Below are 72,089 nucleotides of genomic sequence, written 5' to 3' on the forward strand. Positions count from 1 at the left end.
AGCACCTGGGTTTAAGAATAGAGTAACTGTCAATAAAGGGTCCCATGTGATTTTTCTTTACATTGGGTTTGCATCTCAAATGGCTATACCTTAGTAGTAAGAGAAAGAAAGGAAATAGGTGCTCATAAGGATTTTAGCTCAGCTTTTTTTTTTTTCCGGTACGCAGGACTCTCACTGTTGTGGCCTCTCCCGTTGCGGAGCACAGGCTCCGGATGCGCAGGCTCAGCGGCCATGGCTCACGGGCCCAGCTGCTCCACGGCATATGGGATCTTCCCGGACCAGGCATGAACCCGTGTCCCCTGCATCGGCAGGCGGACTCTCAACAACTGCGCCACCAGGGAAGCCCTCAGCTCAGCTTTGAATCATCTTAATGATTAAGACAATCTCTAAAATGCGACTGAGGTTATCTGGTTCCAGATGCTGGCAAAAGCAAGTGAAAATAATAAATGAATAATATAAGGTAAGATAATTGCTCAAAAAAATTGAAAGGTCTCAACATTTCTTTAAAAAACTCTGTAAGGGGCTTCCCTGGTGGCACGTACCGCAAAAAAAAAAAAAAAGAAAAAAAAATATATACTCAGTGAAATATCCTTCAAGTATATATTGTTTGGGAGGTGACATGAGGGATGCTTTTGGGTGTTGATAATATTCTTTTATGACCCGGGTAGTAATTACATGGGTGTTTACTTTGTGATAATGTATTAACTTGCATCATATATGCTTGCTCCTTAGGTGATCTCATCTAGTCCTGATGCATTTAGATCTAATTGATATGCAGATGGCTTTCAAATTACATCTGGCTTGCATATTTCCATAAACTTCACACCATATATCAAGCTCCCTATTTTACATCTCCTCTTGGGTTTTCAATAAGAATTTCAAACTTAACACATCCAAAGCTGAGCTTTGGAAATTCATCTCCCCTTCCCCAAACTCTCATTTCAATCATTAGTAAATCTATTCTTCGAGGCTTAAAAATTTGGCGTCGTCCTTGATTCTCTTTCTCTCACACTGTACATACAATCTATTAAAAAGCCATTTGATTTTTCCTCGTAACTAATTTTGCCACTCATTACCACTCCTACTGCCACTCTCCTGCCCAAGTCGCTATGGTCTCTCTCACCTCAGTAGTTGCTATAGCTTTCCTAACTCTCCCTGCTTTTGCCCTTGAACTCCTATAGCATTCTCTCAATAGAACAGCAAAAGTGGTTCTGTTAAAATATCAGTCAGTTCCTCCAGATGCTTCCCATCTCCAGGTGCTACCTTCAAGGCCCCACTGATCTCCCTTTCCTTTCCCATTTCCCCTCTTACTTCATGTCCTACCTTCTCTCATGTCCTAATTTGCCCCAGCGACAGCAGTCTCTACTTTGATCCTTGACCTTGCTATTCAGGGTCTCTGCACTTGCTGTTCTTCTGGCTGGAATACTTTTCCTCCAGATATGCTCATAGCTAACTCCCTGACTTCCTTTGGATTCTTATTCAGAAGTCACATTCCCAGAGTGCCAGGTGACTTATCTAACTCCCCTCACCTCTCACACAGACACACAAATATCAACATGCTGTATCACTCTTCAATGTGTTATTTTTTCCTCTTAGCACTTACCTCTGTCTCATGTAAAAATATAGTATCTCATTTATCTTTTCATTGTCTTCACACTAGAATGTAAGTCCTATGAGAACAGAGATGTTTCTCAGTTTTGATCACTATTATATCCCCAATGTCTAGAACAGTGCCTAGCACTGCATGAGGTACATAATAAATATTTATTGAATGAATTTTGAATAAGTGAAAAGAAGGTAAAACAGTAATTTCCTCCTACTTATACCTATAAATATTTTGAATGACAGCTCAAATAATATGCATATGGAAAGTTAAAATAAGAAAACCTAAATAAAAAAAGACCCTGAAACATGTTTATCAGATTACTACTTTGAGTCATTTTGTTAGACTACCTGGCCATGGTAAATGCATATTATCTAAACAATTATTTTATGTCTTTTAATAATTAAAGTAATTTTGACCACATCTAGGTATAAAAATAATCCAATCATTTAAAATATAGTATATTAATAGAAAATTTGAGGTATAGTAAGGCCAACAGATCAGGAGACAATTGGACGTTGAAAAGAGATTTTATTACTCATAGTTCCCAAGAGGAAGGAGCAAGCCACACCATGCCATGGGGGAGGGGAGCACACAGAGAAGCACCAGCGTTGGTCATGAGGCAGAGGGAGAGGGACAAATTGTGGGCAGAAACCTTAATTGTGGTTTCTGTGGAAAGGGATGGGTGAGGTAGAGTTAGCAGGATTAGAGTTGTCTCGTTTGAATAATTTCAGCAAGCCCAGAGGCATAGGGGTGGTCCTTGCTGTCTAGTCCTGGACCATGCAGTGATTAGAGCAGTTAGTGGCCTGATTGTGAGAGCCCAGTAAGTTAAGTGGTTGGGGATGTAGGCTCTAGATCGGTTGGTTTTATTTGAAAAGTGCACCCCTGGGAGGAGGACTTCTGGTAGGAAGGGGATAAGGGAGGCAGCACGCCAAAGCAAGATGACTTAAACATACTATCAGGTTGTCCAGAATAAGGCATATTCAGCATATGCATGTTGAACAGATATTACAGCACCAAGTTTACAGAAGCCAGAAACATGGTTGACATACCTAGTTAATTAGCCACTAAGAACCATCTTATCCAGAAGTTACAAATTCTCCAAGGTACGGTCAGAATTCTCAACTCAGTCTACTTGGTTGAAGCATCAAGGTAATCAACAAAATTTATAAACACTGATAATAACATGTTGATAAATGATGGTAGACCCTAAATTAAGTTTTCAAGCAGTTTCTCATATTGAACATCATTTAATTAACCCTCTAGGACCTACAGTACATTTTCTAACTCCATTTTCATGAAGGAGGGAACTGTGAGCCTGAGAAAGTTTTCCTGTTGCCCAGATTTATAAGCTAGACATTGTTGTAGCTAGATCTGATACTTCAGCCACCTGAAGCCAAATCTTTATGAGTTGTATCATGGAATACCATGGCTGAAACCTTCTTATAATTTAATCCTTTAAAGAAAAAGAAATAAAAACATGGAGCTATTTCTTCTTTACAAACTGTATAACTTCAGTCATTAGCCATTGATGCCATTATCAAAAGAAATAGGTTTTATACTTTCTCTTTGCTACTGCTTTATATTGACAAGTCCCTGAATAGCATTCAAATGACTGCAGAAAGTTCAACAGCTAAATGATAGGATTTAACCCACAGAGAGATACATTCACTTCCTAATGCATTTCAATGCAAAGAACTAATATGTAAGCTCCCTGAAAAACCTGCCTTCCAAAAGACTTACTGATACAAGTTATGACTGTCATTTTATATAGCACCTTCTGGTGTTCTGATTTTCACAACAGCAATACATTAGTATTATCCAATGCTTTTTGTTGTTCTTATTGTTAAAGAAAAACTAAAGGTTAAAAGGAAGATGTCATGCTAGTGTCTTACTTGGTAAGCTGTTACGTAGTTCTTCTATCCTTTCCTTTCCCTCTTTTTGTAACCATCAGTTAAATCTGCTTGGGAATTTGGTTTAGAGAGGTTGTGTCAATGTATTGATAATTTGGGGATCAAAAGTATCCATGTACTTATATATATGTATGTCATATACATAATATCACAAAAATAGATGTCCTCCTAACCAAATAACATTGACAACTAGATAAGAAATATTCTGAGTATAGATTAATGTGACTTTTTCTTCATTCATAACCAACATCCTAAATTCCAAGACATACACAAGAGAGTTTAAATATTCTGATCCAAACAACTCTAGCAGGCTAAACATATCTACTGGGTTGAATTTACTGATTGAAATGTCTGGTCTCAATTGCAAGTCCCTCTGTTGTGCTTTCTCCAGATGACATAAGGAAACTTCTCTTCCTGACAAGAGATGAAATATTTCTGCCAACTGACGTGACATTGTGTTCACTCAATAATGATACAAGGCCCTGAGGTCCTTCAGCAAGAAAAATAACAAAGAAATCCTCATTAGCTAACTGAGGAAGAATGTAGGTCATCCCAGAGAGAGAATGTCATGCATACACGTCACCTAGAACATTTGTTCTTCATTAATTCTGTAAGCCCAAGCTGGGCTATCATCTAGTAGCATTTTAATACTCTGTCTTCTGTCAGAAATAATGGTTAGGGTGTTTGTTTCCTCTGTAATGTACTTAAGAGAACATTTTATGATCATTTGCCTTCACGTCAGTGAATTCAAATTTTAGGATATAATATGATTAGATTTAATATTGGTAATAACAGTTTGGATTCCTCAGATGAAATAAATGAGGACTATAGTCATCTATTCTAAAGAGCTTATTACACAAATTCATAAAGCTGCTACCATTCTTAGTGTTGATATTATGCAAAGTACTGGTTTAGCTTTGGCCTTGTACTTAAAAAGTGCTTATTTACAGGAAGAAACTCTAAGCCATTAATTTCACCTACAAAAAATTCCCTTAGAGTGAAACCTAATTTAATTAGTCCATCAGTTATATGGTAGATACATAGTTTCTACTTGCTAGTACTTAAGTTTAGAATTTTCTCATTATTGGATAGAAAACAGCAAAAACATAATTATATTCTAAAGAATGTTGCAAAAATAACCTTTAAAAAAAGATACATATTGTTTCTTCTTTCAGGATTGTTTGGTAATTTATCTTATGTTATGTTATGATATCTATCTATCATTCTATAAACTGAGACAATGTTGTTTTTGACAATGGTACAAAGCCCTGAAGTTTTCTGTAAGAAAGATAGGGCATTTTTTAAATAAAAAAGATTATTAAGTAGATGTTTCTCTTCTCAGGAACATATGCTTTTAGCAATTTTCAAGTAATCTTAATTATTGAGTGTGCTACATAGACCTATCGTGTCAGGTTTTGTGTAATAATATCATCTTTGTAAGTACTGCAAAAGTCACATTCTTAAAAGGAAAATAACTATGGTAACACCGTGTATAATAAGAACCATGCATGACTATTTAGCTAATAAAAAAATTTTTAAGTCATTAATCTACCTAATTGTATTAAAGATTTAAGACTGAAGACAAGTAACAATTCTAATAAGATACTATATCCAAGTATATAATATTAAGGTCAGCATTTTTTAATTATTTCATAGAAGCATTTAATTCTTTCAGCTTTAATTTCTTTGAGAAACACAGGTGGGTCAACAAACAGATAAGGATATAACCCTATCAGCTTGGGCTGTTAAATTAGGCCAACTTTTGGAAATAAAACTCCAAATGTGTCTTTAAAAATGTATGTGTATATGAATTTGAATTACAGTAATTTAAAATAGTGTAGCATAAAATTTATGCGAAACTAATTTTATGTGAAAAATCTAAAATAATGTGAAGTATGTCAGTTATCACATAATTTCAAATTGCAAAATGTGTTGTTACTAATAACAGTAGCAGTAATCAATTGGCAGGTGAATGGAAATCTCTCAGTTGTCAATATTTATATGTTTTTATGCAAGATGTGAATTATAAAAGTACTCCAGGAGCATATTCTCATAAAATGCCAGTGCCCAGGACTGAAAAGTGGATAATACCTACCTACAGGAAAAGAATATATATATGTATATGTGGCTAAATATAACTTTTTCACTGAAGATGAATTTTTACTCTGCTCAAACATTGCTAGTCCTTTTCAGGAATATAGCTTTGAGAATGGTAAATTGGTATTCTCCCCTTGTTTATTCTACTTGTTTTGCAAACAGTGACTTCGGGAAAAATTAACAGTATTTTTCAGCATTTCCCTGATGTGAATCTACTGAGCTCTCCTTTTTTCTGCCAGTTCTGCAGAAAGACAAGGCCAAACCCCGAGGCACCGTCTTCTCACTCATATTTCAGGCTGCACGTATAATGAAAGTCAATGAGAAATGTCTATCTGCTGTAGTTTTCCATTGAATTCCACTTGCCTGTGATGCTATTTGCAAGTCAATTGCAAAGCCAAACTCATTTCCCTTTTCCGTGTCATATATTGGAATATATTGGCTGATAGATGACAGAGACAGGATACAACCATAAGTATTAAAGCTGTTACTATGCATGTATACATTTCTCCTTTTATGTTGTGTTCTTGTTATTATTTGGGATTTCACTTTAAAATGATTGGTCTCAATTTACTATGTAACTGATTAATCCTATCATTTTATGGGGAAAAAAAAAGTAAAGTAAGAGGAAAACTCAAAATCAAACCAGAGACTTAGTCTACCATTATTCCCAACCAGACTAATCATAAAGATTTTGGGGGGCTGTTTAAGAAATGTTTTAATGAAAGTTACTACTTTTATAACCAATATCCTTTAATACAAAGGAGCAACATAAACACTATAACACAATTTCACTTTGTGATTTAACCTGTGACCTGTATCTCAGAATTGGAGATACTCGAGGCCAAAGTCTCCGTAGTTGTAAGATATTATTATTCCTTAGCTTTCCTAGTTTCCTCCCTCCAAAAATTTATTGTGTATAGATTCTAAAGTATTTATATCTGAAAATGTTGCATCAAATTATGTTTTTCTAATCACTCCTTTCTCTGTTCTGTATACAAATCTTTTCTCTGTTTGGTCTATTTTCACCACTAGTATTCCTCCTTTCCAAAGAAGCTTGAAGATGTTGCTCCAAACAGCTCTATATAATTTAAGCATAAAAGTATACTTCTCCCAACCAACCAACAAAAAACACAAAATATCTTCTCTTATTCCCCCCCAAATTAATTTGTATACATATTCTCTCATTATGGCTCTCCCTCCCTCCTACACGCTCCTATAATTGCACACAGTTGTTTGCCTTCCTCAATAAAACCAATTGCCCCAGGCCCAGTTAGTGACATGGCTCAGTTTACCTATCTTTTTAAGTGCTTTTCCTTGCCTGGAATGCTCTTTCTTCTCTTGTTGGGGGTGAGAAGGAGCACAGAATGGGACACTTTTTCATCTTTTAATACTTAGCTCAAATGACTTCTTGTCACCTTTCCCTTGTATGTCCTCAGCCAAGCAATCAGATGCTAACATTTTAATTATAAAATGCCTGTTTTATATGTCTTTTACAGCAAAATTTATTGTAATTTTTTTACTTATGCATATGTCTACCTAAAGTAACTATACATTTCCTAATGCCTTATTCAACTTTCTATCCCATAAGCCTAATAAAGTGTCTGACTGAAAATATTCCTGAATATATATTGAAAAAAAATGAATTTAGGTGTCTGAACCTTCTTTCCAGGCTTTCTTTCATTCTATTGTTGTTCTGAGGCAGGAGATAGATGGGCCCCCAGCCAAACAGCTGAAGTTCATCCCCTGTGGCCAGAGACTCCATAATAGCAGAAACTCCATAAAAGCAGGATGATGGAGGAGGCTGGGCTCCGCCCAGATAAGAGAGAAAAGACCACATATTCCTCATTCTCGAAGTCAAGGAGACCTCCCCGACTACACATGTGCAGAAAGGATCCTTGGAGGTCAAAAAGGGAGGCGAGGCCACCCCACAGTAAGTGATGTCAACTACCCACAGTCCTCTTCACTAGAATCCATCTTGGCTAAGAGATGTGCAAGCACACAGGGGAGGACCCTGAGATATACCACAAACTCAGAACCAGGCAAAGCAAGATGATTGGTCAAAGGAAACCCGGAAGAAATGTCCCATAGAAGTGATTCAAACTACCACGAGGGCGTGACACTCTCTCTCTCTTAGCCCACCCATGTGTCTATCCACACATACTGTACTCTTTTTCCTCCTAATAAATGCTTTACTTGCTTCACTACTTTCCGTCTCTATGTGGAAATTCATTTCTACACAGCTGACAGGCCGGGGCCTTGTTGTGGCCACTTGTCCCTGGTTGGTGGCTAGGATTCAGCACTGCCACTGCCCGACCTCAATCTCTGGCCGGGAACTGAAATCCTGCTTCAAGCCGCTGCAGGCCGAGGCCACCAGAGATCAAGTGTGCAAAATATTTTTTCTCATTCCTCCTCCTAGTACATCAAACACTTATTTTCTTTCAACTTTTGTGAGTTGAGTTTTGAATTCTTTCCTGAGAATCTATTTTTTTTCTGCCAGCTTCTTCCTCTTTACTATTAATTGTTGATTTTCATTCCTGCTATTTTAGTCTATCATTTAACACAGGAGCTTTCAATTGTATCCAATGCTCTAAAATAGGTGCTTTATTGGTCATCTCATCACTAAATCCTCAATATTTGTCAAAAGCTTTTTTTGGTCTAAGCCTTTGCCTATAATTTGGAAGTGTTGTCCTAAAGCCTTCCTTTGCTCAAATGCAAAGCTTCTACATAAATACATTATACAGGAAAAATGGCTGCCATTATCCTTGGTTAGTAGGATGGGTCTTCCTCTTTTCTTTCCCTTCTCCTTTTCTTCCTCCTCTTCCTGTTTTATTGGCCATGTCTGTATATTTGTATCTTGAGGAAATAACTACAGGTGATTAAATGACAAATGACATTTTATGTAAAATGATGCTACTCAAAGTGTGGTCCATGGAACAGGAGCAGCGATAACACCTGGGAGCTTGTTAGAAATATAGAATCTCAGGCCCCAGCCCAGAACCCATAGAATCAGAATCTCAATTTTAACAGGTGCCTCATGATATTGTTACGCACACTAAATTTTGAGAAGCACTGATGTAGACTAAATCCATTTGTCCATGAGAACTATACATAAAATAGTAAAACAATACAACACTATTTTTAAATGTGCCCATCTGTGCTTCTAGACTCAGTGGCTATGCTGTAAACGTTGACAGACATAAGTTAAAGTTTTCTAAATTCCACAGGTAGGTGATTCTGTGCACAGATACAGACTGGACCTTTTTGTTCAGGGAAGATTAATGGCACTGTGCAATAAATAGTTGTCAACTATGGAGCAAGCACTGTGTTCGTTTATTTATTGGGATGCAGCTGAGAACAAGTAGAGTCCCTGCCATTACTGAACTAGCAGGTCTCTTGAGGGGGAATGCAATAGGTTAACTGACACAGTTCAGTGTGATAGTATACTGTAGTTCCTGAGGGACAGGGCCAAGGGGAGCACAAGGAATGATGGGAAGATAGAGGAACAGCAACATATTCTGCATTTACAGGATCAGGGAAGGCTTCCTGGAGGAAGCTGCTTCTTGTGATCATAGTAAAGTAGTAAAAACTGAAAAGTTGTAAGTCAAACTTAGTTTTTCTGTGGCATAGGGCCAATCTCAATCATTATACTTATGTATTAACAAATATTTATCTTGGTTCAAGTTGCAGAGATATAAAAGGGAAACTTTTAATTAAACCAGATTCTCCAAACAGATTTACTGCTGGTAACATATCTTTGCAGTACATGAGACTTCTTCAGAGGTAGGCAGCAAGAAAAATGTAGGGACAAGGGAAAAATCAGAGCTCTTCATGCCTGTGTAGGAATGTAACACATCTCTGGAGAGATTTATCCTTCTTTCTTTAATAATGGTAAACAGCATTTAAGGATTATGTAAATTGGTGTGCAAATTGAGTTTTAACTTTGTCCTTTAAAGTCTATCTTTCCAGATGATCTTAACTCTGTTTCTTAAACATAAATAAAATACAGTAGTTGAAATACAGTGCTTGAAAAACATACAACATCTGTCATGAAATTTTAAATGTAAATCAAGTTTTCTCTAAATTAAAATTATATATTCCTTGGTTGCATAGTGACCAAGTGTTTGTTTAATCACTAGTCTTTAATTCATCATAAATATCATATACATGCCCTTTGGCAAATATTTTTCAATAAAATAATTAAAAAGAAGCAAATTACACTCCTCAAGCACTGGTATTTTAAGTGTGAAAGGGTTAACTTTGCAGCAGAAGCTTTTTAAATAGTATGCTAAATACATTTTTTTTTTCTGAAATTAGGGACATATTTTGGAATTGAGGAGAGAAAAGATAAGGTCCCCAGTTCTCTTGGGGCTTTTTTTTTCTACTATTCCCTTTTTCAAGGTCCTTGACCTAGTTTGTCATTTTAATACTTTATATCTTTCCTCTCCAGTTTCTTATTCCCTTGATTGTACCTTTCTCTGTCAACACCTAACAGCCAAACAAAATTGATCAAATGGAATGAGAAGGATTTTCCTTGGGGATGTAGTTTTAAATTTATTTTATTCCAAAATTTAAAATTTCTTAAATTCTTGAAGTGGAAATTAACAGCTGGTATAAACTTTTAGCATGCAGTCACCTCCTGAAACTTTCATGAAATTGGAAGAAAATTTACGTTGGCAGAGCTATTCAAGTTATCTGTTATTATGTGTTATCTTCCTACATAAATACCTAGTTATTTTTAGTTAATGAATTAATGAGCTGCTCCTTGAAATATGATAATTAACCACCATTTGACTGATAGAAGAAACAAATTCTCTGATGGGGAAATGAGAGGCTTTCAGGAATTTTAATCCCTTATGCAAAGCGCATTTGAGGCAAATATTACTACCCTGCACACTTTCCCTTGTTAGAGAAAACTGTTTTCATTTCCATCAATCTCAGTCTATTTATTTAGAAATTACTGAGTTATTAGAGCTGCTGTCTGGTCTCTTGTGTTTAATTTTCACTCGGCATCACATTTAGAAATCCTAGCTGCTGACAAAGTGCTGTGTGGTTCCATTTCTGCATCTTCCAGTCCTATAAAATGAATCTTGCTGTGAAAAATGAAGATTAATAGGCTTCATAATGACTCTCCCCTGCTAAAGCTAATCTGAATAAAGATGAAAGGAAGAGAGAGTGTGTGTGTGTGTGGTGCTAATGGTGTGGAAAGAGTGAGATGAGACAGAAACACAAAAAACAACAGTATGGATTCCTTTGGATAAAAATAAGCCGTGATGGTATGGAAGTTCCTCAAAAAATTAAACATAGAATTACCATATGCTCCTTCTGGGTATATACACACAAAGAAAATTGAAAGCAAGGACTCAAACAGATATTTGTACATGCATGTTCAGAGCAGCATTATTCAGAATAGTCAAAAGGTGGAAGCAGCCAAGTATCCATCAACAGAGAAGTGGAGAAACAAAATGGGATGTATACCTACAATGGAACATTTGAGCCTTAAAAAGGACTGAGATTCTCATACGTGTTACAACATACATTAACCCTGAAGATAGGCTGAGTGAAATAAGCCAGTCACAAAAGGACAAATATTATACGAATCCACTTATATGAGGTACTTAAAGTAGTCAAATTCACAGAGAAAGAAGTTAGAATGGTGGTTGTCAGGGGCTGGGGTTGAGGGTAATAGGGCGCTGTTTAATGGGAGCAGAGTGAGTTTTGGTGGACGGATGGTGATCGTGGTTGCACAACAATGTGAATGTACTTAATGCTACTGACTTGTACACTTAAAAATGTACACATAAGAGCTTCCCTGGTGGCGCAGTGGTTGAGAGTCCGCCTGCCGATGCAGGGGACACGGGTTCGTGCCCTGGTCCGGGAAGATCCCACATGCCGCGGAGCGGCTGGGCCCGTGAGCCATGGCCGCTCGCTGAGCCTGCGCGTCCGGAGCCTGCGCTCCGCAATGGGAGGGACCACAACAGTGAGAGGACCGCGTACCACAAAAAAAAAAAAAAAAAAAAAAAATGTACACATAAAAAATTTATGTTATGTATATTTTACCACAAAAAAAATATATGACAGGAACCTAATAACCAATTCATGAATCAAATAACAATTTCTTACAAGTATGGCATTTCAAAATATAAGGAATAACCATTTCAAGTATGTGTTGCCTTCTTTTCAAAAGTGTTAGTAGTTTCCCAAAGGCTTCCAAAACAGGTATTAGTCATGAAGGGATCTGACCAACTCTTTAAGTGATTAGGGACTCTGGATCCTCCTCATTTACTTTAGTTATCTAAAGCCGGAACAATCTTGTTCTTCTGTGTTAAAGCAATGTCATACACTGCTGATTTTCCTGAAAACAAGCTTATGACAATTTCAGGCTTTGGAGAGAAAAGCACTGACAGAGGTGGTGTTTATACGTTAACAGAAAGACACAGTTCAAACAGGGAGTTGATAAATAGGGTGTGCTGTGTCAACCTGTGGATTTTCATGGCTTCATAGTTAATTACAACAAACTTCATTACTCTTTCTTTTGCAGATGTCAGCTGGACACTCGAGAGTGTTCTGCCAGCGCCTCTTCTATGGATGGTAGTAATTCACCAGACCCAGGTTACACACTTGACTTTTTAGCTATGTACAAGGGTATTTGTTATGAATTCACAAATACTCATGCTTATTTTTCTCCTCAATTAATCTAATTAATTAATTATTTGAAATAATCTGAGCATGGGATTCACACAGATTAGGGTATTTGGGGGAATCCTAATGCTTCTGGTCTTTTGGTTTGTAAAGCAGGAAACTTAATAAAATGTGGAAGATATAACAACTTTGTTAATATGAAATGTGTGCCATTTTATTAGTGTCTATTTTTGTCACTGCATATATGTAATAATCATATTCCCAATGAATATTAATTAGATTGGAATTAAACATAATTTCTGAGCAGCATCTAAAGCATCAAACAATAAATTTGTAATCACTATTTTCTTTTCAGTGTCAGTAATGTCTGCTTTTTTAATAACTGTGAACTAGTTGCTAGAGGTCCAATATCCTTTCTCCTCTTTCAGTTTCCAGAAATTGTTACACACCATTGCTCTTTGCTTAATAGTATAACATCTTAGGGCAGGCTTAACTCTGACTCTAGTGAAGGTGGTCATTGATCCAGTAGCTTCTATCTCCTTAGTGAATCAAACTGTATATAGCCCTCTCTTCCTACTCTTTTTTTTTCAATTTACTTTAATACTCTTCAGAAATTTCCAGTGACTTTCTTTGCCAGAAATCTTATCAATATTAACATTCGTGGTAGTGGGCAGGAACTACTCAAAAAGGATTGACAGTCTCAGTGAACTACAGTTCTAAGGACAGGGATCCCATTTGATTCTACTCCGTAGGATCAAGATAGTATTACAGTAAGTCCCCTACATAAGAACCTTCAAGTTGCAAACTTTCAAAGATGCGAACGTGCGTTTGCATGGCAATCATGAAAGTCAGCTTATGTGTCTGGCGTATGTTGTCACGTGCATGCATTGTGGTTGTGCTTTTGTGTACTTTGTGCTTTTTGTGTACTTTACTGTACAGTACTTTGCTGTGCAACACAAAAAGCTTACTAATGAAGACCTGATGGAATTGGACGCCCAGAGAAAGGATGAAGAGAGACAAGAGAAAGAAAAAGTAACTGAAGAACAGAAGAGATTCATGACGCAGGAAACGGCAAGGGGATTTTCTTTATTAGAGGAGGCACTGTTAGTTTCTGAGGCACAGAACGCAAATGTAGAAGCATACACTAAGGTTGCAGGAGCCATTCAGAATGCAATCCAGTGTTACTGTGTCATCTATGATGAAAGAAAAAGAGCTACTACCCAGACATCACTGGATCATTTTTTCAAGAGGGCAGATAGAATTGAATCCAGCAAGGAACTAGAACCTGTGCCATCAAGGTCAGGCATCAGTGCAGTTGCAACTTGCCCTCCGTCTCCTTTTACTGACAATCCTTCAGCTCTACCATCTCCCACTTCCCCTGCCTCCTGCAGTCACTAACTCTTCTTACCTGTTCACTCCATGCCGGCCCCTGTATGCCAGCTGTTGTACTGAAATACTGTACTTTTCAAGGTACTGTATTTTAAGATTAAAAATGTTTTCTTATTTTTTGTGTTTGTTTTTTTATGTATTATTTGTGTGAAAAGTACTATAAACCTATTATAACACAGCAGTATATAGCCGGTTGTGTTAGTTGGCTACCTAGGCTAACTCTGTTCGACTTAGGAACAAACTGGACTAAGAACACACTCTTGGAACAGAACTTGTTCGTATTTACAACTGTTACATAGTGTGGAATATTTATAACAATACGTGATATTTTTTTAATATATGAGATGTACCAGGCACTTGACTAAATATTTTACAAGCCCCATCTAGTGCAGTACCCAAGATAACTTAGGGGTCACATGGGCAAGCCATTAAGCTAAATAGAATAATAAAGAAAACGTGACTCTTACAATGCTCTTTCTTTTATTTTTAACATCTTTATTGGAGTATAATTGCTTGACAATGGTGTGTTAGTTTCTGCTTCATAACAAAGTGAATCAGCTATGCATACACATATATCCCCATATCTCCTCCTTCTTGTGTCTCCCTCCCACCCTCCCTAGCCCACCCCTCTAGGTGGTCACAAAGCACTGAGCTGATCTCCCTGTGCTATGCAGCTGCTTCCCACTAGCTATCTATTTTACATTTGGTAGTGTATATATGTCAGTGCCACTCTCTCACTTCGTCCCAGCTTACCCTTCCCCTCCCCATGTCCTCAAGTCCATTCTCTATGTCTGCGTCTTTATTCCTGTCCTGCCCCTAGGTTCTTCAGGACCATTTTTTTTCTTTATATTCCATATATATGGGTTAGCATACGGTATTTGTTTTTCTCTTTCTGACTTACTTCACCCTGTATGACAGACTCTAGGTCCACCCACCTCACTACAAATAACTCAAGTCTGTTTCTTTTTATGGCTGAGTAATACTCTATTGTATATCTGTGCCACATCTTCTTTATCCATTCATCTGTCAGTGGACACTTAGGTTGCTTCCATGTCTGGACTATTGTAAATAGAGCTGCAATGAACATTGTGGTACATGACTCTTTTTGAATTATGGCTTTCTCAGGGTATATGCTCAGCAGTGGGATTACCGGGTCATAGGGTAGTTCTATTTTTAGTTTTTTAAGGAACCTCCATACTGTTCTCCATAGTGGCTGTATCAATTTACTTTCCTACCAACAGTGCAAGAGGGTTCCCTTTACTCCACACCCTCTCCAGCATTAATTGTCTGTGGATTTTTTGATGATGACCATTCTGACTGGTGTGAGGTGATACCTCATTGTAGTTTTGCTTTGCATTTTTCTAATGATTAGTGATGTTGAGCATTCTTTCATGTGTTTGTTGGCAATCAGTATGTCTTCTCTGGAGAAATGTATATTTAGGTATTCTGCCCATTTTTGGATTTTTTTTGTTTTTTGTTTTTGATATTGACTGCATGAGCTGCTTGTAAATTTTGGAGATTAATCCTTTGTGGGTTGCTTCATTTGTAAATATTTTCTCCCTTTCTGAGGGTTGGCTTTTCATCTTGTTTATGGTTTCCTTTGCTATGCAAAAGCTTTTAAATTTCATTAGGTCTCATTTGTTTATTTTTGTTTTTATTTCCATTTCTCTAGGAGGTGGGTCAAAAAGGATCCTGCTGTGATCTATGTCATAGAGTGTTCTGCCTATGTTTTCCTCTAAGAGTTTTATAGTGTCTGGCCTTACAATTAGGTCTTTAATACATTTTGAGTTTAGTTTTGTGTATGGTGTTAGAGAGTGTTCTAATTTCATTCTTTTACATGTAGCTGTCCAGTTTTCCCAGCACCACTTACTGAAGAGGCTGTCCTTTCTCCACTGTATATTCTTGCCTCCTTTATCAAAAATAAGGTGACCATAAGTGTGTGGGTTTATCTCTGGGCTTTCTATCCTGTTCCATTTATCTATATTTCTGTTTTTGTGCCAGTACCATTCTGTCTTGATTACTGTAGCTTTGTAGAATAGTCTGAAGTCCAGGAGCCTGATTCCTCCAGCTCTGTTTTTCTTTTTCAAGATTGCTTTGGTTATTCAGGGTCTTTTGTGTTTCCATACAAATTGTGAAATTTTTTGTTCTAGTTCTGGGAAAAATGCCATTGGTAGTTTGACAGGGATTGCATTGAATCTCTAGATCGCTTTGGGCAGTATAGTCATTTTCACAATGTTGATTCTTCCAATCCTAGAACATGGTACATCTCTCTATCTGTCTGTATCATCTTTAATTTCTTTCATCAGTGTCTTATAGTTTTCTGCATACAGGTCTTTTGTCTCCTTAGGTAGGTTCATTCCTAGGTATTTTATTCTTTTTGTTACAATGGTAAATGGGAGTGTTTCCTTAATTTCTGTGTCTAATTTTTCATCATTAGTGTATAGGAAGGCAAGAGATTTCTGTGCATTAATTTTGTATCCTGCTACTTTACTAAATTCATTGATTAGCTCCAGTAGTTGTCTGGAAGCATCTTTCTATGTATACTGTCATGTCATCTGTAAACAGTGACAGCTTTACTTCTTCTTTTCCAATTTGGATTCCGCTTATTTATTTTTCTTCTCTGATTGCTGTGGCTAAAACTTCCAAAACTATGTTGAATAAGAGTGGTGAGAGTGGGCAACCTTGTCTTGTTCCTGATCTTAAGGAAATGGTTTCAGTTTTTCACCAGTGAGAATGATGTTGGCTGTGGGTTTGTCATATATGGCCTTTATTATGTTGAGGAAAGTTCCCTCCATGACTACTTTCTGCAGGGTTTTTATCATAAATGGGTGTTGAATTTTGTCGAAAGCTTTTTCTGCATCTACTGAGATGATCATATGGTTTTTCTCCTTCAGTTTGTTAATATGGTATATCACATTGATTGATTTGCATATTTTGAAGAATCCTTGCATTCCTGGCATAAACCCCACTTGATCATGGTGTATGATCCTTTTAATGTGCTGTTGGATTCTGTTTGCTAGTATTTTGTTGAGGATTTTTGCATCTATATTCATCAGCGATATGGGCCTTTAGTTTTCTTTGTTTGTGACATCTTTGTCTGATTTTGGTATCAGGGTGATGGTGGCCTCGTAGAATGAGTTTGGGAGTGTTCCTCGCTCTGCTATATTTTGGAAGAGTTTGAGAAGGATAGGTGTTAGCTCTTCTCTAAATATGTGATACAATTCACCTGTGAAGCCATCTGGCCCTGGGCTTTTGTTTGTTGGAAGATTTGTAATCACAGTTCCAAATTCAGTGCTTGTGACTGGTCTGTTTCTATTTTCTATTTCTTCTTGGTTCAGTCTCAGAAGGTTGTGCTTTTCTAAGAATTTGTCCATTTTTTCCAGGTGGTCCATTTTTTTGGCATATAGGTTGCTTGTAGTAATCTCTCACGATCCTTTGTATTTCTGCAGTGTTAGTTGTTACTTCTCCTTTTTATTTCTAATTCTATTGATTTGACTCTTCTCCCTTTTTTTCTTGAAGACTCTGGCTAATAGTTTATCAATTTTGCTTATCTTCTCAAGAACCAGCTTTTAGTTTTATTGATTTTTGCTATCGTTTCCTTCATTTCTCTTTCATTTATTTCTGATCTGATCCTTATGATTTCTTTCCTTCTGGTAACTCAGGGTGTTTTGTTCTTCTTTCTCTAATTGCTTTAGGTGTAATGTTAGGTTGTTTATTTGAGATGTTTCTTGTTTCTTGAGGTAGGATTGTATTGCTGTAAACTGCCCTCTTAGAACTGCTTTTGCTGCATCCCATAGGTTTTGGCTCATCGTGTTTTCATTGTCATTTGTTTCTAGGTATTTTTTTATTTCCTCCTTGATTTCTTCAGTGATCTCTTGGTTATTTAGCAGTGTAGTGTTTAGCCTCCATGTGTTTGTATTTTTTACAGATTTTATCCTGTAATTGATATCTAGTCTCATAGCATTGTGGTCAGAAAAGATACTTGATACGATTTCAATTTATCAAGGCTTGATTTGTGACCTAAGATATGATCTATCCTCGAGAATGTTCCATGAGCACTTGAGAAGAAAGTGTATTCTGTTGTTTTTGGATGGAATGTCCTATAAATATCAATTAAGTCCATCTTGTTTAATGTGTCATTTAAAGCTTGTGTTTCTTTATTTATTTTCATTTTGGATGATCTGTCCATTGGTGAAAGTGGGGTTTTAAAGTCCCCTGCTATGACTGTGTAATTGTCAATTTCCCCTTTTATGACTGTTAGCATTTGCCTTATGTATTGAGGTGCTCCTATGTGGGTGCATAAATATTTACAATTTTTATATCTTTTTTCTTGGATTGACCCCTTGATCATTATGTAGTGTCCTTCTTAGTCTCTTGTAACATTCTTTATTTTAAAGTCTATTTTGTCTGATATGAGAATTGCTACTCCAGCTTTCTTTTGATTTCCATTTGCATGGAATATCTTTTTCCTTCCACTCACTTTCAGTCCTTATGTGTCCCTAGGTCTGAAGTGGGTCTCTTGTAGACAGCATATATACGGGTCTTGTCATTGTATCCATTCAGCCAGTCTATGTTTGTCATTTGGAGCATTTAATCCATTTACATTTAAGGTAGTTATCAATATGTATATTCCTATTACCATTTTCTTAATTGTTTTGGGTTTGTTATTGTAGGTCTTTTCCTTCTCTTGTGTTTCCTGCCTAGAGAAGTTCCTTTAGCATTTGTTGTAAAGCTGGTTTGGTTGTGCTGAATCCTCTTAGCTTTTGCTTGTCTGTAAAGGTTTTATTTTCCCTGTCAAATCTGAATGAGATCCTTGCTGGGTAGAGTAATCTTGGTTGTAGGTTTTTCCCTTTCATCACTTTAAATATGTCCTGCCACTTCCTTCTGGCTTGCAGAGTTTCCACTGAAAGATCAGCTGTTAACCTTATGGGAATTCCTTTGTGTGTTATTTGTTGTTTTTCCCTTGCTTTTAATATTTTTTCTTTGTATTTAATTTTTGATAGTTTGATTAATATGTGTCTTGCTGTGTTTCTCTTTCAATTTATCCTGCATAGGACTCTCTGCTTCCTGGACTTGATTGACTGTTTCCTTTCCCATGTTATATAAGTTTTAGGCTATAATCTCTTCAAATATTTTCTTAGTCCCTTTCTTTTTCTCTTCTTCTTCTGGGACCCCTATAATTCGAATGTTGGTGCATTTAATGTTGTCCCAGAGGTCTCTGAGACTGTCCTCAATTCTTTTCATTATTTTGGGACCCGTATCGTTCTAATGTTGGTGCCTTTAACATTGTTCCAGAGGTCTCTGAGACTGTCCTCAATTCTTTTCATTCTTTTTTCTTTATTCTGCTCTGTGGTAGTTATTTACACTATTTTACCTTCCAGGTCACTTATATGTTCTTCTGCCTCTGTTATTCTGCTATTGATTCCTTCTAGAGAATGTTTTATTTCATTTATTGTGTTGTTCATCACTGTTTGTTTGCTCTTTAGTTCTTCTAGGTCCTTGTTAAACGTTTCTTGTATTTTCTCCATTCTATTTCCAAGATCTTGCATCATCTTTACTATTATTACTCTGAATTCTTTTTCAAGTAGACTGCCTATTTCCTCTTCATTTGTTTGTTCTGGCGGGTTTTTACCTTGTTCCTTCATCTCCTGCATATTTCTCATTTTGCTTAACTTACTGTGTTTGGGGTCTCCTTTTTGCAGGCTCCCATTCATAGTTCCCGTTGTTTTTGATGTCTGCCCCTGGTGGCTAAGGTTGGTTCAGTGGGTTGTGTAGGCTTACTGGTGGAGGGGACTGGTGCCTGTGTTCTGGTGGATGACGCTGGATTTTGTCTTTCTGGTGGTCAAGACTGTGTCTGATAGTATGTTTTGGGGTGTCTTTGACCTTATTATGTTTTTAGGCAGCCTCTCTGCTAATGGATGGGGTGTGTTCCTGTCTTGCTAGTTGTTTGGCATAGGGTGTCCAGCACTGTAGCTTGCTGGTCATTGCGTGGAGCTGGGTCTCAGCATTGAGATAGAGATCTCTGTGACAGCTTGCACCGGTTGATATTACGTGGAGCTTGGAGGTCTCTGGTGGCCCAATGTTCTGAACTGGGCTCTCCCACCTCAGAGGCACAGGCCTGACACCCAGCCAGAGCACCAAGACCCTGTCAGCCACACGGCTCAAAATAAAAGGGAGAAAAAAGAAAGAAAGAAAGAAAGTATAAAATAAAATTAAATTAAATTAAAAAGTTATTAAAGTAAAAAATATTTTAATTATTAAAAAAAAGTAATAAAAAAAAGAAAAGAGAAAGAGAGAGCAACCAAACCAAAAAACAAATCCACCAATGATAACAAGCACTAAAATCTATATGAAAACAAACAAACAAACAAGGAAATGGACAGACAGAACCCTAGGGCAAATGGTAAAAGCAAAGCTATACAGAGAATATCACACAAAGAAGCATACACATACACACTCACAAAAAGGGAAAAAGGGAAAAAATATGTATCTATATATAAAAAAAAGGAAGAGAGCAACCAAATCAATAAACAAATCTACCAATGATAACAAACTCTAGATACTAAACTAAGATAAACATAAAACCAGAAACAAATTATATGCAGAAAGTAAACCCCAAGTCTACAGTTGTCCCCAAAATTCACTGCCTCAATTTCAGGATAATTACAATGCTCTTTCTTTCCTAATTAAATCAAGGTGAAAATACTAATTTTGTGCTAGTCTGGTCTTCAACACCTGTCTATTTGCTGGTAATCTTCCTCTTTAATAGAGAAAGAAGGAACCATAGGCATACTTGATGACAATGTTTACCTGGATTTTAATAATGCTGTTTTGTATTTGTATTTACTGTATTTATGATCAGCAACACAGGTATTCAATTAGTATTGGTGACAAAATGTCTCCTTTTTGAATAAATAGGTGGAGGTAAAGATAGTCAATGTAAGGAGATATATTAAAGAATAATATAGGAGCATTCAGATATGACAAAATCAAGAAAGTGATAAAAGGATGACTAGAGTAAGTGAAACATTGTATGGTTGAACTTTGAACAGCATGGATGCAGATATTTTTCAATATTAAGTACTCCATGGTCAGTGCATGGTTGAATCCTCATATACAGAGGACCTGAAGATATGGTAGGTTGACTATAAATTATAGACAGTTTAACCCCTGTGCTATTCAAGGGTGAACTGTATCAGAAAATAGAGTGACTACAGCTCTTAGATCATCAGGATTGACTAAAAACTAAAATGGGGTGGGCTATTTGTGGATTTAACATGTATTACTGAGAACACAGAATATGCTGGGCACTTTGTTCAAAGTTGGGCATGATGAATATGTACTCATAATCCCTGACTGGAAGCTTATAATTCGTCAGGGGAGAGAGGCAGTAAATGGTTATAACAATAAAGTGTAATGACTTTTCATATCAAAAACACCCCTGAAAAACAAACAAACATAGTTTACAGGGCCTGAAATGCTTCTTAGAAATTACACATCTGAAGAATTAGAGTATCATACAAGCAGACAAAATCAACAGCAGCCAAGCTTTTATTTGGTAATTCATTTAATCAACAAGGCTCACTTCTTACTTAACTGTAGATAACTTTTCAGGCCTCTCTGAATCTTCGCTCAATAATCATTAGGGCTGTTGTGAGGATTAAAGAAAGTGGGTCTTGTAAAATGCTTAGCTCACTGCCTGGCACACCTCATAAATTCAATAAATGATAATTAATTTTATTATGTTAATCTACAATGTGACAGTGCCTGTCAGGTGATTAGCATCAAAGTTACATACAGTTTCTGTCTAGTAAAAAGGAGACGGAAGACAATTCCAAGCAGAAGACACAGAATCCATGAGACTAGTAAAGCCACAGTAACTTATCTGGCACAACTAGGACATGAAAGGTAAATGGTGGGACACGAGCTTAGAATGGTAAAATGATAAAATGTGTGTAGTTAAATAAGTAATTTTGACTTGATTCTAAGTTTCAGTGTCTTTTTTTTTTTTTTGCCTAACACACTCCTTAAAATTAGGTTGATATAAATTTTTCATTGTAAGTTCAGTAGCAAAGAATGTAATGTCTAGGGATTTATAAATAACACTGCATTTAAAACAAATCTTAAATACATTGAATAAAATCTGCTTTCTACAGTTAATATGAAAATCATCATCTATTTTGAAAATATATAAACAAATTCTCCTTTAAGAGTTGACAACTTAATATCATTCATCTTTCCTCTTGAATTTTACTCCATTTTTCCTATGGAGTTATTTTTCCAATATTATATTCATATCCTGGAATATTTTATAGTCTATTCTATCATAGTGCTCTATTAAAATGATAAAAATTGATTTTAAAAATTTCTGTGTCCATAGGACTCTAGATATTGTTTTCCTGTAGACTGAATTTTAGAATGATTATTACTACTATACAACATAAAATATTATAGATTTCAACCAAGAATTATTCAAAATAACACAATTTTATTTGAGATGTATTCTTTAATAACTGTGTTAAGACGTTTTTATAATTAGTTCATATCTTCACGAATAAAAATGTTCTGCTGCTAAACTAAGCATCAAACCTTTGCTTCTTTTTATTTTATAGATGTGTCTTGAGAATTTGTCATTAATATATAGATGGGTATAGGAAGAATTACATTCTACCCTAGCATTCAGTTCTTATAAATCCTTCTGAGTTTTATGTCAAAATCAAAAAAAAACCTGTAATGGTCTACCAGCTGAATTTTACTGGAAACAAAAACTAGCGAACTGTCTGAATCACAAAGGTATTTGTTATGTAGTCTTTAGCTACATTCACTTTCTCAAACTAACACTGACATTTTGAGTAGAGCTTTTGTTCTATGACAGGTTTCTACTTACTCTTGCAATGTACCACAAGAGGTCAAAGGTATGCTTTCTTTTTAAAGTGGAAAAAGGTCAACAAGCCATGATGCCTAAGCCATAGATGTCTAGATTAGTTTAGAAAAGAGTATATATGGTATTTGATCTGGATCTATTCTATTTCCTTATTCTCCATAACTTTTGGAAATTTACTCACCTAGAGTGACAATTACTTCTATAAATAATACAGCTATCAAAATGTTTTAAGTAGGAAAAATATTTTTTTTATCATTTTAGTTTTCAGAAAATAATTTTAATGGCAACAGAGGATTAACTGGGTAGAGGGTTGGTTCAGTAGGAGGGTCTTGCTATATTTAGGTAAAAAATATATCTTTAAGGATGAAGATTTAAAAATAGATTTTAAAAGCAAAATCAATAGAGTTTAGTGACTGAGGGTTTGCAAAGAATAACTCCAGGTAACTTCAAAAGTCACTAACCAACTCGCTGACTTGTGGTATCAATGCCATTAACTGGGAGCAGAAATATGGAGAGATAATATGCTTAAGAAAATAAGTTTGGCTGGAACACTTAATTCAAGATGCTTGTGGAATATTAATAGGATATCCAAAAGATATTTACATATGTAACTCTGGAAAGAAGTGGAGTTTGGAGAAACATGGTTGAATAAGATGTCCCTTGACCTAGCGCACTCTCAACAACAATAATTTGGCATCAACAAAAGTATAAACAAAAGTACCTTTGTACGAGCTGTGGGATCCAGCATCATATGTCAAGGGGCTCAGTAGTATTCTCATTCACTCATGTGTTGGGTAATCAGCCTACAGAATGCAGAAGGGGGGAGGGGGTGTAAAAGGGTAGAATTTTTGTATGCAATTGAAGGAAAAGATATTAGAATAAAATAGACTGTTATATATATGAGATATTTTAGGTAACCCTCATAGTAATAGCAAGGCAAAGACCAACATTACATACACAAAAGAAAAATAGAATGGAATCAAAGCATACTACCACACACACAAACATCATCAATTCAAAAATGAAAGCAGTAAGACACGGAGAAAGGAACAAAGGAACAATAAAAAAAAGCCAGAAAACTATTAATAAGATGGCATCAGTAAGTCCTTATCCATTAATAATAAGTAAATGGCTTAAATTCTCCAATCAGAATGCAGAGTGATGTATGGATAAGAAAACCCAGCCCAACTACATGCTGCCAACAAGAGACTCACTTCAATTTTAAGAATACATATAGGCTCAAAGTGAAGGTATGGAAAAAAGGTATTCCACGTAACTGGAAAACAAAAGAAAGCTTTGGTAGCTATATTTATATCAGACAAAATAGATTTTAACCCAAAAAACTGTAACAAGAGACAAAGAAGGTCATTATATAATGATAAAGGTATCAATTCATCAAGAGGTTATAATAATTCTAAATACATATGCAACCAACTTCAAAGCACCTAAACATATTAAGCAAATACTAACAGATCTGAAGTCAGAAATAGACAACAGACATTAATAGTAGGGATAAATTATCCAGGCAGAAAATCAGTAAGGAAATTTGGGACTTGACCTATACTTTAAAACAAACAGATTTAACAAATGTATACAGAATATTCCATCCAACAGCAGCATATTCTTCTCAAGTACACCTGGAACATTCTCCAGGATAGATTATATGATAGGTCACAAAACAAGTTTTAACAAATTTAAGAAGATTGAAATCATGCACAATATTAGGAAACTAGAAATAAGTAACAGGAGGAAAACTGGGAAATTCACAAATATGTAGAAATTAAACAACACATTCCTGAACAATCAGTAGGTCAAACAAGATATCAAAAGAGAAGCCAAAAATATGATGGGACAAATAAAAATGGAAATACAACATACCAAGACTTATGGGATGCAAAAAGCATACTTCTAAGAGAGAAGTTTATAATGACAAACACCTACATTTAGAAAAAAGAAAGATTTCAAATTAACAATCTACCCTTACACCTCAAGGAATTAGAAATATAACTAAGCCCAAAGCTAGCAGAAAAAAAGAATATAACAGAGAATGAATGAAAACAAGCATATAGAGATCAGAAAATAGAAAAGAGCAATAAAACTAAGTTTTTGAAAAGATAAACAAAATTGACAAAACTTCAGCTAGACTAAGGAAAAAAGAGAAAACATTCAAATAAATAAAATCAGAAATGAAAGAGGAGACATTACAAATGATACCACAGAAAAGAAATACAAAAGATAATAAGAGATTACTGGGAACAACTATATGCCAACAAATTGGATAATCTAGAAGAAATGGATAAATTCCTAGAAACATAAAATCTACCAAGACTGAACCATGAAGAAATAGAAATTCTGAACAGACCAATAACAAGTAAGGAAGTCAAATCAATAATCAAAATCTCCCAACAAAGAAAAGCCAAGGGCAAGATGGTTTTCCTAGTGAATTCTACCAAACGTCTAAATTAGTACCAATCCTTCTCAAACTGTTTCCAAAAATTGAAGAGAAAGGGACACTCCCAAACTGATTTATGAGTCCAGCATTAATCTCTAACCCAAACCAGTTAAGGACATTACAAGAAAAGAAAAAGATAGGCCAATAATCCTGATGAATATAGATGCAAAAATTGTCAACAAAATATTATTAAACTGAATTCAGCAGCACATTAGAAAGGTAATACACCATAATCAAGGGATGCAAGGATGGTTCAACGTATGCAAATCAATAAATGTGACATACCATATTCATAGAATGAAAGATAAAAATCATATGATCATCTCAATAGATGGAGGAAAAGCATTTGACAAAATAACACATCCTTTTATGATTAAAAACTCAACAAGTTTGGTATGGAAAGAATGTATCTCAGGATAATAAAGGCCATAATGACAACCCCACAGTGACATGATACTCAACAGTGAAAAGTTGAGATACTTTCTTCTAAGATCAGGAACCAGATAAGGATGCTCACTTCCACCAGTCTTATTCAACTTAGTAGTGAAAGACCTAACCAGAGAAATCAGGTGGGAAAAAAAGAAATAAAAGGCATCCAGATTGGAAAGGAAGAAGTAAAACTGTTTGTCTTTGCAGATAATATGATGCTATACATTAAAAAAAAAAATCCTAAAGACACCAGCAAAAACAAAAAAACTAACCTACAATTCAGAAAAGTTGCCATATACAAAATCTCTAGCACAGTATTGTGAAGCAATTATACTACAATAAAGATCTATATTAAAAAAAGAAAATTAGTTGCAGTTGTATACACTAACAGTGAAATAACTGAAAAAGAAAGAAGACAATCCCACTCATAATAGCATCAAAAACAATATAATAGTTAAACATAAAATTAATCAGAGATGAAGATTTTTATACTAAAAAGTACAAGATTTTGATGAAAGAAATTAAAGAAGATACCACAAAAGAGACATCCCATATTCATAGATCAGAAGAATTAAAATTGTTAACATGTCCACACTACCCAAAGCCATCTATAGATTCACTGGAATCCCTATCAAAATTCCAGGGGCATTTTCTATTTCTGTGAAAATAGAAAAAACCCTAAAATTCATATAGACCCACAAAAGACCCTGAATAGCCAAAGCAATCCTGAGCAAAAAACAAAGCTAGAGGCATCACTTTTCCTAATTTCAAATGATATTACAAAGCTATAATAATTAAAACAGTATGGTGCTGACTAAAATAGACACAGAGACAATGTAATGACTCAAGAACCCAGAAATAAAGCCTCACATACGTGATCAACTAATATTTGTCAAGGGAACCAAGAATATACAATGGGGAAAGGGTAGTCCCTTCAATAAATGGTTCTAGGAAAATTAGATGTTCACATGCCAAAGAATGAAATTGGACCCCAATCTTACATCACTCAAAAAAAATAAACTCGAACTAGATAAAGGACAAACATAAGACCTGAAACCATACAACTGCTAGAAGAGAACACAAAGATAAAGCTCCTTGACATTGGTCTTGGCAGCAATTATTTGAATATGACACTGAAAGCCCAAACAACAAATAAATAAATAAATAATTGGGACTGCATCAAACTAAAAAGCTACTGCACAGCAAAAGGAACTATCAACAAAAAAGGCAACCTACAGATGGAGAAAATATTTGTAAACCATATATCTGATAAGGATTTAATATTCAAAATATGTGAAGAACTCATACAACTCACAAGCAGAAAACAACCTGATTAAAAAATGGTCAGATGAGCTAAATAAAGACTTTTTCCAGAAAAGACATTACAAATGGCCAACAGGTAAATCAAAAGATGCTCAACATCAGTAATCATCAGGGACATGCACATCAAAACCGCAATGAGATGTCATCTCACACCTGTTAGAATACCTATTATCAAAAGACAAGAGATAACAAGGGTTGGCAAGGATGTGGAGAAAAGCGAACCCTTTGCACTGTTGGTGGGAATGTAATTGATAAAACCACCATGGAAAACAGTATGCAACTTCTTCAAAAAATTAAAAATAGAGCTACCATATGATCCAGTTAGCCCACTGCTGGTATATATGCAAAGAAAATGAAATCAGGATTTCAAAGAGATATCTGCACTCCTATGTTCATTGCAGTATTAAACACAATAGCCTAGATATGGAAACAACCTAAGTGAACATCTATGGGTAAACAGATAAAAAGATGTTGTATGGATACAGACAGAGATAGAGAGATAGAAACAGAAATAGAATATCATATAGTATTTATATGTTACTAATCTTAAATATTTAGCCAAAAAAAACCAACCCTGAGGTTTATTTCTGATTCTCCTAAAATTGTGTGTGTGTGTGTGTGTGTGTGTCTGTATAAAGTCCTAAATGAAAGAGCTACCCAAACAAATATGAATAAGAGAGTTCAATGATTCACCAGAAGTCACTTTACTCTGATGCATATTTAGGGTTTGCCATGCTGGGTTACTAACCCTTAAAAACACTGATGATGGGCTTCCCTGGTGGCGCAGTGGTTGAGAATCTGCCTGCCAATGCAGGGGACACGGGTTCAAGCCCTGGTCTGGGAGGATCCCACATGCCGCGGAGCAACTAGGCCCATGAGCCACAACTACTGAGCCTGCGCGTCTGGAGCCTGTGCTCTGCAACGGGAGAGACCGCGACAGTGAGAGGCCCGCGCACTGCGATGAAGAGTGGCCCCCGCTTGCCACAACTAGAGAAAGCCCTCACACAGAAACGAAGATCCAACCCAGCAAAAATAAATTAATTAATTAATAAACTCCTACCCCCAACATCTTCTTTAAAAAAAAAAACACTGATGATATTATAAAATAGCACAAAGAACCTCTATTGTAGAATTTGCATTGGGTCTGACATTGATGCCCTGCCAAAACGTCTTTGAGTCTTACTACCAATAAGTCTAATAACCAGAAAATCAGGAAAAGTGTCATGGTTCATTTGTGGTTGTTATTAATTTATATAAAAACGAAAAGTATATGCTACCTACTTTATATGGAGTAAGTTGAGTCAATGAATTTAGAGCATTATTAGAAAGTTGGCACATATTAAATATCCATACATTTTTTTTTTTTTTTTTTTTTTTTGCGGTACGCGGGCCTCTCACTGCTGTGGCCTCTCCCGTTGCAGAGCACAGGCTCCGGACGCGCAGGCTCAGCGGCCATGGCTCACGGGCCCAGCCGCTCCGCGGCATGTGGGATCTTCCCGGACCGGGGCACGAACCCGTGTCCCCTGCATCAGCAGAAGGATTCTCAACCACTGCGCCACCAGGGAAGCCCCATACATTTTTTATAAAGTATTTATGTGTTAAAGAAAAGTGTTCTTTTCTTAACTTTTTAAATGAACATTTTCTGCCATACTAAATTTAGTATGCCAAATATAATTGATCATTTATAATATTCTTACATTTTGTTAGGATTCTTTTCTTTATATTTAGTGAAGATCAAAAAGTAATTTAAAAACTAATGATACAGGTGACCAAACATAGTCAGTACAAGAGCCAGTTGATGCTGTTGATTTCTTACCTCACCAATCGTATTTTTTATATCATAAGTATTTCTTAGCTCTAGCAACTACTTCTCCCTCTCCCCCTACTAAAAAGAGAAATAGAATACAAAGATTTTGCCTCATTTTGAATTCAGGAGGCCACCTGGCAAATATGATTTAGATGTCACAGCAATATGATGTTCAGTACATTCCCACTGACTTAAGAGGATGGAGGGGGGAACTATTTTTAACTTAAACTTACTGGTAATGGCTGAATATATTTTATACTCTTTACATGATGATTTGCTGCCTCCACAACTTAAAAAGTTTGAGTGCTGAACATATGCTGTCTACCTACTCTCCACTATTATTCAACATTTTTACATCTGATTTTTAAATAGCCAGAAGAGTATAAGGTATTGTTGGACATGCTTAGATCTCAGTCATTCTACTTTTTTTTTAAATCTTTTGGCAAGTGCCTTCACTAAAAGTTTTATACTTAAATATTTTTGTTTATTTAATTGTTATTTAAATTTTAATAGTTATCTATTTACCTTTTTGTAGCAACAATTATCCAATATGAGGTAAAATATTTAATATGAAGTAATATGAGGTAAATTTAATATGATAAAAACAAAGAAATGTTTTACAAAGTTGAAATTAACCTTATTACTGAAGAGGTGAAATATATGCAAGAAGAAATATATTTCCACCAATTGTTTCTCACCCTCTCTCACAAGGCATGACACAGTGTTTTATATATTAAAAAATTAAACATTTAACTTCTGTCTTACAGCATCAAATATTAGTTATCTTTGAAGAGTTCTTATCAGAACTTTTATAAAATACATTATTTCCTTCAGTTAAAAAGAATAGGGAAGGCACAAGGAACATTTTTCCCCGTGAAACTATCTTACAAGTGTGACAAACAATTTATTTGAAATAAGAATAGTTTTAACTCCAAAAAGAAAAATTACATTTTAAATCGGTTACAGTAGTCAAAACTTAATGGGTAAAAGGAAGTTTGTAATAGTATTACAACAGCTTCATACTCAATGAAATTTTAATTTTCTATTCAAACAATATTGCCGTCATCATAAAATTTTCTATAGTAGAGTTTTACAATTATCTAATTTCAGAAAACCTGAATGTCATTCTCTCCTTTGTTTAAACCATTTTAAACTACACACAGGCAGAGTCACACTTATAAGGTTTTTCCACTGCTTGGGTTATTCAAGGAAATATTGAAAGTTTCCCTGTACCTGAAAGAAAAAGAAAAGTAGGGACGCATATAACATAGACAATTTTAAGGATGACCATGATATGTATTTTGAGTGACTGATTATCTAAGGATTTTCTATGTCTTGTAATTTATTTTTTACATCATTTGGTTTACCTTTTCCTCTCTCTCAGTTTTTGATCTTGTTTCCTAGGGAGCCCAGGTTCAATCTTTCCTTAAATCCAATGTACACTAGAACTTTGGAGAATGTGAGCTGGGTTAACATTAAAGGTTCGATGAAAGAAAGCCTTTCCTGAAAATGTATCCTTCTTTTCCCTGTTTTCTCATTGTATCTGTGCCTATTTCTTAATCATTAAGGATGAGAGTTCTGTAAACAGATTTGTATCCTGGCTTATTATTTATGTGACCTGTGACAATCACTTAACATTCTTTCTCAACTTCCTCATCTGAATTCAGGGAACAAAATCAATGTTGAGCCTCCCTCACATAAGTATTATGAGGATTAGATCATACAATCTAATGTTACTTTAAGTTGGAGGTTTTCCCTGTAAAAGGAAACATGTCTAGTATTTATTTAACATTATTTATTATATTGGTTAAGATCATATTCAGAGTGACTTAAAGTCTATATGTATAGGACTCGTGCACTTACGTAACAAAACATTTACAAAGTAAATACAAACAAAACAACAATACTAATGGTATTCAAATCAACAATACTAATTTCTTATTACAGATGACGTTGTTTTGTTGAAACTCAATTGCCACTTAGATCACCCTACAAATGATTGTCAAATCACAATCCCTTGAGTTCAATTCACTGATGCCCCTGGATATACCATGAAGGACAGTTTCCCCGCGGTTTTCCTCTATACTATCTATTGTACAGTATACATGTATTTGACTTTCCATGAGCAGTAGTGTGTTACTATGTTTTAAGTCCAGTTCTGGGATTTTTTTATCAATATGCTGAAATAAATACAGTACTGTGCTCCATGATTATAAACAAAAGCAAGCACAGAAGATGAAATGATGAGGTAGAAGGAGAATTGTTAAGAAGACAATAAAATCACACTATGATGCAACCCCTGCCCCAATCATGTAACAATTACATATAAAATAGGGGGAAAAAATCTATAAAGATAAAGCAGGTCTTACAAACTGAACAGATATTATCATGGGCCATAAATATAAGGTGATGAGTAGGATGACATCTTCTGGCCCTCTGGGATTAAAGTTCAAAATCAGGTAGTGACAAGAGGTCAGTTTTTCTGGGGCCATGAGGACTAAAAGGGTTCCCATAAGATGGATTTATAGAGCCAGACTTAGTGTTTAAAGTGGAGATTGTGTTCAAGGGCTCCTACTGCTTATTAGAGGAGACTAAAAAAAAAAAAAAAGAAATTTGTTCCCTAGGGCTTCCACTTATATGGAGTTGTGAAAGTATGAGAGCAGGAGGGCACATGTTCATAAATGAGAAATGAATCAAGTTCCCCACTTGCTTGATGGCCATTTATGTTACTTGCCTATGAGTCAGAGCACCAAACTGTTACTATGAGTTCTAGGACCTGAATAATCACTGAAAGACAAGTAAAGGCAACCACCAAACTGATTAACACACGCAGAAAAACATACTTATAGGGGAAAAAAAAGAGAAAGAAACTAAGAAACTCCCACTCAAAACAAGTCTGGCAACCAAAGTTCCAAAATAGATGTAGAAATACTAAGAAAAACAGTTCCTAAAATCACCTATCAGAACCTGAATTTACCCAAGATGAAATGTCCATACGAATAAGACTGTAAAACACATTAGTAACAGTTTACAATCCTCCAAGGGACGAATGACAGTTATATCAAGGTTTTTAAATGAACTAAACATAGATAAAAGAAAAACTGGTGGATAGGAAAGAGACCCTTAAGGAATCTTTATAAAGAAGCATGTATCAAAAACAAACAAAAAACAAAACAAAACAAAAATCACCAACTCAGTAAACAGACTAACCTTTAGATAGAGTTTACATAGTTGTGGAGAGACCTGCTGAATTTGAAAATGGTACTGAGGAGTTTACTTAGAGCACAGCAGCCCTGAAACACAAGCATATAAACATTATCTTAAAAACTAAAGAAATACAGAGTATACTATGGATTCTCCAGCATACATCTAAGTGTCTCAGAAGAATAAAATAGAGTAAATGAACTGGAAGTCATGTTTGAAAAAAGGAACTGGTGATAATTTTCCAGAATCAAGGAATAGGATGGATATTGTGGTTCACAAGGCACTCCAAGTACTGAAAAGCCTAAATAAATAAAAATGCACACTTAAACATGATAGAGAAACTGCATATGTCCATGATAAATTTAAAATCTTAAAAACCAGAAACAAATGGCATTAACCAGGAAGGAAAAAAATTAAACCAAAGGAAAATGTCCTTATCAATAGAAATGGATCTAAAAAATGCCTTCATAACCTGGAAAAAAATGTCAGCCTAAAATATTATCCCTGGCTAAACCATTCATAGAAAGATTAAAAGTTCATCACTTCAATTCTCAGCAGAGGGATTATTAAAGCATGGATTTTAATTAGAAGTGTGACCAGAGGAACAGCATTGGGTAAAAGGATAATGGTGAACATAGAAATTTTTAGAATATGTGGATACATTCAACAACTAATGACTTTTATATATGATTTGTGTGTATGTGGTGCTTCAGGAAAAAGTAACCAATAAGTTGTTGAGAAATGGTTAATGAGTAGTTTATACATACTGAAGTCTTTATGAAGAAGAAATATTACATGATCATAAAGTTTTTTAGATCAAAATATATTATTGAGCATGAATATTAAAATTTTAAAGTTAGCATTGAAACATATAATCTATATTTTCTAATCCTGAAGAGAGAAGAAAACAATATGTGTATGGCAGAATATAGAAAAATTTAATTCAATAAAAGGCAGAAAAGGAAGGGAAAAGAGGCCAAGAAAACAAGAGTGTAAATAGGAAATACAAAAAAATGTTTGAAGAAATACATCCAAAATTCCTATTAAGAAAATAAATGTATGGGTTCGATCCTTGGTCAGGGAACTAAGATCCCGCATGCCACACTGCGTGGTCAAAAAAGAAAAAAAAGGAAACAAGCCTTGAATTGGGAGATTGGGATTGACATATATACACTAATATGTATAAAATAGATAACTAATAAGAACCTGCTGTAAAAAAATAATAAAATAAAATTTAAAAAAAGAAAAGAAATGTAAACAGATCAAACCCACTAATTAAAAGATATAATCAGACTGGATACTTTTACAAAAAAAGGAATGATATGTTGGTTATAAAAAGTACCTGTAAAACAGCGCAAAAATTTTGAAAATAAAGATTTTAAAGCACTTATATCAGGATGTTCATACAAGACAATAGTGTGCAGCAGTTAAAATGAGTTACCTCTAGTCACTTGGCCAGGGGTGCTCCTTCAGTCCTGATTTCAACTACATAGAGAACCTAGGTTGAAGCTCTGGCTGCCAACTACTACCTGTGTGACCTTGGGGGAACTATTAACCTATTATGTACATGTTATTAAACTTGTGTTTTTCTCCTGTTAATCTGTCTTTTATTACTGGGGGTAGGGGGTGGGTCTCAGCCAAGAACCTAGATGAGTAGAGGGAAAATGACTTTTCCTCCCCTACAAAATCACATGGTATTACTTCCTTCCTAATTCATGAAGTTGTAAACTGCTTCTATTCTTTATGCAAAAGTGGCAATTCCAATGACAAACAACTCGTGCCAGAAGATCCCATTCCATTTTCTGAGAGGGCTAATCATCAGATGATGTTTCTTTACAGTGAAGTTCAATTCATCTCTCTGCTACTTCTATCTATTAAGATTAGTTATGTCTTTTGGTGCTGCATGCAACATATATAATTTTCCTTCTGTGGTACATTCATCTGAGAAAAAAATACTATATCTTTTCCAATGCTTCTCTCATTGAGGATAACTCTTCTGTCATTATATAGAACAGTTTCCCCTCTCCCTATTGGTAGGTCCTCATCTGAGTACATTTTTCAGCCAGGTAGTTAATACTACATGAAATATTCCAGAATAGAGGACTTTCTTTTGCAGTTGTTTGCACATGCACAATGGACAGAGCAATCTCTTTTCTTATTTGAATACTTTTATTCAATAGATGTTTGTGTTCTAGACTTTCTATTAGGCACAGAAGATGAATGCAACAGTGATCACAAAATAGACATACCCCTGCCTACACAGATCCTAAAGTCTAATGGGGGAAATCAAGCAAGGCAGGCAACAATTGCAAAGTGGTGTGATCAGGGACAGAATTCTTAAGTACAGAGTGCAATGGGAATGCATAAGAGGGACACCTTGCTTGATCATGGGGCCTCTAAGGCGAAATCTGAAGGATCAACCCAAGAATGACTTTCCACTTCTCAAATAATAGAGCACAATGTCTCTGAGAAGCTAAGCAAAGTTTAATGTGATTGGATTCAGGAGTGCAAGCAAAATGAATGGTAAAGGACAAAGCTGAGGAAGTAATAAAACCTAAATTATGCAATGCCTATTAAGCCATTTTCTGAATACAATGGCTCTATTAATGTGAACTACAATCAAATAAATTTCTTATGGCCATATTACACTTTTGACACTGTTGATTCTAGGTTTACTTCCCATAAAAGGAACTCAATTGTTTTCATTTGTACTTCCGCACATGTTTATTTGGGATGTAGACAGAAATGTTTTCAATATCAACTTGTTAGATTTATTCTTGTCAGTTCTATCATCCAGGGTTTCTTTGGAACCTGATTTGTCATTACACACATTATACTCACTATCCTCTCGTTTAAATTTCCATTTTGTCTATAAAAACATAGCTGACTTTGTCAATTTCCTTCAAGAAAATGATTTTGAGAAACAACCTGTCTGTCTAGTAATCTATCTTGGTTCAGAGATATTAAAAAGACATTTTATGTTGTCCTAAACATAACACAGCCCTCAGCTCCTTATAAATATTAGCCTTTGAAGTTCAACATTCTGGGAATCTAAAGATACCTTTCTGAGGACAAGCAACTTAATTCAATGCCTCTACGCCAACAGTGCTCATTTTTAAAAGCAGATTCACTCTTTCTGTTTAGTTCTATTGTCTAACACCCAAAAGAGAAAATTTTTTCATCCTTTTATGGGAAAGCACACTAATCAATATCCTTTAACATGCCCTGTTGAAGTTAAATACCTTCTATATTCAGAGATATATTTTAAATTTCTCTAATTAGTTTTTTCACAAAGATGGCTCATTGTTCTGTTCCCTGGGATGACTGGGCATCTGGATGAAGACTATGAGTGAGAACATGAATAAGTTATTGAATTTCAAAGGAAGAATCCTGGAAGGAAAGCACATGATTTTAGACTTATTTCTATGTGTGCTTTATGGTGGACCAAATTTTTATCTTTATTGCCTGATAATTACTGCCTTTTCATTTTTAGTAAGATTTTTTTCACCATGTCTCTTTTGAAAATATTGTAATCCTATGAAACTTTGTAATTTATAGTCTCAGGAAAGAACATTCTCATATATACATCCTACAACAAACCTGTAATTTATTGATGAAAATAAGTATATTCACATTCTTATTTCAAGTGAACCATATGTATGAAAGCTGCACATATAAGAAGATAGGTACAACTTTGACTTTGCAAAAGCATTATACATTGACCCCTTTATCAAGCTTCTCTAATGCATTTAAATATAATTTAATTCCTAATCGAATACCTTTTAAGAACATACTTATGGCATAACACAGGATACACTACAATAATTCAAAACATCATTAGATCAGTGTTAATGAAATAAAAGTAGGTAGAGTCATGGAAGTGAGTTAATTATGGAAAAAAATCTCATAAAAGATCCTTTTATATTTTCATATAAAGACAAAGGAAAGGAGTTAATTGAACGTCAGAAAAGTGACAAGTTTCTATCTTAACCTTGAAACTTGTGGGAATGAGGAATGACAGATTTTTGCCACATGTTACAGCTCCTGACACTGTTATGTGTCTTTACCACAACACCATCTGTGCTGCTGTACCTGAATAGGGACAGTGGCTAGAAATGGAGAAAAATAATGAACTCTTACAACATATTTTTTCCCTGAGCTCACACAGCTGGTGATAGATGGTTTACTTCAAGCTGAAAAGCACTACTTAATTCTCGAATGACAACACATCAGAATATCTGTGACCTCTTCCTATTGACTATTTATATCCTACAAGTGTGAAAATTATGATTTCCATTTAAAAAATAAATTGATACCTAAAACATGAATATCATATCTTTGGAGTTTTTTCTCTATTTTGTAATAACGCTTACAGGTACAAAAAACAGACTAAGTCTATATGATGATAGAAAAATTTAAAGTAGGTAGTAAAGGGCTTCCCTGGTGGCTCAGTGGTTAAGAATCCACCTCCCCATGCAGGGGACATGTGTTTGAACCCTGGTCTGGGAAGATCCCACATGCCGCGGAGCAACTAAGCCCGTGCGCCACAACGGCTGAGCCTGTACTCTAGAGCCCGCGAGCCACAGCTGCTGATCCCATGTGCCACAATTACTGAAGCCCACGTGCCTAGAGCCCATGCTCCGCAACAAGAGAAGCCACCGCAATGAGAAGCTTGCGCACCACAATGAAGAGTAGCTCCCGCTCACCGCAACTAGAGAAAAAACTTGCGCACAGCAACAAAGACCCAACACAGCCAAAAATAAATAATTTTTTTTTAAGTACGTAGTAAAAGTTGACTCCATTGGCTCTGGAGTTATCATAGGATCACATACATATATTACTTTAATACCCACTTTACTGCTTATTTACTATTGTGGACTTAATCCTTGATTTTTGATGATCATTTTTTTTCTCCATAAGATGGACCACACTATCTACCATTCCAGAATTGTTATAAGCTCAGAGATAATATATATCAAGAGCATGTACATTGTCAAGTTCTTAGTAGACAATTATCAATAATCTCAGTCATTCTAAAGGTGCCCTGTCATACTTTGCAGTCTTCAAAGGATACAGTATTATTTCTGTAGTAACTTCACCACATATGCCCTATGACATGCGTGGCCAATTATCTGTCTAAGAGGTGAGTGAATATTTCAAATTTTATCCCTAAGAAACATATAGTCACATTTATGGAAGAAGCTGATTCTCTCTTACAAATCGTTCAACATGTTACTTGTTGGTTATATGTCTATCATTATACCCAGAATTCCCCAGAGGGAAAAAAAAAAGAAACTTTGGGATGTAATCCTTAGTTTTAACATTCTTAGACATTAGTCAAAGACAGATATAAATATTCCCTAAGAGAAGAAATGAACAATCCCTCCCCAGGTAAATATATAGGAAGGAAGGAGGGAAGGCAGGTGAGGAGGATGGAAGAAAGGAGTGAGAGAAGAAAGGAGGGGGTATATTCATATGACTATAAACAGGCCATGACATATCTATGTCCAGAGGAACAACTTGATGAGTCAATCTGCTTAACAGATCATCTTGAAACATACTCAGAAGCACAGAGCTTTTTCACCCTCTAGTTGTGCAAAAAACTTTTGATACCTGATAAAAGAATTTTAAGCATTAACAAACAAATAGGGAGGTCATTCACTTTCCAGCTGACGGAAACCTATTGCCAACAACACTAGAAGCAACAGACTTTATCCATCCACCAGTTCCTATTTCTCAGGATTATCAGGAGGTACATTGTATCCTATCAAAGCTGACGGTGGGCCACTCCCTGTTAAACTATCTCTCCATTCCTCAATTTTATTCCATGAGCACAAAATTAGGGCATTCCAATCACTTTCCTTCTATATAACCCCTCACCTCCAATTCCTTTAGCCTCAAAGACACTGATTTTATGTTTTCAGCTAGGTAACACTTTTATACGGTAATCTGTGATATTTTTGTTCCACAACAGTATTTTTATTCTGTTTCTTAAAACACAATTCTCACTTTTTATGTGAGATGATAAGTATCTGACATACATAGTATCAAGGCACATTCATTTTAACAGAATCTGAAGATTTTGCCATTATCTGGTAAAAATAAGTGATATTATCAATGTCACAAAGATGTTGATTTGCCCATGGACAACAGAGAAATTTAAAACTGAAATTAGAGCTCCAGTCCAGTGTATACCATACTATGTACATAATGATAGGATAAATAATAACTATCAGTACTTTATCAGCCTACTTTATGCTTAGCAATGTAGTAGGAACTTTACATACATTATTTCTACCCTGGATAACAATTATAAAACTTTGGGTGTTAATGCATCAATTCTGTAGATGAGGAAACATTCAATTTTAGAGAATTTCCCTGAGGTCACACGGATAGTTAAGTGACAGAGCTATCATTCTAAACAAGGCTTGTGTGACAAGAAAACTTCTTTATAGAAACCTTAGGCACAAATATCAAGCAAAGTCATGATTGGGTCACTAATAAACTAATAAACAAGAAACCCAATACCAACATACCAAGAAAGGTATTATGTTAATTCCCCTTAAATTAATGAAAATAATAGTAGACAGCAGAAAGTCAATAATTATCTTCCCAATTTGAAATAAAAAGTCAATAATAATCTTTTAGACTTTTAAATGAAAGATTTTTGGCACGATTACAAAAAAGCTTCTTCAGAAACATTAAGATTCTTTCTATTAAATTCATAATAGGATGCTATCCTCATAAAGTCATTCTATGTGATATACACATAGATCAGATGTAGTAAAAAGCATTTCAGAGCCCTTTTAAAAGCCAAGAATCCAACCATTAATAATGGTTTTGATTGAAGCTATTATAAGCACATGTATACATATACATTTAAAGATTAAATGTGAACGTTTATATAAGATACTTATGTATTAGCAAATGAACACACTTACAATGCCATGGTTTTTGCAGGCAAGCCTTTTCTGAACGAAGCAGATTTCTGCTTAGTTAAATCTTTCCCTCCCCTTGACTGTGAGTCCCACTGGCTCTTGCTAGAAAATAGTATTAGACTGAATAGGTATATGTGCTTGATGTAATTTCTCCCTTGTAAAAAGCAGTTATTGCCCATCTGAAATTGCTACTTTTCCTCTCTAATATTACTGTCATTTTATGGTGTGCTGTATAATTAAGTTTACTGCAACACAGAGGCATTTGGTATAGTTTCCATTTTGTACCTATGGCTTATTTTTACTCTGTATGATAAATTAACAGGCAGCAAAATATAATTTTAAATCCCAGCTATTTTTAGTGAGTCTTCTCCCTTCTGGAGTTTTATTATTCTTTAATAGTTAATGTTAAGGAATATGGTACCTACATGTTATATTAACCCAGATATTGCATTGTAGTTATTCTCTGTTTCTACTTTTTTTTTTTTTTTTTGCGGTATGTGGGCCTCTCACTGTTGTGGCCTCTCCCATTGCAGAGCACAGGCTCCGGACGCACAGGCTCAGCGGCCATGGCTCACGGGCCCAGCCGTTCGGCGGCATGCGGGATCTTCCCGGACCGGGGCACGAACCCATGTCCCCTGCATCGGCAGGCGGACTCTCAACCACTGCGCCACCAGAGAAGCCCCTCTACTTTTTAAACTTAAAAAAATAAATCAATTTAAACAAATATTTTAGAAAATTCCAACAGGATTAGAAAATCATGAGAAAAATGGTATTGAAATCCCAGGTAAAAATTATAACCGTCATAAATTGCCATAATATTATGAGTGGAGAAACTGTGATACTTTGCAGGGACTGGGGGGAATAAAATGAAGCCATTTAGATTAAAAAACTAGAATAAAGGAAAATATACTTGTTATAACATTGTATTTTAGGACAAAATAATGCCATAATGCTATCCTTTATCTCCTAGCTTTACCTATACACTTTAATCTTATCGTTTTGTTTTGTTTTTGCCTTTGTTTTTTTAGCATTCTTATCTGACTTGGAGTTTGATTTTTGATGATGTCTGTGGTTATCTTAAGCTCTTTCCCATTTATGTATCTTTTGAAATACCTTTTTCTTTCCATCAATTAAAAATACATATTAATAATTGAAGAACTGGTAGTAGAAGTATATGAAGGGCTTTTTTGGGTTAGATTTTGTGCAATTTTGGTCATGGTGATTCTATTTAGATGTCTTACACATCTACTACTTTATCAAAGCCTCTTGTAGTAGCCTGATGATACTACCCACCAAATTCCAGCCAGAATCGCCTCCTGTTACAGATGAAGAAATTCTAAGTGAGTGACTTATCCAAGGTAAAAGTGATGTTTAAGATCATGGTAGAACCTTGAAACTAACATTCTTGACTTTCTGTGCAAGAATAAAAGATTCCATTGCTCATGCTAATAGTAATCAGTTACAAGTAACATCAGAAATACCTAGTAAAGTCATTGATTAATAACGTCTGTTATAGCTAAGGGAAGGAGAAATGATAGCACACCTGACATATATTTTCTGTCTCTCCCTTTAAGTTGTTTTCTCCTATGCTTCTCAAAATGCTCTTCTTTCATACTTCAAGTTTGAAGGGAGAGTATATGTATCCCCAAAGGGACTGGAGCATGGCCCTAGGTTTCAAATGCAAAGTTTTTTACTATGTCTTATTTTGTCTTTAAAAAAATAAATGTAAAATTTGGATTTGACTCCAAAATATAACATTGATTATTTTATTTGAAAAAATACCATTTGCCTTCCAATGCAAATTAATGGATTCAGTTAACGTGCAAAACTATGAATGTGCCATCAGGAGAATTAAGAGCTTTCAGAGAGCTGTACAAGTCCAAGGGTGTGAATAACTTGTTTTGGAATCTTGCTGTCATAAAGCCATAAACGCTGCTTTTTTAAAAAGTAATTGGGAAAAAAAGTGTAAATTTACACCACCAATAAATTTAACATTCTAGATTAAATGAGTGAAGTTAATATAGTTTAAAAAATATATATCATCACCAAAACTAACTTAGAAAGAAAAAGAACATTGGGGTACACTCCATAAGAACTACAAAGGCCAGATATTATGAGGGATGAGAATTTTATTAGACTAGAACATAAAATGATGGAAAAATTAGTTTTAGAGAAATAAAGTTCAAAGGAAATGCATATGAGCACACAAACACTCATGTTAAAAATATAAATTACATAGATACAAGTATCAGTAAGATCTGTACCATAGAATAGTAAATTTAATATTAAATTAATGACACAGGGACTTCCCTGGTGGTCCAGTGGTAAAGAATTGCCTTACAATGCAGGGGGTGCGGGTTCGATCCCTGGTCGAAGGGGAAAAACCTTACAATCATCTTACTAGATGCAGAAAAAAACACATTAATATTGAACAGCTATTCTTGATTTTTTAAGTTAAGCTTAGAATAGAAGGAATATTTTTTAACTTGTTAAAAGTCATCTATCAAAAATCTATAGCAAATACAGAGGTTGATTCCTAAGGGCATTTCTATTAAAATTATTATCATTACAAGGACACTTGCTATCAATCAAATTTACTTTACTTTGCTTTTCTAATGCATTAAACTTATAGAATAATTAAAATTATAAGTACTAGAAAGAAAAAAGTGTTATTACTTCTTAACATCAGTAACTACCCAAATTTGAGAGAATGAGGTGAAAAAAGTAAACAACTAATAAACGTCAGAATATTTACTAGGAACAAGATCAATGTAGGCAAAGTTACACGTACAAAGATGTTTATTATACTATTCACTGTATGAGCCAAAAGAATGAAAAAAATGCTCCAAAAGGAAATAAATAAATCATTTTGGATATCATGCCATGGAATATTATAGAGCCTTTAAAAGAGAGTAAAATAAATCTGCATGTACAAAAATGGACCTTTGTCCATTTATATGTGTGTGTATGTCTATATCTATATATGTGTTTGGGTATGTATGTATATAAACATGTGTGCTTTACATATATACATATATACACCTATAAATGTGCATGTATGTGTATGTGTATTACCTTGAATATGTCTTCATTTCCTCTTTGAATAGAATGGGTTCTTTAGGTTGCAATGCCATGTTGATCTGGAGCTTTATGTTATACTGCACCCAGCAAAGTACCACCCCAAAATGAATTTCAAGGTGCCTAGTCTTTCTGAACAGGACCCTTTTTCCGGTGAAGCCCGCACACAGATATCCAGACTAGTGGAATCTATTGCTTAGGCATAGAGGTGAGCAGTTTTTCTCTTGCCTGCCAGAGGTACAAGTGTTGCTATTACTATTTGTCTTCTTCTGGATAATTCACTTCTACCTATTAAGTAGCACAATATACAACTCAGTGCAAAGCCTGGTTGGACACTGTTTTCCCTTTCATCTTTTCCACTTCTAACTAATATTTAAGCTCCTTCTTGATATATACCATTCATTAAACAAATGATATATGTAATTCCTTTAATATTTTATTCATTATCCTCTTCTTAATATTCTCCCTTTCTTTTCCGTTTGTTGCAATACTGGTCATTGTTTAAGGCACATCTCAAGTGAACCCGCTTTCTGGAGATTTCTGAATCTTCTTCAACCCAGCATAAATGCCACTCTATTCTCTGAGCAGTCCTGGTAATTTGTTTATACTGATGAAGCACTTAAAATGCTAGATTAGATTTTAGTAAATGTGTGTCTGTCTCTTCCTCAAATTGTAAACTTCATTTTACTCCTGACTTTGCTCGGCCTCCAGTGGGTGCCTGAAACATAGTATGAGCTATCCGGCAATTTTATAATGCGTTAATGCTTAAACATATAGTTCATGATATACATACTTCACGCTATATGCAAATATCTATACGAGGGAGTAAAATTACCACATACTAAAGAGTTATCACTCACTATCAAATGCAGGTCAAACTGTCATATTTACCAGTAAATTATTGGATAATCGGCAAGACTATAATGAACTTTCAACAGCATTACATTCAGCATGTTGCTAATATGAAAACTCATTCTTTGCTAAAATGAATCTCAATTACCTAGCATTTCCCCTACATATTCCTCAGTGCTCCCTAACCATTTTATATTATAGTAGCAAAATTGTCACTAATGCACTTAGCAAAAACAGGATCCAAGAAAATAAGCCTAACACAGTACCTCAGATGTATCATTTTCCATTGACATCCAAACCAGCTTCCCCTTCTGCATCCCTTTTCTGTTTTTCCTTAAAACCATAAATATCTTTGCTTTCATCTCTCTCTCTCTCTTTCAATCTTTCTTGCCTTCTACATCCAGTCTAAGTCTATGTCAACCTGACCTTGCTTCCATTGAATATTTCTGCACAACTCTCTTTTTTATCACCACTGACACACCCGTTTACTTGCTTTTCCAGAACCATTCTTGATTTCTTCATTCACTATTGATGTTTATGTCCTCAGTACTTATTTTTACTTCTCATAATGTACGTATTACTTACCAATGTTTTTAGTTAGTTCGCCTATTGTATTGCAAACTCCTGGGGGCAAAGTATAAATTTCAATTCACAGTTTATACCCCCCATAGTAAATAGTTCATTCCTTTGCACATACTCAATAAAGGGATTTTTAAGGGAATTTTTGTATGCCTTCAAAAAACTGAATAATCAGTGTTACAGAACAGCTTCTTAGTCTTGCTTGAATGTCTCAATATTAATTTGTCTTAACATATATTTACTGAGAATTTACTGCATCCCATGCATTACCGCTGGAGCTAAAGATACAGCAGTGAATAAGACAAATATGGATCCTGAACTTAGGTAACTTACAGTGTTGGGGAAAATATGTTTACAAAATTAAATGTTTATGAAGTATTTGAAAAGATTCTTTCAATACATTTAGGAAATTAAGTCTATCACCAAGTGTTATCCATCGAAATGCATCAATTAGCTATAAAATTGAACATGAAAAGCAGACTATAAATTTGGCTTGTGATTCTTAGTGACCTTGGACAACATCCTTGCAATATTTCCATTTGACTTTGTTAAATAAGGATGATCATTTTCATAATTGACTAATTCCATGATATTGAGGTGGCTAATGTGCTGTTTTAATTCATTTATGACATTTTAAATTTCAAGTGGTAGTGCTTTGTTACACAGATGTTCTTTTGTTAGTCCCTGAATTATCCAAAGAAATAAAATAGTCCGTATCTAACAAGACTGTGGCATAGTCATAAAAATGAGATGGTAATGGTTATCTTTTTCTTCTTTTATTTTTTTTAAATGTACTTGTATCAATGCTGTAGTTGTCTTGTTAGGAAAGCAAATACCATCTTTGATGGGTTTTTTCCCTATAAAAACTGATGATCACAACTGGTGGATAAGAAAATTATTTTATATTGCCAATTTCTTAAGGTATGAATCTTCAGGTCAAAAGGGAGACATCTATATCCCACAACCTGATAAGACATTTATACATATAACTAAAACTTAACGCACTTAAACCAATGTATTATACGGAGACAGGCTCTTCATATTTATTATTTCTCATGTGTCTTACTATAATTACTATCTAACATTCATTGAGGATTTTTTTCCCAAATAATGATCTAAATAGTTTAAATGAATCATCTCTTGCAATCATTATAATATTCTTGTGTTAGAAATTATAATAACCTCTATTTTATAATGCAGTTAGAACAACTAATATTTAGTTAGAAGCGAAGTCTACTCAGGCATTTTATGGCTAAGCCCTTTATTAAGATGAAATATATCCACTGCTTTAACTGATTCCATTGGAGATAAACGGCCAAAAGTTCTTGAATTGATTCCTTAGAGATTAAGTGCCAAAAGTTTCTGGGAAAATGTAATAGATGGCCTTCTTTGTTTATCTGTTTTGCAAGCTCTGAAGAGTATTTCTTTCTGGTTGGGATTTTTTTCTCCAATCTGTTTGCCATAGGTACAGTAGCTACAGACAAAAAGGTACCTGTTGGAAAAGAATGAATTGAAACTGGTACAGGAGCAGCTCAGTAAAAGAGGTAGGTTAGAGAGAAAAGTGTGAAAATATGTTTATCTGGGATTCAAAAATATCAAACACTATGTGGCCCCCTATGAATTTGAAGATAAAAGATAAAATTAAGTAATTTGGCTTTGATCAATTTTTATACAATTTTCTGGATTAATAGTGATAACAAATGATAAGGAAAAAACCTCTTAAATCTAGAAATACTATCATTTAGAGGTGTGCCCTTAAATGTTCTTTTTGTAGTGGTGGTTTACTTTCTGTAAGGGATTTCAGAATGGGCAAGAAGCCATTATTCATATCACTGTTAATGATCCCAGAACATAGGAATTTTAGTCACAAATTCTTTTCTTTAAGGCTTCAATGTAGGTTATTGAGCTGTATACAGAAAAAAAATGAAAATATGACATTCAGGGTCATTATTAGCTAACATGATTTCTCTGCCAATTCAAAGTAGAAAGCAGATTCCCAAATGCACATTTATTTACAGATATATAAAGTCTCTGTTGTAATGCTGTTTTCAGTTGTTTTTGTGGGTTATTTTTCTTGATATTGTATAAAGATTTCTCTCTTTTGTTGTGTATGTATTTGTGTCTGAACCTTTTTTATTACTTTTTGATTTTAGAGAAAAGTGAAAAAATATAACTATTCAGTTTGAGACCTATTCTTATTTTGATGTGCTGCAGGACCTAAAACAAAGATTTCTGGAAAAGTGCTTAAATATCATTATGTGAAATTTTTAAAGTGAATTTGCTAAGAATGCAATGAGGAATTTGGCAAAGACTCTTAGTCAATTACTTTGGAATACTGTTTCTAAAATTTCACAAAATAAAATGCCAACATCATGACTTTTTTAAAAATTCCAACTGAAGACCATGTTTCTGCCTGTGTAATGCTAGATTTGGAATCTTACTTCATTTAAGAAAATTTTGCATCTTCTCCAAAGTTCCTATTGTTATAATTAAATTTAAAAATTATCCCTGAAAACTTTTTGCATACTTTACCGAAAAATTAAAAGAAAGAAAGAAATTTATGACACTGTTTCAATTTACAGTAAGTTTAACTTTACAACTATTTAAACTAGCTTCTAATCTTGTGGGGTTTTTCTCATGTGTGAAGCTATTGGTGGGACCATGTCCCACTGTTAATTGTGCCCTTTCTTCACCACTAAATGTAGCTGAGTGAACATTGGCATCATAATCAAGCCTGGAAGAAAAATATTACTTCACTTCTTTGTTAGTGACTTGCTTGGTGAGCTATGAAGACTTATTGAATTTTAACATGTCCCTTAGACACACAAAAGAGAGAATACTATTATGCATGCATAGTGTTGACATTTGCTTTCAATATACCCTATGATTTTTAAGAAGAAAAAGTATAGCACACTAGAAAATGAGAAAATCAAAGATCTAAATTATTAGAAATATATAAAACATAATTTTTGGAATATATAAAAAAGGAAATTATGGAATGTATGTGTCTTGGTTTTACTTCACTGAAACAAAAGATAAGATAGAATAGGCTAACAGAACTGGCTTCCTTTATTCCCAGTGGACTTTTTAAATGTATGCTGCCTGTTACATTTCTGGATTGTATAGTAATTAAAAAATAAGTTTTCCATACAAATTAAAAGAAAATGATTTAGATAGAATTTAATTTAACTAATCTAACTAATCTAAATGACTAGTTAGAATTTAACGAATATATTTATGATTTTGGATTGTCCTATAGATTAGATTTCAGCACCTTCTGCACTATCATCTCAGTGGGTGACTTGAAAAGGTGACTTCAGAAGAATCTTCTTACAATGATTAGCCATCCATGCTTTCATTTTTGAGCATTTATGACCTTGTTAGTCACCGCATATATGGATATAAATAATGGAAATTTGAAGATGGATCTTGAATCATCAATAATCTGGATCTTGAATCATCAGTAAGACCTTACCAAGTGGAGAACACATTGTAAATAGAGAGCATCACTTGTATAAAGTTAGAGAAAGTGAAAAGAAAAACAGCCTATTGAGAAACAGCAATTGGATTGTATTGGCTTATAGTCCAAAATGTAATTTAGTAAAGATGAATTAGAAAAGGTAAAATCTCGCTTATCTTACCAAAGTTTCAAAAAATATACATGGTTGATTCTTTACGTGACCATTCTCTTTCACATGAGAAATACATTTAAAAACTACTTACTTGTTTTTTTGTGGTGCAAATGTTTAAATATTGCTTTGCTTTGAAAATAAATTTTTATTTTCTAATATTTATTTTTCAGTGTTTTTAAAAATGGCATTGGAAAATTCAGAGAAGAACTGGAAATTTTAGAATGCTAAAATGATGATCATTGCAAATTAACTCAGTAAAGGAACTCATATATCTGTTTTTGGGTTGTTGCCATTGCATGAGAGGTCTATTTTTGTGTTTTTCTTAATATTGTTGACTAGCTACAACAGGTGACATTTTTATCCCCTTAGGCTGTCCATTAGCCAAATGAAGGACCATCTGGAAAGGGATTCTGTTCTTTGAAAAATGTGACAGGGCTGATGGCTTTTTAACTGCTAGTCATCTATGATTGCTGGTAAACACTGGAAATTAGTGTTGATCCCTCAGAATTAAGAAGTTAGTCAAGGGCTTCCCTGGTGGCGCAGTGGTTGAGAGTCTGCCTGCCGATGCAGGAGACACGGGTTTGTGCCCCGGTCCGGGAAGATCCCACATGCCGTGGAGCGGCTGGGCCCGTGAGCCATGGCCGCTGAGCCTGCGCGTCCGGAGCCTGTGCTCCACAACAGGAGAGGCCACAACAGTGAGAGGCCCGTGTACCACCAAAAAAAAAAAGAAGTTAGTCAAGTACTTAAAAGCCGGGGGGAACACCTTTTAACCAGATGTGCACATCAATTCAGATTTTTAAAAAATACCTGCCGTAGTTTTACTATTTTAAAAATCATATATCATAGTAGTGTGAAAAAAATAATAGTTACTCTTGGTGATTGCAATTTGATGGAAAATATATAGAATATTGTGGCAGTAAAATACAAGAGATATACCTTGGAAAATCAAACTTGGATAACTGATACTGAGAGAGTAAAAAGGTATATTCATTATGATATAGTTTGTTGGCAATTTCCCCAAAGTGCTATTTTACAATATTGGTGCTCAGATGAACAGGAGATGGATTTGATGGCTGGCTCCCAACAACAGTTCACTGAGAATCTTTTCATAATCACAACTTAAAGGGTCTCTAACAGCACTATGTTAGAGGGATCTTGGTGGCCATTCTGAATAGTGCCTTCATTTTGCAAAAGAAGATTCTGTATCCCAGAGGAGCTAGGTAACTTGTGTACATTTACAGTTATTTAATGGCCAAAATGGCAATTTCTCCTAAAGGAGAATCCAAGGGAGCAGATATTTCTATCATAATGGTTCTCCCATTTGTTCCTAAATCGGAGGTTATAGGAATCAGTGTGCATTTTGTTGTTGTTTGGAGTTACTCAATAGGATCATGAACTCATATCAGTTCAATCATTCTATGTTGCTTTAAAAGATCAAGTAATAAATTGTGGTCATAAATGTATCTTTTTTCTTATAATCTGAAATTATAAACACATTCGCTTAAACATATTATTTTATACTTGCTTTTTAAAAAAAATTATTGGGGTATAATTACTTTACAATGGTGTGTTAGTTTCTGTTGTATAACAAAGTGAATCAGCTGTACATATACATATGTCCCCATATCTCCTCCCTCTTGTGTCTCCCTCCCATCCTCCCTATCCCACCCCTCTAGGTGGTCACAAAGCACCAAGATGATCTCCCTGTGCTATGCAGCTGCTTCCCACTAGCTATCTATTTTACATTTGGTAGTGTATATATGTCCATGCCACTCTCTCACTTTGTCACAGCTTACCCTTCCCCCTCCCCATATCCTCAAGTCCATTCTCTGGTAGGTCTGTGTCTTTATTCCTGGCTTGCCCCTAGGTTCTTCATGACCTTTTTTTTTTTTTCTTAGATTCCATATATATGTGTTAGCATACGGTATTTGTTTTTCTCTTTCTGACTTACTTCACCCTGTATGACAGACTCTAGGTCCATCCACCTCACTACAAATAACTCAAGTTCGTTTCTGTTTATGGGTGAGTAATATTCCATTGTATATACGTGCCACATCTTCTTTATCTACTCGTCTGTCGATGGACCCTTAGGTTGCTTCCATGTCCTGGCTGTTGTAAACAGAGCTGCAATGAACATTGTGGTACATGACTCTTTTTGATATACTTGCTTTTTATCATAATGCATTTTCATAATTAATGAGTAGAGTTGATATCATGTTAGAATACAAGGATTGTTTCTCCTTGGAAAGAACATTTATACTTCAAATCTAAGAACTTCCTAATGCACCTTTTGTTGAAAAATTTGTCCTACAATGTCATTGTGCGAATAAATTGGCATCTATTTACTGTGTATTACAATCACATGTACATTATTCCTATTCTTATTTAGAAAGAAAGAAAGAAAAAGAAACAAAGAAAGAAAGAAATGAAATGAATTGAAATGAAAAAGAAAAGCAGGTAAACTTCTCTTCAGAATGCAGTGATGATAAGATAAGGAGTACAACCAGCAATGCAGGACCAGCATTAGGGGCATCTGAAAATTTACAGCACATTTTCAAGCCCAGCACCTCCACTGCAGCTCCAACTGGTCTACTCTGAAGAGCAGATTAGAAATCACACTTCTGTCTAAATCTTTTCAAAGGCTTCCCTTGGAGAGATAAGGACAAAATTCCTTACAATATCCTCGAGAGCTCTGTGCAGTCTTCCTTTTTTTTTCTTTCTTTTTTTTTTTTTTTTTTTTTTTGCGGTACGCGGGCCTCTCACTGTTGTGGCCTCTCCCATTGCGGAGCACAGGCTCTGGACGCGCAGGCTCAGCGGCCATGGCTCACGGGCCCAGCCTCTCCGCGGCATGTGGTATCTTCCCAGACCGGGCCACGAACCCGTGTCCCCTGCATTGGCAGGTGGACTCTCAACCACTGTGCCACCAGGGAAGCCCCAGTCTTCCTTTTTTTAAACCTCATTTTTTACCATGTTCTCCATTCTTTATATAAGGTTAGTTCTTCCTTCAGGGACCCTGACAGTATCCTTACATACAAAGTCCCTCTGTCTGAAACGTTCTTCCCTCCTTTATTTATCTAGTTCACTCAGTCAAACTGCAGTACAATATCTTTGTCCTCATAGAAGTCTCTTCTAACTTCCCTAACTACATCAAACTGTCCTTTGCATAAGCTCTCATAAAACCATGTAGTTCTTCTTTGTAGTACTTATTACAGTCACAATTTTACATTTATGTATACAATGATTTGGCTATTTTTTGCTCTCTGGACTAGAACATAAGCTCCCTAAGTGCAGGGACCATGCTGATTTCTGTCCATCAGTTTGAGTGCAGAGTTAGTTGATTAGATGACCTACCTTCATGTAGCTACGATTATATTCTTATTGTGTAAATTAGAAAACCGGACTTAGAATGTGTACAACGCATGAGGTCACAAAGTGGTTGTGCATTGATCTTAAACTTTATTTTTAAATCTATTCATGCTTTTCTTTTAGACATACCCAATCACTTAACTTACCCTCTTATTTCAAATGAGATTGTCATTATGTTGAGTTGATTTTTACATTTCCTGTGCTCCTTTCTCACAAGTGTAAAAAATAATTAGAAAACTTATCATTTCACATTTTAAAAATTAAAACATTTTACTCTTACTTCCAGAAAATAATGGTTAAGATTATTTTGATCATTTTTTTCTCCACAGTCTCTGTTTGCATGAGCACTGCAAAATATTCAAACAGTACAGAAGTTACTGCCTAGCATTTGGATATAGGTTTATAGGTTTTTGAATAATTTATTTAAAATTTAACTTTAAACACTTACTTCAGTGATTGTCAGTTTAATAAGTAATTACCTGTAATTTTGCCATGTTTCTGCAGCATGAAAAACGTTTTTCCTACCATCCTAACTTTTGTTTTATGTCTACCTCTGGATGGATAGACAAGACTAAACACATTATACCAGTGTGCTCTGAAAGCAGTCCTATTGATGTTGAAGCTTTCTAAGGAGTTCAAAAAATGAAAGTAATGGGCTTTGTCATGCCACCAGAAACAAAGTGGTTTTAGTTCTTAAAGAACTGCTTAGAACAACATGGCAAGCAGTACAATCAAATTATTTTGTCTGCTTGTCTAACATGAAGGCGACATTATCAACTGACATCCTGCAGCTCTGAGATAAGACTCTGCAGAAAGGCCTAGAAAAACTGTGTTTATCTTACAGGAGACAATGATTAGGTAATTTGGACATTTCATATTTAATAAAAACTATTTAAATCAGAAACCATCAGACCTGCACTGATGGGACTTACATTTACATTGTACCCTCTGTCTGTCTCCAAAAAGTGATTGAATCCTTTTCATTTTTAAGAAGTACTCTTTAAAATGAAGGAAGCGTGTTAAATGCTTGGAATTACTTTTAAATTAAACCATACAGCTGACATGAATAAAAGGGGACCTCCTAAAGTGTTCTGTAATGATAGGGAGAGCAACCAGCTAGCACAACACTTGACTCATTTTTCCACTGTAGGTTTGATCTGTGCTGCAGTGAAAATATTGAAAAGGATTTCTGGTCCTCACTGATATCACAAATCATAACTTGCATAAAGCTATAGGAGTAATCAAAGATCCATTTGCATGGTGATTCATACGTGCATGTGCCCATACAGGAAATGTTCACTGTTTTATAATCAGGCCCACAAACATTCTTCACTCATCTCCCATTTTATTAACGCTGTGGAAAGGAGGAAAAGATGAGATCAAATGTAAAAAAAAAAAAAAAATGAGGTTAGAAAGCAAGGCAGGCTCAATTTTTAAAGCCAAAAATTTACTTGCTATATAGATTCCATTTTCAAGTGATCTGTATTTCATAAAGTAATCATAGAAATTGCTTTTCTCACAGCAAAAGGCTTTTTGAATCTTCAAATCAAAATGTAAAATGCAAAACTTTGAACTCTTATGCTGAATAACTCATAATAATTAAGATCTCATTCTTCAAGAAATCACATTATACAGGTTAATAAAAGCCAAGGAAAAGTGTTTTAACTCTTTCTAATAAGAGAGATTCACTTCATCTCTGATTTAGTTATACATTGAGAGGTGTGTGTGTGTGTGTCTGTGTGTGTGTGTGTGTACATATCTGAACTCCAAAACATATGAGGATAAAGTAGTTTCTCCAGGGAGGAGAGACATTTGCCAATATTATGTGAGTTTTATGCAAAAGATACCTGTGATTTTATTAAGGATTTTAGCTTCATTTTAGGAGTGTTCTATAAGAATGTTTTAGTGTAACATTGTAATTGAATGTATGAGAGAATTTACTGATGGTCCAGAGGCAGAAAAATACCACACACTCGTAAAATTCAGCTTCAGCTTTTGACATAATTATGCATTGGTCCAGGTTTTGTCTGTTTTGGATGTGTAATCTTACTTAAATTACATTTCTATTATTTTTTCCATCACTGAATCTTCCCTGTTTTAGAGAGAATATCCAAAGTAGGAGGGCCAAGAAGAAATATAAAGTCATTGAAAACTAGAATCCTATTTATTGTAAAATATTAATAAACAGAAACCTCAACTAAATAGAGTCAGGAGACCAGCAGGGGGAGCTCCCACGTCCTGCAACTATAACAAAATCCGTGAGGAAGAAGAAAGACTTTTCTTTCCTGGCAAGGACTCAGCCATTGAAAAGCCATGGACTCCATTTTTACTATAGTTTTCCCAACTTCCTTTTCCTCCCTATAAAGGCATTCTCCTACCCTTGCCATTTGAGGCCTTGCACGTGGCTCACCATGGTTGCAGACCCCAAACTGCAATTCTCTGCTGATCCCAAATAAACCCATCTTTGCTGGAGAAATATCTGGCAGTTTATTTATTTCAAATCAACATTATAATGAAAAAAGCGGCACAAAATAAGCATTTTACACTATATTGATAGAGAGCTGAATAGATGAGAGATAGATGGATGGATACATGCATGCATGGATAGATGATAGACAGATAGATAGGATAGATAGATGTCAGCTAGGAAAGCAGAAAAGAGAAAGGAGAGTGAAGGAGAAGAAAGAGTTGTGAATTACTAGTACTTTCTCCTTTAAGATTTTTTTTTTGCGATACGCGGGCCTCTCACTGTTGTGGCCTCTCCCGTTGCAGAGCACAGGCTCCAGACGCGGAGGCTCAGCGGCCATGGCTCACAGGCCTAGCCACTCCGCGGCATGTGGGATCTTCCCGGACTGGGGCACGAACCCGTGTCCCCTGCATCGGCAGGCGGACTCTCAACCACTGCGCCACCAGGGAAGCCCTAAGACTTTTAATTCTTGAAAATATGTGCTTAATGATCAATCAAACATTTTGATAGCTTTTTATCATTTTCATTGCAGTTTTCACCTGCTTCTGAGAAAATGACAAATGCAGTGTTAGAATCCTTTGGCCCATATGTGTTGCAGCTTTTGGGTTTCCTCTAAATGTAAGTAGTATTATTTATAGTACAGTATTACAAAACACTACTTAAGAATAAAAAACAGGTATCAAAATGGTGAATTTGAACAACGGCCTGAAGAACAAAGGTGCTATGATAAAAGGATTGGTGGTAAATATGGGATGATTTAATCAGATGATTAAGCACCTCCAAATGTTTATCGTAATTACAAAATAGAACAAAAATGGTTTAAACCTTGTCAATTGTTAATATAATTTTAAAAAGAGTAGGTTATGGATGGAGGAGAACTAGGAATAAGTGCCATTATTCTCATCTTTCACTTTAGGGAATCATAAATGTTGTCCATGTTGAGAACTACTGTTAAACATTCTTAATTCTTTTAATATTTTTTATATTTCTAACCTGAGAATTATACTTTAAGTATCTCATATCAGGGAAAAAATAACATATCTGCTCCATAACAATTCCTTCAATTTCTTCTCAAATTTTATAACTTCTCTTTGATTCAAGTACAATAACATTAAATATGTAGCATCATCCTGTTTTACTAAAATTATTCTTCCTTAGCAATCTCTCCTTTAGCTATGTATATTCTGGGAGAGATTCTGCAAATGATATTCTCCTAACCTTGACAGTGGTTCTCTGTGATTGGATACTGTGGGACATTTTCTTTCTTCTTGTATTATTTTTTAAATTGTGCTTTTTGTATTGCTTTAATATTTAATGCAAAAACAATTTTCAAGAGCAGTCATTTTTATTTTAAAATACATCAATTACTTTGAAAACCTAAAATGACTGATATTTATTTATATAATGGAAGTTTCAAAGGTCTTTAAACTCTATCAAGATTAAGGGTTTCAAGAAAACCTTCCAGAAGTCTCATAGCTCACTTTCATACTTTTCTTGTTAGAAAAGTAAATTGGTGCCAAAAAATAGCACCTTTTTAGAAAACAATTTGGCAATATTTGACACAGCATAAAATTATAATACTTTGTCGCAGTGATCCCAGGGCAAACCCTAAGAATACATTTGGAGATCAAATTTTATATCAAACTGTACTAATGGCCACCTATGTGACAGAAACAAAACAAAAAACCTGAGTACAACCAAATGCTCATATATGCAGAAGTGGTTACATAAATTGTACTACATCCATATGGAAAATAATATAATTTTGTTTTTCAAAAAGTAGACAGGTCTGAATGCACATATGTGGAATGTGCCCCAAGAGATACATAAGTGGGAAAAATCAAGGTACAGGACAGTGTGGAGAGTTTGATATATCTTTCGTAAATAAAATGTGCGTTTGTATTCAGAAAGACACGTGAAGAGAGAAAGAAACATACAATAATGTATTTTAATAATTATTTTCCACCTGGAGGGGATCACAATGAAATTTAACAGTTAACTTGAAGGTCTAGGAAAAGCAACAGATGGAAGTTTTCCTTTCTAATTTTAACACTTTCTTTCTTTTCAAGAATGTAATATATGTACAGAAAAGTACTTAAAAGTTAAAATAAATACTATAAAATGAATAACAATGTCTTCATCACACAGATTTTTTTAAAAATTAAGATACTAGCAACTCAGAAGTTCCCATCTCACCTTTCTTGATTCAACCCTCTACTTCCCTCCTTAGATGTAAATGCTAGCCTGGGTCATATGATAGTTCTATTTTTAGTTTTTTGAGGAAGCTCCATAAGGTTCTCCATAGTGGCTGTGTTAATTTACAATCCCACCAACAGTGCAAGAGGGTTCCCTTTTCTCCACACCCTCTCCAGCATTTACTGTTTGTAGATTTTTTGATGATGGCCATTCTGATCAGTGTGAGGTGATACCTCATTGTAGTTTTGATTTCCATTTCTCTAATAATTAGTTATGTTGAGCAACTTTTCATGTTTGTTGGCAATCTGTATGTCTTCTTTGGAGAAATGTCTATTTAGGTCTTCCACCCATTTTTGGATTGGGTTGTTTGTTTTTTTGATATTGAGCTGCATGAGCTGTTTGTATATTTTAGATACTAACCCTTTGCCAGTTGCTTCATTTGTAAATATTTTCTCCCAATCTGAGCATTGTTTTTTCATCTCATTTATGGTTTTCTTTGCTTTGCAAAAGCTTTTCAGTTTAATTAGGTCCCATTGTTTATTTTTGTTTTATTCTCATTACCATATGACCCGGCAATCCCACTATTGGGCATATACCCAGAGAAAACCATAATTCAAAAAGTCACATGAACCCCAATGTCCACTGAAGCACTATACATGGAAGCAACCTAAATGTCCATCAATAGAGGAATGGATAAAGAAGATGTGGTACATATATACAATGGAATATTACTCACCATTACAAGGCACAAAATTGGGTCATTTGTAGAGATGTGGATGGACTTAGAGACTGTCATACAGAGTGAAGTTAAGTCAGAAAGAGAAAAACAAATATCACATATTAATGCATATATGTGGAATCTAGAAAAATGCTATAGATGATCTTACTTGCAAAGCAGAAATAGAGACACAGTAGAGGACAAACATATGAATACCAAGGGGGAAAAGGGGGGTGGGATGAATTGGGAGATTGGGATTGACATATATACATTACTGATACTATGTATAAAAGAGATAACTAATGAGAACCTGCTGTATAGCACAGGGAACTCTACTCAGTGCTCTATGGTGACCTAAACGGGAAGGAAATCCAAAAAAGGGGATATATGTATACGTATAGCTGACTCACTTTGCTGTACAGTGGAAACTAACACAACATTGTAAAGCACCTATACTCCAACAAAAATTTTAAAATAACAAGCTGAAAAAAAAAAAGTTGACATTTGAGCAGTCTTTGAAAGAGGTGTATTATCAACTGCTGTGTAACAAACTACCCCAAAACTCAATGGCTTAAAACAAATAAACATTTGTTTGCTCATGAAAAAAAAAAGAAAAAAAAGAACTGCTAGCCTGACATCAACTCCTTTACTTTTCTTTATAATTTTAGCAACTCTGAAATGTATTATTTTATCTTGCTTCTTTTACTCAAAATTGTGTTTATAAGATTAAGGCACACTGTTTGCATAATGTTCATTCACTGTAATTTCTATGCATCTTGTACAAATATTGCACAATTTATTTATTCATTCTACTGTTGAGGGACATTTTTGTCAAGTTTTGGGGTATTAAGAATAAAGCCACATTAAATATCCTTGTATATGAACACACCCATGTTTTTCTCTAGTCTATGTATTTCTCTTATATCTATAGGGATATAAATTATCGCGATACACATTTATTTAACTTTACCAGATAACTCGTACATTTTCCAAAGCTGTAGTAATTTACACTATCACCAGCAAAATATGAGAGTTCCCACTGATCAACATCCTCACCAATACTTGGTATTACCTGACTTCCCTCTCCCTCTCCTTCATCCTCCCCCTTTGCCTCTTTCTCTTTTCTCCCTTTCTTCCTCTCTCCCAACAAACAAGTAAACAAATCAAAACAAAAAATAGAGAAAAAAAAAAAGCAAAAATCTGTAGTGCCTCCTAAATCAAATATCAGGGGTCCTTATATGTGTGGATCTGTTTCTGAACTCTCTATCATTTTTCCATTGTACTATTTACTTTTGCACCAATTATTCTAATTATTAAACATTATAATAAGCTTTGTTGTTTAATAAACTAGGAGCTTCAAACTTTTCTGCCTCAAGAACATCTTGTGTCTGCATTTCCATAAAATTTTAAAACCAGCTTCTCAGGATGCTTTTATATTTCTTCAATATTGTTCTGTAATGTTGTCATTTTACTTTAAATTTTGTTTTGTTTTACTTATAATCAAGAATTATCTGGGCCTATGAGCCATTTGTTCTTTTTTCCTCATACTTCTTCATATTAAAATATTTTAAAGTCTTATAGAGATATATGAAAAAACTTTTGAATTGCAAACAATTAGAAAACTATACTTAATTTTTATGGTAAAATACAACTAGTTTCTAACTAAATCCATCACTTAACAAAAAAACAAAAATCACTCTCTAATCTAAAACTTAAATGTACATTTTATATACCTATTTTTCCTTTTCTTTCTTTGAACATGTCACATAACCCACAAATACCACAGTGACTTAGATTCTTCATTTTTTCTGTTGATCCACAACTCTTCTCCATAGAATCACTAATTTCTCTACTTTTTCCTTTAACAGTCTCATAAGCATCACTGTTTTATTTATAGTTATTCTTTCTATTTTCCTTAACTTTTAATGAGATTCAAAAATTTCTTTGAGAGCCTTTTTCTGTATTAATTCATATTCGTTCTCAGCTAAACCACTATTAGATTTAAACATGCTCCCGCTATTTCACTTTCTCTGACCATGCCATACAGCAGCATCATAATCCGTGGTACTTTATGATCATCTAACCACGTGAACTGATAAAGCTCATCATTCCTAAAAATAATAGTACCTAAAAATATTTTCTTTCTGAGATGCACTTATTGAACACCTACCATTTATATATTTCCCATATAAAATATATATTTCATAGACTAATCATCTCAAGTGATCAGCACACTTTGTATTATATGCAAAAGACAAAAACCATACCAAGATATTTACAATTAAAAGGAAAACCCCTTACTCATCCTATGTTTCATGCACTCCTTTTCTTAGATGCTGTCAGTATTGACAGTTTGGAAGGTATTCTCCCATGAATGCACAAATATTTGCGCATGAAATAATATATATAAATAATATTATATTCAAAATTATATATAATATTGTATGTGTAATATTGTGCATTATAGATCTATAATATTGTGAATACACATTGTATACATTGTGTATATATGTTATATATTACAGGTAATATTAAATATATATGGATGAAGACTCCTATAAGAACTTTTTTAATCATATCATTTTGCTTGACAAAATATAATCAACATTTTCCATATATGTGCACATATGGCTGCCCAGTTCTTTTAGACGGTCACCAACTATTCCAAAGTATGGCTGTACCTTAATTTCCCAATCATTTTTATTTCAGTCTTGTAACCTCTTTCTCAATTCAGATCCATACTATATACTTTTGACTAATCATCTTCTATATACCAAGACCCAATGTCAAGAGTCTCTACTCACACTGCCAATGCTTCATATTCAACTTTATTTAAAATATGGAGCTTGGTTATATTGTTGGCTTGTCTGTTTCTCTTTTTAGAGGGAGAGGGAGCTATGCTTGTGATTTCTATAATTTTTAAATTGTAACACCACTGAAAAATAGACCATAGTAATATACTTGAAATATTACCTTTATTACCTTTTATTTAGAATGTCATATGTGGTCTCCCCAAGGAAATAAGGTTTGTAATTGATAATTTCAGTTTCTATATCTAAAATAAGAGGACTTACTGAAATGTTTTCATATAGTTAATTTATTATGATTAATCTCTCTAATTCTCATCTTTCTCTTTCTTGAGCAGTATGTTAATTATAGGTTGGCATGCATTTAAAAAAAGCAAGTAAGACATGTTTATGCTATAAGTTTAAAAGGTTAAATATATCATCTAGCAAACTTGTTTCATGTATTTAACTCAACTTTTCTTTCACTAATAAGTTGATGAAATGCTATTTGGTGGAGAAATCTGAAACATAAATGTAATGATTTTTTCTTGTCTCCTTTCACTGTTAAAAACTACAAAAGATATAGTTACTTGAACTTTATAAATATGTTCAAAATATAATTATTTCTAATGCTAGTCAAGCTTCTACTGCTGTTTTAAAAAAAAGGAAAAAAAGACTACTGCAGCTTTAGATATAACTCTGACAGTCTTTGCTAGTTAAAATTGAAACTCACAGAGCATGACCTGTCATCTCTCTCTCTCTCTGTCATGAATCTTTGCTATTACTAATTTTCCACAAGTGATATAGTGACCTTAGGGCTGATTAATTAGCTGTTGTTTTATGTATTTTACAAGATTAATTGTGAAAGTCTTCGCTGTTACTTCATGGTTTGATTAACCTTGTTAGTGTGTAGAATTAGAAATGGAGAAGCCTCATTAGATTGTCTGACATTCTGAAAGGATTTTAACTTGTTAGCTGGAACCCAGCACTTCTATACTGTTTTTAGAAGTTCAGTATACCCCTCATATCACCAAGTAATGTTCTGTCTTTTGATGATCACTTCTTTTGGATGGTTGTTGCTCCCCTCTCCACTCCCAGCTAATTTTCCCTTGCTTTTACCACAAATTTTCTTCCATATTGGTTGTGAATTTTTTTAAATCTACTACAATAAGTTTTAAACTCTGAATTGAATCACCCTAGAAACTCAAGTTTTAAAAGAGACTAAATTTATGGTATATCTTATCCTGTTCTCTGAGGAGCTCCTAAGTATTTTGGAAAATGTTGATTATATTTTGTCAAGCAAAATGATATGATTAGAAAGTTCTTATAATATGTCTTCATCCTTATATATTTAATATTACATGTAATATATAACATATATACACAATGTATACAATATGTATTCACAATATTATAGATCTATAATATAGATCAAACAGAATAAGCCAGGTCATTCAATGGCTAAATAATTTCCTACATGTTTAATCATTTAAACATCTTTGGTAATTTCATGAACTGCCTCAAGCCACAAAAAAGGCTATTTATTTATAAATGTCTGTCTCATCACAGTGCTAGTGCTTACAACAGAAAAATTAACTTCTAAAATAACTTAAAATAAATAAGTTGTAACTGGACTACAAAAAGAAGAAAAATAGATTGTGTAATTTCCTTCTCAAGTTCTTCTGGGGTTTGTAGAGCTCATTTATTACCCTTGACTTCAACACTGAAAAGTTTTTTTAGAAAAGCCAAATACTTAATTACCCATAATAGACATAAAAGATAGTAGCCTCGTCTATCCAAATTAAAAAGAAAAGTATTCCATAAGATCATATACCAAGACACTTGGTGATTAATGTTATACTAGCTCGTAAGAGCACAAAAATAGAATATATTTGCTTAAAGGTCTAATTAAAAGAATGTAAAGTATTCTCGGGTCAAAATTAACATTTAAGATTTTAATGAGATTTTTCACTCAATAAATACGTGTTGATTGGTCAAGGCTTCTTTTTCTTTCTAGACATAAAAAGAAAGTCAAGATTGATCTTGTCGTTTGTTTTGCAGCCCTCACATTGCTTCCCTTTACTTTGATTTCTATCCCTAACCTGACTAGCAATACATGAAAGTTACATGAGACCTCTGTGTAGTTGAATGGAGATGCTATGCCCATATTTTATGAGAGAAGCAAGATGCCAGGATATTGAATTGATTAAGGCATGGCTGGTGCCACTTCTATCACTGTATTTAAATCTTACATCATATAATGTAATGTTAGCTAGTGCTTGTGAATTGTTTTCACTTCTATTCATGGAATGTATGTGTATGTAATTACATGTGTGTGTGTGTGTCTGTGTGTGTATTCTCAGTAAGCAAGTTCAATTCTTGAGGGTCTTAGGTAAGGGCTACTTTCTACCCCAAAGCTCTTTCTTATGCCCTTTTCCTTAACATAAGGCTAACATTTTGTGATACTCTTTCTCCTTTGCTTTTTCAGTTTTCTTTCTGATCCTGATTGTGAAGAGAAGCTTCTTTCATCTTGTCACCCTTTCACAATATGATCGCTCTCTTCCCCACTAGTAACCATCTTCAAAAAGACCCCAGAGCACCTTAACTTCTAATCTCTCCCTGCTCATGTCCCAGTCAGGGGTTGGCTTTATGTCCCATTCTTGTAAAGGTAAAGAAATGACAATGCAGTTTCTTTGCATTAAGCTAATCATTTAGCCCAAATGATTGCTTTGGTTTAAACTAAATATTCCATTTTTCTAAAACTTGCATAGTTTCTAACTAGAAACTGTCAATGCACTGTGCTTTTATTTTTACCTATTCACCAAGCATTTATAAACTCTGACAATGTACCAGGCACAGTGCTGAGTGTCAGAAAAAGAAAAATATATAATAACAAAAAGATGTCATTTATATCTTAAACGAATGTAGGCCACATGCTTTGAGTTTGTAAAAGATGTTCTCCATCAATGGGAATGGTTTTCTGAAGAGCTACCATCCCCATAACCAATATTTCATATTTCTCAATAATGAAACATATTTTGAGAAATAATATATAATTAATTGGCCTATGTACTACAGATAAAAATTATTTATTTTTCAAAATAATTGAGACTGCTTTTCTATTTTTTGAAGACTGTTCATTTCAGTTAAATCAATGTTTTAGAAATAGCAGCATTCAAGGTAATAGAATGAATAGTCTTACGAAAAATCATTTTTCTTCTAGAAAGTTTTCTAATACTAAAATTTCTAAATTTGTAGTGTGGGATTAGTTTTACCCTTATTCTTATTTTGCTTGAGGAAAAGATTTTGTGCCTGTCATATGAATTGGAAAAACTGAAAACTTTGATACTATATATAAAAGTTTATAATGTAATGATATAGCCTTTATCCTTAAATTCAAATAAATAGGAAAAATTCTTCATAAGTTGTCATTTGGCTTAGTTCCAAACCCTCCTAACTTTCTGCATGTATTTCTGCAAAGGTCAGTTCTTACAAGGAAATGATTTACTATGGATGAAACTTGTTAGCCCAACATCATAAACTAAATTTTCTCAAGCCACGATTAACTAAAGCTAAAACCAAGAAAGCAAAAATCATAACAACATTTTTATTAATAGCAAATATTACTTGACCTTAGTTTCTGATGTCCATTAAATAGAAAAGTAAAGACTACTTCACGTTCATCTAATATATAAATCTTAGGTATCCAGGCAAATGTTATCATCTATGAGGAATTAATAAAAACATTTTAATATTCTAAACATATATTAACATTTTATGGATTCAGAGATTCTATGCTGAATTCTGCTTGTTGCCATCTCATAGTAAAGGGCTCATCACATCAAGGAAGATTTCTATAATTTACAGACCTGTGTACGAGTTTCTCTCCATCTCTAAGCCTCAGTCATGAGAACTTTCCTCTTACCTTCCTAAGGATTTATCATCCTATTTTTTTTGAGTCACCTTGTCAGACTGGATGCTAAAAAGAAGACCTGACAGTATACAAGTTTTATGTGCTTTCAATTATTCAGCTGTCTGTCATCTTATGTGGAATCTGGACAATCCAGATCAAAAGAAATGCAATAACAAGTACCAGCAAGTAAGCCCGGTGACCCCCATGATAGGCACAGAATAGAAAAGGGTGTTAGGAGCATGCTATTTGGTAATGGGAAAGCCACACTAACTTCTAATCTTAGGATCTAGTGTTTTCAAAAGGAGCTGTATTGAGACCTGCAGTAACAAATTCTGCTAATTACATTGGCACACCCATTGAATCTCTGCAACAGTGGGTTCTGAAGCCTGAGGATCTTTCTAGCAATCTTTCAAATAATTTAATGACACTTCAAAATTATCTGATTCTACAACAAAAACTATGGAATGACACAGGAAGCAGAGCTTTGGCGATGCCATTATTTTGGAGAGGAAGAGTTCTTTTCTCCTTTTCAAAGCACTTACCTCGTAGTCCTCCTGCCTTTCTAGCTCTTCTTTCTCTCCTTCACAAGTTGAACTGCTTCTGCCAAGGTACTGCTGTCATAGTTTCTCAAGGCTCTATCCTAATCCATTTCTTCTTTTCACTCTGTACTTGCTCCCTAATAATTTCATGCATACACGTCTTCCAATTATTCTCTACACACATCTCCCCAGAGCTTTAGATTCATAATACCCTGATTACTTGAAATCTTTTTTAAATATTATAATTGCATCTCAAGTCCAATATGTCCAAAACTAGGCCCAATTGAGCCCATGGGCTCCAAAAGATCTTTAATAAATGCTGTATTTTCCTCCTGGAATTCTCTCTCCTGCCATCTTTCCCTAGTTATTTCCTACATATTCTTTAATCTCATTAGTTTCTAGATCTTCCTAACAAGACCAAAATCTCTTAAACTCTCATTGGACTCAGATCTTCCCCTGAAGATGCTCTATCAAAGTTATAATTTAAGTGAAATAACTACACACTAAGAAATGTAACATTGGTCTCTACCACTTCAGTGTCAATACCAAGGGGACAGTTTCACCATTGTATTGTGTCCAGCCTAGAACTGGACCAGGGAGAAATACTCAAAAATATTTGTAGAAGAAATGAGAATGGATGAATGAATAGACAGAACTACTAGCTTGTTGCTAGTAGTTCATCGATCTAATGGAGAGGCAATACTCAAATAGAATGAGAATAAAATAAAAACACACAGAAAATATTGAATGTGCCTTTATCCCAATATGTTGACTCTAGAAATGATACTTTCTCTCCAAACCAAATGTTTCAATATTTTCATAAGGATTTTCTGTCATTTCTTTGGTTCTCAGATAATCATTTTTTTGTAAAGTTCTAGAGAATTTTTGGCTTTGATCCATTTATAACCATTTTGGATGATAAAGGTAAGAAAAGATGGGAAAAATTGTTTTCCCTTATGTATGAAATAAAATCATTATGTAAGAGGACATTTGATGGTTCTTAAGATGTCTGGCTATGGCTTGCACGGTGGTAGTGAAACCCATAAATGCCAAAGGATAAGGACACCAGACAAGGTATATAGCCCTTTTTATCAGGAACTGAAGTCATTACCAAAAATTACTAGAGAAGAATATTTTAGCATTTTGACTAACAGCTACTTTGTCCCCATATCTGTCTCTCAGTCTTATGGAGCTACAGCAACTAAAATTGTGACTATTCTGACTGACTATATACTACAGTACTTCATACCTTTTCTACCTCACTTTTAAAGTCATCATATGTAAATGACCAAAGCTCTCATAAAGTAAGACATTATATTTCTGAATATTTCACAAAAATATTCAAAACAGAACAGGGAACTTTGTGAAGTTAAAAGAAAAGCTCTCTTGAACTTCATTATAACAATTGCACATACAACAAGAGTGGTAATAGCAGATGCAAACTATTACATACAGAATAGATAAACAAGTTCCTAAGGGAACTATATTCAATATCCTGTGATAAACCATAATAGAAAAGAATATGAAAAAAATGTATTTATATGTTTAACTGAATCACTTTGTTGTACAGCAGAAATTAATACATTGTAAATCAACTATACTTCAATAAAATAAATTTTAAAAAAATAAATAAATCTGAAAAAAAGAGTGGTATCACAGAGGAAAATTAAACAATTATCTTGATAACAGTAAATTTGACTATTAGCACTACCCTTGACTTTGGTGAGAAAATGAATTATTTTTGTTTAAACCAAAAATATGAAAAAAATTAAGTTACCCTGTATTTAAAGAAATCTTGTCACACACTACAAAAAATGGGACTCTAAAACATGTTATTAATGTCAGAGTTATAAAGAACTTAAGAATTAATTAGACTGGTATATTGAATCTTGTTTTCATATTTACTACATGTAAAATATTGGGTGTATTATTTACCTCTTCTTAAAAGCATCTGTATATAAAGGTAATAACAATGCCTAAGAATATTACTGTGAGAATTAAATGAGGAAATCTAACATAAACTGCCTATCACAATGGCTTTCATATATAAAGACACAAAGAGGAGCTATTTTTACTATTACTACTAATGTTACCTAGGGGATTCTGAGACAATGGTGGATTCTGAATCTCCTTGAATTTCCATTTAAAAGCAGACAGAGCTACTAATAGCAAATTCAAAATCCATGGACAACATTTACAGTATACTAGGAAACAAACTACAAGCAGATAGGAAAAGCCACAAGAGAATCTGAATAATACCCAGGACTGCTGAAGAAAGCAGAGGAGAACAAGGGGGCTTCTGAGAAGCCTGAAAATGAGATAAACCAGAATAGCCATAGGTTTTCCCTAGAACTGACCATGGGCTAATCTGATAAACCAGGGTGAAAGGGGTATTTAATAAATAATTCTGCAATCTCATGAGCCAAGGCTTCCTTCCAGGACACTAAGGGCAAACATCTGATAGAACCATCAAAATTCAACAGGAGGGAGCTCTGTGAAGTAAGAAAGCTAAACTGATTCATACGTTATAAAATTTCAGGAAAACTAATTTTAATTCAAAAGGAGGTACAATAAAGTATCAAGGTCACATTCAGTATGGAGTTACTATAAGGAAAAAGAGAATGTTGAGTAGACTAACACCCATACAGAAAATAACCAGAAAAAATTGCCCATAAAAGAAATTACAACTCTAACCTATTTCAAAATACACTAAAGGCTTAAGAAAATGTTTTAAAACATGAAATAACCATATAAATCATGATTTGAAAAATCATGTGACAAATCTCAGAAAAGAATTACAGATAAAAGAAAAATCTCATTTCAGAAATAAAGACAAAACCAGCGGACAGGCACAAACAAATCAAAAACAGGAGAATTGTAAAAAATTGAAATGAAATTAATTGAGATAAAATTTTTTTAGAAAAATAACAAATACTGAAAAAAGACACACACACAAAAGTTCCAACACATAGATAACAGAAATCCTTGAGGAATAAAACCAAAGCCAGTGAATAGAATACATACTAAAAACTGTAATTCAAGAAAAAAAAATCCAGAAAAAAAACCCCCAGTGAAACTACACATGGAAAGGACATGCCATGTGCTTGTTAATTTTTACCCATAGCAATAAACACCAATATATATTCTTGTAAAATTAGTTAACTTTAAAGAAAAATAATTTTTTAAGTTTTAGAGTATCAGGCAAATGAAATTAAATTATCACAAGACTTTTGACAGTGACATTTTTTATGACAGAAGAAAATGGTGTTGTATATTAAAGATACTTTAGGAAAGAAAAAGTGAGCAAAGGATTTTTTTTCAGCAAAACTCACTTTCAAGTACAAAAGGCACAGCTAAACTGTTAACATCATGCAAAAACTCAGGGAATTTTGGTTTTAGGACTGTGTCCTTAGGAATTTAGTAGAAAATGAGCTTCAGACAACCACCATGACTAGAAAGCCATCAATATAAACACTAATAGTGAGCATTAATATATAATTACTTCTGAAGCCAAAACTAAATGACACTTTAACTCAAGTGTGTATAATATATAACGGTCATATGCTCTAACAATGCAGATGTGAGGAAAGAATATGCATAAGAAATATAAACCATTTTCATTCATCTTATTGATGGTTACAATATTAGTATTGTAATATCAGTTTTGTAATCCCAGTGGTTGGTTTCTTCAGCAGGTAAATTATATGGGAGAAAAAGAGGATTAAGGTGGAACCTGTAGATTTTTTTTTTAATTTCAGTTTTTAAAAAATAAGCAAGACTATTAGTATCTAGAGATGTATACTTGGATGATAAAATAATAAATAATTACCATAAAACTCAGGATAGCAATTGCTTTTGTTAAGGAGACACAGGAGGGACTTCTGAGATGGTTGGCAAAGTTCTAGTTCTTGACACAGATGTTTGCCTTATAATAATTCAATTTATATAACCATATGAAAATTAAGTATTGCCATTTTATAAAAATTAAGTGCAAATAAAGATAAGTGAAAATGTAGAAGTTGCAGTTTTACAATGCAGACTATAATACTCATTTTAAAATTTCTATGTCCAAAGAAAAATATTACAACTGAAAAGAAAATATCTTAAACATATAAATACCATCTAGGCATAAGCTATTATTTTCCTCTTTAAGACTTGAAGTAACATTGGAAAATTACTGCGTCCTTCACATCTACTTGCCCTGGAGCTGCACTGTGTTATTTCTCTTATTGTGCAGTGGAGTTGGCATGAACCACAGGCTTCTGCTATTACAGTGATATTCAAGTGGGATTGAAGAATTAAAAATTTAATGAATGTCAGTTTAGAAGGTTAATGAGATGGTGCTTTGATGATAGTGGGTTGTTTCAGTGGGTTGTTCCTTGAATCACCAAGATTACAGCGTTTTATTTATATTAAATTATTTGGATTGGTACCATCCAACTCATTGGATGATTGCCAGTTGTCCATTTCATTTCCTGTTATGAAGGGCTGACCCTCTTCCAACTTAATTCTCAGAGCTGGGAATTTTTTTTCCATTTTATGACATATTTTTCCTTCTATATTTTTAATAAAAAGAGAAGAATGAAGTTGCCAAAATAGGTAATTGCCAATGTTTACATTTTTAATTATCAGAAGGGCAAACACATTCCTGAATTTTCTGTAGGGCAAGTAATGTCTTTATTTGGTTGCTAATTCTATCTCTCAGCTCATTATTTGTTTCAACTCTGACTTAACACATTTGAAAATTTTCTTTTTTTCCTCACAGAAAATAGCTTTATATAGTCTCATAATTCATATGATTTCAAACACTAAGCTCCTTTTTAATATTCATTATATTTTCCAATTTTTGTTCTAAAATGTTACATTATTCATTAAAAATGGTTTTTAGAAATAATTTCTAAAATAAGGCTGAAGCCATAGAGCATGTATTTATATGGTCTATGTTCATGTTTATATTTAGCACAGGAGTGCCGTAGGGCTGTAAGTCATTCGTATAGCTGGTCATCAAAGATATAAATGAATGTTGCCTTGCTCTGCTCTGCTCTGCCTTTACCTTGCAGAAGAGACTGTTTCCAAGTCCTGGGAGAGAGGTGGGGGGTTTCTGTTCTTTGTGGTAGTGTGTCTAGTTTGTGTTTATAAAGTTGTATTCTAAAAAAAATGTCAAAACTTAAAGCTTTGAACAATATGCTCTCTCTCCCCACCCTAAGCCTTACCTATTCCTTTAAACCACTCTGCCTTCCAGTATAATGGATTAAAGTATCTGCTCTGAAAGGGCGGTTATGTTCCATAATGTAAGACTGAACCTACAGGAATTTATAGTGAAAACTCATGCATCACAGTTATTGTGTAACTTACATGAATTTATTATTCAGCAAAACAAAGCACACTCATACCTCTCAACTGACCCTCATTACCTCACTACATGTGGCATTCCTCATTTTAGAAAGCCATCTATCTCCTTCCCTTACCTAAGTTGCCATCTGGTCAGCTTATTGATGGAGATTGTTGTTTTTATATGAAATCCAATTGATGCTTAACAGAAGCCAGTTGTTTTACATGTCTTCAATTAAAATTAAAATTAGATACCATTCAGGGGTGAGAAATTTTAAAAAAAAACTGTTCTAGCTCCCTTTAGATGGTGAAACAATGAAAAGCAAAATCTCAGTTGTAGGGAGTATTTAAATTGTCCCCATATGCATAACCAGAATATAGTAAAATAGAAGGGTGAGCTTCACTTTTGTTAAGTCAAATTGTACCCTTTCCCTAGGAGAAGTCAAGATCACGTGTCACTTTGGAGAATGGAGGAAATTAAGTCATATTAACACAGCCCAATATCATTTAACTAACTACACAGTAGCCAATGCCCGGCCCTACCACAAAGGCTTGGTCACTAAGCATAACAACAATATGATAAATGTTGGTTAAATGAATAAGAGAGTCAATGGAACATGGCAATATTTTTCAAAAAATAAAGATTACATATGCCTTTTGAGATTACAGTTAACATTTTGTGAATAATGTGCATTTGATAAGAAATAAATCTTATTTTTAGAAACTGTCTCTTACAGACTGGAAAAAAAACCCATGGAGGATTGGTAGGCAAGCACTACTGCACACTAGTTACTTCAACAGCTTTAGAATTCAAGAGAACCTGAGTAGAATAACTGTCATCTATTAGCTATTAACCTTAATCTAAGTCTCTTTCTTCATCTATATTACGTTCATAATATCTATCTGGTAAATTTTCAGCTAAAGGTTAAAATGTGTATGTAAAGCTACTTATATCATTGCCTGGCACATAGTAAACACTGGAGGGGGGTTTAAGCTGAAAAAACTGATCACAGAACATTTGCTTATTCTTGAATAAAAGCTTTTGATGAGAGGTCAGGGTAGGTGGGGAATTGAAATTAAAAACAAAAAAAAAGATTTATTTCTCCTAAAAGATTTAGCAACTATAGCAACTGATACATAATGGAAATAATCTCATATTCTAGGTGGAATATGCCATTTTCTTCTGAAATATGTTCACTGTGATCATTTTTTCCTTTATTGTTAAAGTTGCAATGATTATTTGAAATGGCAGATTCCGGTATGTGAACACAGTGAAATAAATGTTTACATGTCACTCTAAGCATGAAGGTAAATGGGTTGTACTTATGAAAGAATTAGGCGTGATTATTTTACTTCGGAATGTATTAACATACATTCAGTAACAGATATGGTACCTATGACCCCAAGATTTCTCCCCTAAAACCTGTAATTCCATCACAGGCTTTTTGTTTTCTTTCTTTGAAACTGACTTCATATACTTTCAGTAACTTTTCTTTCCTTGCATTGGTTCTACTTGCATTCAAATATTTTAGGTTCATCTCATGAATCCACTCTGAGGTATTTTCTTAAAAGCATTGATAAAAGTGCCTACTCTTGACTTTTCCATTTGATTAATAGAAAATAATTATCTCACTCTCTCTCGTGCAGTTTTGTTAATTAACTGATATAGGCAGCACAAATAATTTCTACAGTAGTGTACTTATTGTTTTAAGAATTATGTGAAAATTAGTCTCTTACTACATGATTAGATTTTCAGATCTGGTAATGAACAAAAACAGTCTTTCTGTGCCATCTTTTAATGTGTTTTTAATCACCAGCTAAACAACAAAGAAATGTCTTTTAAAATAATTAAGACTACATATCGAGTCTCCATAGGATGTCAACAATAAAGGGGTTAATGAAGCATCCAATCATCATGGAAATAATCGAAAAATGTCTTGCCTTAAACAACCCAAAGCAATTTCTGCAATCTAAATGCATCTGTGCTGGAATAATTTCCATAGCATCAGAACATTTTTCATCCTGCAGAGATTACAAGATGAAAAGAGGAAAGCTTACAAATGATGGCAACTGCCTATGTAAGTGGAGCCAAATATTTAAATGAAAAATCTGTCAAAAAAGCCAAGCTATTACAGTTTCACAAACCAAGCTAAACATCATGGCATGACCTCAGTCGTGGCACCATTTAGAACTATGAAAGAATATTACAATGAGAGATTTCAATTTACACATTGTACATAGCTTCTCAGCATATTAATAAAATTGCCGCTACGTGTTAAAGCAATAGATGCTTTTTTTTTCACTCTTTATAATCCACGATCAGTTCAAGGGTCAAATCAAATACCAATTCATTGCATCTTTGTGAACATCTCACTCATAGACATGATTGGAAATAACATATACCCTAAATCAAATGAAATGAATGTGTATTTAAATCGTCTGAAGATAGAAATGGCAAGAATAAAAATAATGATACTACATAGACTTTTCTGGGTAATTCCTTTAACAACTCAGTATGTTCTATTCTACAAGCTATAGTACAAAAGTACAGTATTTGTAAGCTGAGTTCAAGTACTTACTAGCTTATTATTGAGCATATTGCTTAGCCAACTGTCAATAGGACTTAGGCTCAGAGAGATCAGGAATTACAACAAACTTATTTGCTTTTATATCCTTAATTTATTCACTAGCAAATTATATTAGCAGAATAGTGCTCAGTGTGCATTTGCTAAAATAATGAATGTATATAGAGTCTCTCTGATCTTTGGTTTTCTTCAGTTCTGTTAAATGGGAGCGATAATGTATATGCTGCTGTATGAATTAATGGAAGTGTACATACTGCAAAGAAAAATATAATAGGCACATAATAGATGTTCATTAAATGGTATTATTGTAAAAAAGGCATACAAAAATATATTACATGGTTTCTTAAGAAAAGAGGATTTGTTTTGGGCCATTAAGTGGTATACTTGCCATGAATGTTATCTTGAAGTATAAATTTATATGTGTGTATTGATCACCATTTAGATGAAGAAATAAGGTCATATAGCGATCTAAATATACACCTTTTCCGGCTTCTTTGGTTTCTTTTGTTGTATAGACTGGAGACACTTCAGACTCCTTATGTAATAATTTCTAAAAAGGCTTTTTTATGCTCTCCATGTTATAAAAATTGTACTTTAGTTCTACTCTCATTTATTTTCTTGCTATTTGAATGAGGTTTGTTATAATCTCCACTTATTATCAGGAGAGAACTAGAGAACAATTAAACATGGAGACAGAGGCTGTTTCTATTTAATGTGACTAAAATCAACATGGGAAACAAATTCACAGATCCAAATGATTGTTTTTCCCATATAAGTGAGTTGTTTTGGCTGAGAATATAAATGTTCTACTTCATAGACTTGGTGCCAGTCAGCTTGGATTTATACTGAGAATGGAATCCAGATTTCTCACAAAGGCTGTTTCCATAGAGCCAAGAATGAAATAAGAGGGGCTGTTTCCTTGTAAATAGTTAGAGAAACAGAATAATTGTTATAAAAATTGTTGGTAACAATGTAGGAAATGTGCAGCATACACGGTTTAGATACATGATTCAATTTCAAAATTAGTCCAAATTATATACTTTCTACTTGATAATATTCTTAGCTTTGATAATGCTCAGAACTCGTGGGGATCATTGGCATTTTGTAGAATGTAGTAAATTGATTCATTTTAAAGAAGCAGTGGAAACCAAGAAATTATTACATGAATATACTCCTTCCACAAACCCACAACCAAACATCTGGGCTCAGATTTGCATTGGGGGGAATATATTTTATGTTCCTGGCTTTCAGATGAACATTTCCCCATATTTTAATGTTTCTGAAAACTAGAAACAGAGTTGACAATCGCCTCTGGGGGTTGGATTTTCTATCACTACTTACATTCATAGTCTCAGAGTTGGTATTCAAG

The sequence above is a fragment of the Mesoplodon bidens genome (assembly GCF_964165515.1).
Source record: "Mesoplodon bidens genome assembly, chromosome: 4".
Classification (NCBI taxonomy): Eukaryota; Metazoa; Chordata; class Mammalia; order Artiodactyla; family Ziphiidae; genus Mesoplodon; species Mesoplodon bidens.